General features: G+C 44.1%; 1 protein-coding gene and 1 long non-coding RNA gene across 6 annotated transcripts; one reads left to right on the forward strand and one right to left on the reverse strand.

The window, feature by feature from the left end:
- Nucleotides 1-31,632: 31,632 nt before the first annotated feature.
- Nucleotides 31,633-38,649, forward strand: LOC132877834 (tripartite motif-containing protein 16-like). The gene is made up of 6 exons (XM_060913621.1): nucleotides 31,633-32,321; nucleotides 34,506-34,601; nucleotides 34,772-35,005; nucleotides 35,138-35,309; nucleotides 35,508-35,561; nucleotides 35,660-38,649. The coding sequence occupies exons 1-6, from the start codon at nucleotides 31,722-31,724 to the stop codon at nucleotides 36,229-36,231; spliced, it is 1,728 nt and encodes a 575-aa protein (XP_060769604.1). The 5' UTR covers nucleotides 31,633-31,721; the 3' UTR covers nucleotides 36,232-38,649.
- LOC132879550 (uncharacterized) lies at nucleotides 32,626-48,676 on the reverse strand. 5 transcript variants are annotated; one of them, XR_009653843.1, is made up of 7 exons: nucleotides 48,415-48,676; nucleotides 46,419-46,549; nucleotides 46,086-46,193; nucleotides 45,699-45,816; nucleotides 45,193-45,341; nucleotides 34,185-34,249; nucleotides 32,626-34,084 (listed from the first exon to the last, which is right to left on the reverse strand). It is a non-coding gene; the product is annotated as an uncharacterized LOC132879550 (long non-coding RNA). The 5 variants fall into 5 exon arrangements; XR_009653842.1 differs by having other exon boundaries at nucleotides 40,705-45,341; XR_009653845.1 differs by lacking the exon at nucleotides 45,193-45,341 and having other exon boundaries at nucleotides 48,567-48,676.
- Between the last annotated feature and the right edge of the window lie 23,413 nt (nucleotides 48,677-72,089).

Below are 72,089 nucleotides of genomic sequence, written 5' to 3' on the forward strand. Positions count from 1 at the left end.
ACAACCGATTCTATGGCATGAGACATTCACCCATGACGTGGACAGAATACTACTCTGTTGTGTATTTTTGTTGTTACTGAAATCCGTAGATTTTAATGGACATAGACATGGGGTAAATCAGTGTTAACATTCAAATCTGTTTTCAGCATAGCTATATCTTTATCTCTTTGATTCTGTTGCAGACAAGGAGAGCCGAGGTGAAAGTTGCCGTAGCAATGGTTCAACACAATGTCCTGTTTGCTGTGGCTGACCATTTCAGCCCCTTGTACAGGGAATGTTTCAAAGACTCTCCCACAGCTCAAAATTTCAAGAGTGCCAGCACAAAAATGATGTGCATCATTAATGATGCAGCTGCACCACATTACAGGAATGAGCTGGTGATGAAGATGAGGGAGAATCCCTTTACACTGCTCACAGATGGCTCAAATGACACAGGTATACCTCTCACAGCTAAATTGCCTGTTTCTACTGTATGTCCTCATGTTCATATCACACACACTGAAATAATACACATGCAGTACATGCTTGCAGAGTTAGTTACGTACCTTATTGTTACAGGACTACAGAAAACGAACCCCTTAACTGTAAGGGTATTTGACAACACAAAAGTGGTGCACAGATTTCTTGATATGTGCACCACAAGTGGTAGAAGCTGTGGCACAGCTGATGTAATTTATTAAAAAAAAAAAATCAACGACGTCCTGAAAGAGCATCAGATACCATGGGGAAATTGTGTCGGCCTGTCAGTGGACAATGCCCCGGTTAATGTTGGTGCCAAAAATTCAATTGGAGCAAAAATGCTTCTGGAAAATCTGAGCATTTACATCCATGGATGCCCTTGCCACATAATACACAACACTGCCAAACACACAGGGCAGAGGTTTTTGAAGTAAGTTCCAACATGTTTGCTTTTGCATTAAATATCTGTTAAGCTAAATAAATAATTTGCTGTATAATGACAATACATCTATGCACTCCTGTCATGTTCTGCAGATCTCTGGATTTGACACTGAGGACCTTGTAGTGGATATTGGATACTGGTTTAAGGGCAGCACAAACCGTAAAGGTTACTTGAAAGGTTTGTCATTCAATTAGCTCCAGTCTTATACACCAAAAGTGAGGAAAAATAACTTTATTTTTCTTACATATTTTACCAGAATTTTGTGAACTCCCTGGCAGTGAGTACATGGAAATGCTGCCTCACATTTCTATGAGGTGGCTAAGTTTGGAGATGTGCATCACCCGCATTCTGCAGTGGTATGGCCCACTCACCAGCTACTTCAAATCTGCGAGTAAGTCACACATCATATTGACACTAGTACAGGATGATTATATGAGACACCCAATACTAACAGTCTATTTGCAGATGAGAAACAACCAAGATTCAGAAGGCTGGCGGAGGCATTTTCCAATCCCTTGATGGAAGTCTACCTCCTGTTCCTTCAGGCCACATTGCCAGTGTTCTCTACACTGAACCTCCTTCTCCAGAGAGAAAAGGCATACATATTCCAGTTGTTTGGAGAAGTAAATGGGAGGGTCAGGCTATTTTGATGTCTCCTTTCTCAAGTGCAACACCCCTATGAAATTTAGGTTGTGACTTTGTCAAAAAAGACTATCTAAAGTTATCAAAACTGACATATTTGTTGATTCAGTACAGTAGCTACTCCCTTGATAAATTACTTGCACAGAGTGAAAAAATAACTTAATTATCTAAACTTAAATCTACTCATAGACATTGAACTGAGTAGCAATTGCATTGATAATGCATTGGAATCTTTTATGACATTAAATTTTGCAGATGAAGGAATTCATCAAGAAACTCTGTTCGAGATAATGACACCAGCAGCGCTACAAGAGGGAGAAGTCCATGATATCCCCTACAAGGACCCACAGCACCAACTGCCAGGTAATGTTTTGAAGTCACATATGGAGATAAACTTGTAATCTATGCTTATTGACAACAAATACACCTTTTCTATGGATTTATTTAAAAATATCAATTAAACCCACTGGATATCTTATAAGATGCCTGTGTATTTGACTTGCTTTCTGTATGTCTTCTGTCTCTCTGATAGGAGAAAAACTCAATGTGGGATTCACCACCAGAGCCACGCTCAACAGACTTCTTGAGGCTGGAGACATCACATCCCAGGAGGCCAAAGAATTCCAGCAGGGAGCACTAGCATTCCTCATCAGGGCTGTATGCCATGGCTAAACTACCACTCACAGATCATCTCCTGAAACACGCAAGATTTGTTGATGTGCAGCTGAGAGCAGAGTGTGGGGTTGAAGATGCCTTGTACTTTGTGGACAGGCAAGGGTTTCGCATACTATTTTTTTAAGTTTAATGGTCATGATCACAAAACAAATCTGTCTCTCACTGTATTCTAATCAGTCTTGTACACACAGATTTCAGGGACTCCTTCCTTATCATGACCCCAAAGAGCAGGACCAATTAAGTGAGGAGTTCATGGACTACCAGCTTATGGACATTGCCATGCCTGAGGACCCAACATCATTTGACGTTGAGGAGTTTTGGGAGAAAATGTCCTCAACAAAGAACAAGGTAAGAAATATTTTGCACACAACATCACTTGCTCATTATTAATTACGATAAAAGGAAAACATTTGAGTAATAGAGGCCCTTGGTTCCTTTTTTCAAAGGTGACTAGCTTGAAGCAATTTGGAAGGCTGTCAAAGGTTGCGACCTAGGTTTTAGTTCTGCCGCATTCAAATGCCGATGCTGAGAGGGTGTTTTCAATGGTCGGGCTAAACAAAACAGCGACACGCAACAGCTTGGCTTTAGACGGGATATTGTCCTCCATTATGACCCTCAAAATGGCTGGGCTAGAGCCAAACTGTTTTTTAAATGGAAGCCTACACCAAAAATGATAAAAGAGTCCAAAAAGGCAACCAACACGTACAATAAAAAAACACCAATCATAATCTCTCTCTATCTATTCTCTCTTTCATTCACACACACACACACACACACACACACACACACACACACACACACACACACACACCAGTGTTATATACCTACACTATCGTTCAAAAGTTTGGGGTCACTTTGAAATGTCCTTATTTTTGAAAGAAAAGCACTGTTCTTTTCAATGAAGATCACTTTAAACTAATTAGAAATACACTCTATACATTGCTAATGTGGTAAATGACTATTCTAGCTAAATTCTATTAAATGTCTGGTTTTTGGTGCAATATCTACATAGGTGTATAGAGGCCCATTTCCAGCAACTATCACTCCAGTGTTCTAATGGTACAGTGTGTTTGCTCATTGCCTCAGAAGGCTAATGGATGATTAGAAAACCCTTGTACAATCATGTTAGCACAGCTGAAAACATTTGAGCTCTTTAGAGAAGCTATAAAACTGACCTTCCTTTGAGCAGATTGAGTTTCTGGAGCATCACATTTGTGGGGTCGATTAAATGCTCAAAATGGCCAGAAAAATGTCTTGACTATATTTTCTATTCATTTTACAACTTATGGTGGGAAATAAAAGTGTGACTTTTCATGGAAAACACAAAATTGTCTGGGTGACCCCAAACTTTTGAACGGTAGTGTACATCAAAAGTGAGGGGAAAATAGAGTTAACTGTTATTCTTGTTGTGAAGACGCACAGAAAATTTGAATAAATACTTTGTATTTGGTTAAATTGTGCCATGTGTCATCTTTTGTTCCACAAGTTTGATCAATTAATAATAACAACAAAACTAATTATAATATTATTAATGAAACACCCCCATTCCCACGGCCTGTCCAACCCGCGCCCTCTCTGACCCCCTTATGGGGGCCGGGCCGGGATGTCACTCTTGCCTGTCTTCAAAACTTGAGAGCCCTGCAGTATGCCTGTGTATCATCCCCAATAAACTGTTTCAACCAGCCTTTGAGTCAGGGGCGTGTTTAGCCTATTTTTGGGGGTGCTCAAGCACCCCCAAAAATGAGCTCAGCACCCTCAACACTGCTTTTGGACGTAATTTTCAGAAATAAGTGCCCTTGCGCGCTGCGCAATGAATGTGTGCGCGGGCGTGTGTGTGTTCTTGAATTCACCTGTTACGTGATAGTTCTATGAGCAGTAAAATACTTCTCCTTGCGTCCCCTCTGATTGGGTTGCCTGTCCGCGCGAGTGCTTGCTACGACATGGTGTTTTTTTTTAACTGGATTCCACGCCGATGAGGAACTCGAAGTAGCACCTGAGTATTACTGGCATAGCGAGATGTGAAGGTACGGACTGGAGTTACAATTGTTAAACACAACACCGTAATATGCATAATGCAATATTGATGTTCCCTGGTCTATGAACAGAATGATAAAAATGACATTTATCATCCATATCGAGATACTTTTGTGCAGAGCTGTAGAATTAAACAAATGACTATCAAAAGAACACTACCAAAATATAACAAATGTAAACTAATGTAAAATCATAATACACACTATTACACAATAACACATTAACAATTACCACTGTTCAAAATGAATAGCTCCAACATTACAAATGCAGTAGTAGGTCTTGTTTAGTTAAAAATATAACGTAAATAATTCAGTGGTTGTACTGTAAATGTGTAGATATCATAGTTTATTGGGTCAGCTTCTATTAAAACATTGCATAAGTCTAGTCTAGTCTTCTTGTCTAGTTAAGTCTAGTCTAAATGCGGAATAAACGTGGAAACACTGTCGTTCAAGCCAGGTGCCTCTGTCAGCTCTGGGGGCAAAGCACCCCCAAAGATCAGATGCTAGAATCGCCCCTGCTTTGAGTTCAGGGTTTGATTCCCACTGCTTTCTGTATTTCTGAGTGTACAGTTCAGACTGAGACATGATGAGCGAGCCAGATGTTTAGCTGATGTCAGAGGCGCGCACACAGTGGACGAGGTGAGGAAGTGACTGAGGCTGGGTGAGTAAAATGCGGTGATTTATTTTAGGCCGAATCCCATTTCACCCCTTGGACGTACCCCTTAGCCCTTCCCCTCCATTTTGCGCGTTCACGTGAAGGGGTAGGGGTGTCCCAATCCCAGTTAACGCGGAGGGGGAGGGGAAGGCGTAGGGCTTCTGTACCCCTTCAAACGGAGATTTTCCTGGAGCTGACTCCGAACGAAGGGGTTTGAGTGATTTCCCACAATGCCATGCGGATTTCAGAAAGATGGCGGTTCCCGCGGCGAAAGATTGTCATAAATGTATTTTCTCCATTATTTACGTGTTTTAAGTTGTTATCCAGAGGAAACACGCCGCTTGATTCGCTTTCGAGCTGAGAATGAGCGGCGATTTCTGAAATCCAAGCTGCTGCTAAAAAGCTTTGGGAGTGAGTATTGTTTTCGGTTGCTTGACTGCGTACGTTTTGTTCTGTTATTCTCGCTTTTATTGTTTACATGAGTGTTCTGACACCTCATTCTGTCGGATGTGGTGCACGAAGCGCCAAAGATATCCCATTCAGTGGTGTTAGTTAACAAATCACACCCTGCCAGCAGAGATCTCTGGCTCTGACTGTAGCGGCTGGTCGCAGCCAATGACGCGTCGCGTTTTGCTAATGTAAACGCTGACGGAGGTACGCGATGACGTATGTGATCGTTGAAGGGCTATCCCAATACGTAAGGGTTGAATTTCAAGCCCTATCCCTTGTAGCTCAGTTTCAAGGGGAAGGGCCAAGGGGAAGGCGGAGGGGAAGGCGGAGGGGTAGGGGTAGAAATTAGAATTGGGATTGGGCCTTAGTGTCACAGTGAAGAAACATTTACAGCCAGGGCGGAAATAGCGGCGGCTTTGCACATGCGCGATTCATTAGAAGTCTGGCGCGGAGAGAAGAGGAGAGCCCCGCCCCCGCCCCGCCCCCCCGCTCTGACTGGCTGTGAGTGGTGTGGGGCGGCTCGCGCAGCACCTGCAGAAATGCACGCGCTTTCATTCCCTGAGGAGATTTCACTGTGTGCGCGTGCAGGAGGCTGTGAGGCGCCACAGCGCCATTTTCTGTCTTTAAACGCTTTAAAAATGGAGATTTTTTGGTGATTTTGTGTAAATTTTGGCAGCTTTTAGTGAGTCTGTGCTGTTAAAATCACTGTAGCGTCGAATGTTTGTGTGTATTCGGTACATTAGTGATGTTTAAAGCTTGTTGGTGCCTAATGCTAACCGGTTAGCCTGTGTGAGTAGAATGGTGATGTATGATGGAGTGCAGTAGCTTTACATGGTGAACATTTTACAGTCTCTCTGTCACTAGTATTGGGAGTTATTGCTAAAGATAATATAGTTCATAAATCTGAATGAACTGAATCTTGTGTTAATTATTTTTATTTCAGTTGTTTTCCATGAGTGTGAATGTGTATGAGGAGAAAATTAGGAGCAGAAGTGGAGTAAAGTCTTTAACTGAGTTTATAAAACACTATAAAGCACAAACAAATCTCCAAACTTTTATTGCCTGCATTTTCATTTCTATCATTACAATGAGCTCTTTATAAATCTTAAAGATACAAATCAAGTTTTTTTCTCTTTTCACTGGATTTCAAGTCAATTATTCTTGTTTCTGTGCTTTAATTATATTTAAAACTTCCAATCAAATCCATTTTAGTAAAATGTAGAGCTGCAACTACTGATTATTTTGATATTCAATTCATCTGTCAACTATTTTTCATTAATTTATTAGTTGAATTGAAAATTAATAAACAATATTTAAAATATATATTTGCAGCATGTTAATCAGCTCTAGTACAGAACTCTTTCTGAACTCGGCTGAATTAAATAACAGTTCACTAACTACAATACAACCTTACTGACATTTATCAGATAATCTCTAACAGGATCGGAATATTATCAAGTGCTCACATCAGCCGAATGAGAGTCAGACTCACGCAAGGTGATGGTATTATGTATAACCCCGTTTCTAAAAAGTTTGGACACTGTAAAATATAAATAAAAACAATGTGATGATTTGCAAATCTTGGAAACTTTATATTTCATTGAAAATAGTACAAAGACAACATATCAAATGGTGAAACTGTGAAATTTTATTGTTTTTTTGAAAAATATACACTCATTTTGAATTCAATGCCAGCAACATATTTCAAGAAAGTTCAAGAAAGAACAGGAGCATGTTTACCACTGTGTTGCATCACCTCTACTTTTAACAACACTCTGTAAACGTTTGGGAACTGAGGAGACCAAGTGCTGTAGTTTTGGAAGTGAAGTGTTGTCCCGTTCTTCCCTGATATACAATTTCATTTGCTCAACAGTTCAGGGCCTCCTTTTGTCATGTTTTTCAATTCCTAATGTGCCAGATGTTTTCAGTAGGCGACAGGTCTGGACTGCAGCAGGCCAGTTTATGTTTATGTGTCGGCCCTGTGATGACCTGGCGACTTGTCCAGGGTGTACCCCGCCTTTCGCCCGTAGTCAGCTAGGATAGGCTCCAGCTTGCCTGCGACCCTGTAGAACAGGATAAAGCAGCTACAGATAATGAGATGAGATGAGTTTCTTGTCTGACAGTTAATTTTAACATTCCCTTTTTAATTATAGTTAGTTTTTTGTTTCTTTTTTATCAGACATCTAGTTTTTGGGTTTGTTTACCTGACATGTTTCGACGTACGACTGTCGTCTTCCTCAGAGTGTCACCGGATGTTATTGGTGACGCATCTTTTATCAGCTGATGTTTCCGAAGGCGTGGCCTTCCTGTCTGGATTGACAGGTCGGTCACGCCTTCTACTGTCAGTTCGTCCCCTGCAAGATGGCACTCCAGGTATGGGAGAGCATGTATGCTCCCTCATCTCAGTTGATGGTCCTCGGGCTTCGCTTACGGATCTCTATGGCCTCCCTGATCCACCGCTGATGTTTATTATCTTCTGTGTGGATGTCGAAGCCCTGCCAGGTAAACAAACCCAAAAACTAGATGTCTGATAAAAAAGAAACAAAAAACTAACTATATTTAATATAAGACATAATGAACGTCTCATCTCATCTCATCTCATCTCATTATCTCTAGCCGCTTTATCCTTCTACAGGGTCGCAGGCAAGCTGGATCCTATCCCAGCTGACTACGGGCGAAAGGTGGGGTACACCCTGGACAAGTCGCCAGGTCATCACAGGGCTGACACATAGACACAGACAACCATTCACACTCACATTCACACCTACGCTCAATTTAGAGTCACCAGTTAACCTAACCTGTATGTCTTTGGACTGTGGGGGAAACCGGAGCACCTGGAGGAAACCCACGCGGACACGGGGAGAACATGCAAACTCCACACAGAAAGGCCCTCTCCGGCCCCGGGGCTCGAACCCAGGACCTTCTTGCTGTGAGGCGACAGCGCTAACCACTACACCACTGTGCCGCCCCCATAATGAACGTAATCGAAAGATTCCCTTTTTCATTATTTTGAATCACTCATCTGTTTTAATTAAAATATTTAAATGAGTGTTTTTCTGCAGCTGGATTGTGTTCTAGTGAAACAGACGACTGAGCAACAACGTGGCAACGTGCAGGAATTTTACAGAAAACACTACACGCTTTTATTCTGGATCACACAATCTCACTGTAGAACCAGAAACCCAGGGGAGCCAGAACCCAAACCCAGCGTATAGAGGCTGAGTGAATGTGGTGTGGACTCTGGAGGAGCTTCATCGTGTCAGAGACACTGTTGAAAGACAGAATTCCTGCACTGTGATCCACATACACTCCTATTCTGGAGGGTGATGGAACTCTGAGATCAGTCTCATGTTGTTGTGCCAGAAAGAAAGAGAAGAAGAAGAACACTGTAGACTCCAGGACTGATTGTTGCATCCAAACACACACTCCATACTCCATCCTTTCCTTCTGATGTCTTTATATGAGACTGATATGGACAACATACTACCATACCCGCTCCACTCCACCTCCCAGTAACAGCGTCCACACACACTCTCCTTACACAACACCTGCCACTAGGAATCAAATCTCTCTGGATGATCAGAGTCACGCTGCTCTCTCACTGTCTCTCACCGCTCTGTTCTTCTCAGACAGAATGAGGTGACGATGTACCGTGTTGGGATCCAGAGTCAGATAACAGAAATCGAAAATAAAAGAGAGAAAAACAAACTGAACAATGTGAACATGTTGGGTTTAATTCACACAATATATTTATGTGGTGTGTGTGTGTGTTAGATGTACGTTTCAGAAACTCTGCTCTGTGGTTCTGGTTCTGAAATGATCTGAACTGCTGCAGCTGTGGAGAGAAAAATGGAAACATGAGTTTGTGTAAAAGATGGAAAGAGTTTAAAGTGATCCAGTCAGTTTATTCATTTTAAATCAGTGTTTTAGTTCAAAGTGTCGGGTGAATAAAGTGTCTGCAGAAAAGAAAGCAGGAGCATCGCTAAGAAATAACACATCACTGTGTTTCTCCAGCAGGAACAGCTCCTCTTACCATGTGGAGGGATTTTGTTGAATTCCTCCTCACAGAATTCCTCGAGTCTCTTTTTCAGATCTGAGAGAGAATTCCTCACTCCATCAAATGAGAGACGTTGATGGACAGTGATGCTGGATGTGTGAAACTCTGGTCTCAGAAATAGAGGAGAGCGACGTCCAGAAGCTAAAACCTACAGAAAGCAAATGAAATGTAAAACCCACTTGTGATGTCAGACAGGGACATTTATTGTTCCCTTAATGAGAGGTGTTTTAGAGAGTGTGAGAGGAACAGCTGGCTCTGTAGATCAGACAGTGAGTGTGTGGCACTGGGGGCATGGTCAAGCGTTGGATTGGGAGTCAAGGGCAGGGCCAGGGAAGGTGAGTGGCAAAGTGATCACACCAGTTGTCAATTAATGCTCTGTGTGTATGTTGCAGTGATGACGTAGCAGAGAAAAGGAGGGAGAGAGCGAAGAGGCGCTGTCTCTCCTGACCAGTGCCGAGTTTCCCAAAAGCATTGTAGCACAAAGATCACCATTAAATGGTAGAGTGAATAGCACAATGAACAGTCTCTCTCCTAGTTAAGATGCTCTTAGCATTAACAGTCTTTTGGGATATCCACTCGGACGGAGCATTTATGTGTGTGTATGCATGTGCAATACATCCCAGATTGCTAAGTTGAAAAGCAAAAATTATTAATAAAAGACTATGTTTGACATCATTTCCTGCCTGTCTGCAATTCAGTATTCCACACACCCCAGGGACATACTACAGTGGTGCTGAAACCCGGCAATACTGAAGGGAACTACCCATGGAGTCCCCCCTGCTCAAAGACCTCATCTATGCCCTTGCAGCCTCCCAACAAAGTCAGCACCAAGCACCAATTGCCCTTCACAAGGAGCAGGATCAGTGCTTCAAGGCCTTGCTGCTGGCCCAGCAGGAAGATCGCCAGGCATTCCTCTACCTGCTTGTGTTGGCGGGATCATCGACTCCTATAGCTGTGGACCTTCATGAAGATGGGGCCCCACAATGACCCAGAAGCCTCTCCTCTCTCTTTCTCTCTCTCTCTCAGTGATTCCTCTGAAGATTTCCTTTTTGAACAAACACGAGATGAGACTCTGTGTCATACTTTTGACCAAGTGAGAGTAGTCGATGGTCAGACTCTCCAGCCAAATGCAACACTCGCCTTCCTGTTACTTTGCAATTAATAATTGGACACTCAAACTCATGAACAAATAACCCAATTGTTAATCCCAAAGAACTGTTGGAAACTCGTATTCCAGCAGCTCACTTTAACCCTATGGCCAGACACTTAGGTCAAGATAAGATGCTGACCTGGATAATGGCTCAGTTCTATTGGCCAGGGAATCAAGGGGATGTCCATACATGGTGTGCGACATGCCACGAATGCCAGCTGGTGAATCCAGTTACCACTCCAAAAGTACCATTGTGCTCTCTTCCCCTGACTGAAACCCCCTTCGAAAGAATTGGCATGGATCTCGTCAGGGCATTAGATTGGTCAGCACGAGATTATTGCTTCATTTTAGTCCTAGTGGACTATACAACGCAATACCAGGAAGCAGTCCCACTGCATAAAATTTCTGCATGCAATGTGGCAAAGGCACTGTTTAAAATTATCTCCCAAGTCGAGATACTCAAAGAAATCCAGACTGACCAAGGTACAACATTCATGTCATGAACACTTTGCAAGCTTTATGAGTTATTGGGGGTTAAATCCATCTGCACCACCGTTTCTCACCCACAAACAGGTGGCTTGGTAGAATGATTTAACCAAACTCTTAAAGCAGATACTCAGAACCTTTATTTTTCAATACATTTCTGAGTAGAGAGTATCTCCATCCTTGACTCTTGTATGCTGCATTAATGGGAATAAAAAAATATATTTTTGAGAGTTAAACTTGACCGCAAAATTGGCTTTGGAGCTGCCCCGCTGAGCCAGCCAGCCCTGAGTGTGTGATGTCACAGCGGTAGCCAGTTTTAAGGCCGAGGCCTTTGACAGCTATAGACCAAAGTCATATAAATAAAAATTTTTGGTGAAAGTAAGAAATACCGTGACCGACTTGCTCAACTAAGACTGATATCTTCCGTTTTATGATGCGCCAAATGTTTTCTATGGGTGAAAGATCTGGACTGCAGGCTGGCCAGTTCAGTACCCGGACCCTTCTTCTACACAGCCATGATGCTGTAATTGATGCAGTATGTGGTTTGGCATTGTCATGTTGGAAAATGCAAGGTCTTCCCTGAAAGAGACGTCATCTGGATGGGAGCATATGTTGCTCTAGAACCTGGATATACCTTTCAGCACTGATGGTGTCTTTCCAGATGTGTAAGCTGCCCATGCCACATGCACTAATGCAACCCCATACCATCAGAGATGCAGGCTTCTGAACTGAGCGCTGATAACAACTTGGGTCATCCATGTCCGAATGACACGGCGTCCCTGATTTCCATAAAGAACTTCAAATTTTGATTCGTCTGACCACAGAACAGTTTCTCACTTTGCCACGGTCCATTTTAAATGAGCCTTGGCCCAGAGAAGACATCTGCGCTTCTGGATCATGTTTAGATACGGCTTTTTCTTTGAACTATCGAGTTTTAGCTGGCAACAGCGGATGGCACGGTGAATTGTGTTCACAGATAATGTTCTCTGGAAATATTCCTGAGCCCATTTTGTGATTTCCAATACAGAAGCATGCCTGTATGTGATGCAGTGCCGTCTAAGGGCCCGAAGATCACGGGCACCCAGTATAGTTTTCCGGCCTTGACCCTTACGCACAGAGATTCTTCCAGATTCTCTGAATCTTTTGATAATATTATGCACTGTAGATGATGATATGTTCAAACTCTTTGCAATTTTACACTGTCGAACTTTTTTCTGATATTGCTCCACTATTTGTCGGCGCAGAATTAGGGGGATTGGTGATCCTCTTCCCATCTTTACTTCGGAGAGCTGCTGCCACTCCAAGAAGCTCTTTTTATACCCAGTCATGTTAGTGACCTATTGCCAATTCTGTGGCCTCATGCATGAACCTGATAACCCACATATTTTTAAAAATGAGAAAATTGAATCTGAATATAATAATCCGTAAATTTGATATCAGTCAACCAGACATAGATTTGAGGTTTGTAAGGGTTTCATTAACATGTCTCCAGTTAGTCTGAAAATTGCACTGGTGAAAATTTTAAACAGCTAAGAAAAATGCAGATATATGTATATGAGGTTAATATCCCCAATGAAGAATCTGGTGCATGAACCTGACAACCCTCAGGTTGTCAGGTTCATTCACGGTAAAACATTAAAAAAGTAGCATTACTACTTGGTTACAAAGTAATACTTTATTAACTGCAAAGAACAACAACATGGTTTCAAATGAAACAACTGAACAATGAAGAAACTTGTGAAATCATCTAGTTTTAAGCCTTCCACGGCTAGTTTATATGGTATAGGCCCCAATGGCATTGCACACCGGTCCATATACTATGTCTTCTGAGGCACATCACAAGCATATGAAAGACAACCTGCAAAATAAATCTACTTGATAGTGTATAGACTTGGAATGTTTCAAAGGGTTCAACGAATATACTATATACGAGTATACTATTTCCTGAGTATTGCATATTAACATGTTTTGTTGTAGGACCGCACGAAATATAAGCAGCAATACACACACAATTCCCATTTCAAATGTGATAGGCGTAGTAAGCCAGCCTACAGCGGTCCAGATAAATTTAATGCGTCCCACACAATGTAAATGTTGAAAATTTTTAATTCTAGTACTGCTTGGTTGTTCTGTGATCACAGATATATATATACATACCTCTAAGGATTTCACTAATAACTTCCTGAAAGTACAGCCTTCTCGCAGCTGTCTTTGCACGTCTTCCCATGGGCGCTGCTATGTTGGATTTTGTTGGTTGTCAGGTTCATGCATGGAAAAATATTTTGATTATATGCTCAGCAGATAGTGCTGCTACCTGTATTACAGACGTGGAACTAATTATCGGTTCGTCAATTTCAGGGAAGGCAGATATTGATATGAACTGTTCAGAGACATGCCCAACTAAAATTTTTGGAACAAGTGGGTTGTCAGGTTCATGCATGGGGCCACAGAATTGACCTAATGAGTTGCAATTTGGTCCTCCAGCTGTTCCTTTTTTTGTACCTTTAACTTTTCCAGCCTCTTATTGTCCCTGTCCCAACTTTTTTGAGATGTATTGCTGTCATGAAATTTCAAATGAGCCAATATTTGGCATGAAATTTCAAAATGTCTCACTTTCAACATTTGATATGTTGTCTATGTTCTATTGCCAATACAAAATCAGTTTTTGAGATTTGTAAATTATTGCATTCTGTTTTTATTTGCAATTTCTACTTTGTCCCAACTTTTTTGGAATCAGGGTTGTAATCAGAAGAACTGAGACAATCATATTCTGAAGCAAATTAAATAATCTTATACTGGTAACTTAAATACACAATACAAGTTACATGTATTAATCTAAATGCAGGTAAACAATGAGTGGTGGTGTTTTTTCATCCAAATTAGAGTCACAGCTTACCCGTCTGTGTTCTCACTTCTTGAAGGCCGATCTTGTGACCGATTGTTTTGAAACGATCTGACTTTCAGTTGTTCGTTCAGTTCTCCATTCATTCGCTTCTTCCACGTAAGGGTGAGATATTGCTGCTGAGGCAAACATATCCAGCGGAGAAACCAGACGGCCGGTCCACTCATTCTCCATTTTCTCCATACTGAGTACTCCACCATTACTCATTGCTCATGCAATTACTAAAACCTGGGACGGAGTGGGATATCACTGGTTTTAGGTCACTGCCCGAGCAATATGTCTCATTTCGTCCTGGATTTTAGCAACAACCCTTGGCTCACACTCCAGGAGAACTGGTTTAAAGTCAGTCAAGAACTGACTTTACTTTTCTTAAAGTTTTATTCTCCTTTAGTTGTTGATACTGCACCATCTTTCAATATGGACTTATAGCCAACACTTCTCAACAGATCAGAGGTTTTGTACGAGTCCTCAGTAAAATGTGCAGAGGAGAGAACTTCTCACAAAACACATCCAAATCTCTGCAGTTTGAATATTCCTGGGCCATGAATGCAACATAAATCCATCTTCTGTCATGTTGCTGTACCCACCAAAAACACATCTACGTGGCATGGCGATAAATTAGCTCAAAATGGAGGATCTGAGTTGCAGTCAGCTCTGTGTTTTAGTATAGCGGAAATGGCAATGAGACAGATAGCCTTCCTGCTGTGATGTCACGGATCTCAAGGTCATTCACTCAGACCGCTACCTATATGAATCACTTTAATCGTAAAAATTACTATATCAGATTTATTGTTAATGCTTAAAACTATTACTATGCCATTATTGAGGTTTCAGGCATTTATAAATAAAAAGTGAGGCCATGGCTCTGCGTATCTCCTTTAAAAACTTTAAAAATTTGGAAGTTTGTAAGTGAAGACAAATGTAATTGGGATAAATGTCTCAAGTCCCTGTTATTCGCAGTACAAGAGGTCCCACAAGCCTCCGCTTGATTCTCCCCATTCAAATTATTATATGGGTGCAAGCCTCACGGCATTTTGGATGTGCTGTGGGAAAATTGGGAGGAGGGACCTTCAAACAGTAAAAATGAAATTCAGTATGTTCTCAGCCTGCATGCAAAGCTCCACACACTCGGTCACTTAACCCAGGAGAATTTATGGCAGACACAAGAATGTCAGGCCTGGCTGTACAACAGGGGTGCGTGTCTTAGAGAATTCACACCGGGAGATAAAGTGCTTGTATGATTGCCCACTTTGAGCTCAAAATTTATCGCTAAGTGTCAAGGGCCCTTTGAGGTCACACGGCAAATCGGGGATGTCGACTATGGGGTGAGGTGAATGGATATACACCTCACTACAAATATACCACCTCAACCTACTAAAACCTTGGAATGAGTGGGTCCCCATGGCATTGGCATCAGTAGTTCCAGAGAGGGCAGAGCTGTGGTCGGATGTAAAAAAAATAGTGACCACTCGAGCCACTCTGGTCCCCTGTGGAGACCACCTCTCATCAGCCCAACTCACGGAGGTTGCCAAGTTGCAAGTGGAGTTTTCCAACATGTTCTTGCCCCTTCCTGGCCACACTCACCTCATAGAACACCACACTGAGATGCCACCAGGGGTGGTAGTGCATTGCCACCCAAACCACTTGCCCGAACACAAGAAAGCGATGGTTTGGGATGAACTCAAGGCAATGCTTGAAATGGGAATAATCAAGGAGTCCCACAGTAATTGGAGCACACTGGTGGTCTTGGTCCCCAGGACCGATGGGTCAGTCCAGTTCTGTGTGGACTATAGGCAGGGCCATAGCCAGCATTTTAAAATCACTGAGATCCTTGATGCGCACGCAAAACGCGCGCTGAAAAAATGTCAACATATTTAAATTAGAGGGTTGAATTACATTTACATTCTGTAAAGCTGCTTTGCGACAATGTTTATTGTTAAAAGCGCTATACAAATAAACTTGACTTGACTTGACATGTCACACAAGAGATCTATTCCTGAAATTACTTTTAATGGCATTTGAACTGAATATCATCAGTTTTGAAAACAAAAAATCATGTATGTGGCAAGAGTAAGAATAATTTAAGCTTGTTTAATGGTGTGATCTGGCCCAAGCAATGAGGACAAAACTGCTCTGCGTTGAAAATGTAAATTTAACAGCTTCATAAAAGTGCGCTGATGGTTACCATGAAAAAAAACATGTCTACTGCACTGCTTTCACTCCCCCAAGTCACGCACTCATTCGTTTTTGTGTTCTTGGTCTCAGAGCCACACACACGAAACAGACACAGAAGACAGAATCAATGTTTAACATAATTAACAATGCACTTTTTACGGAGACGTTTTAATGTTATTCTTTTTTTTATCCAGTTGAATATTTAGTGTACAAATGTATTTTCAGCTCTTAAAAATGACCGAGGTCTGGACCTTGGTGGCCTCATAGCTGGCTGCAGCCATGACTATAGGAAAGTCACCATGGTGTCTAAATTTGACTCTAACCCAATGCATTGCATTGACGTGTTGCTCAGTTGATTAGGTGCTACTCACTTTATGTGACACTGAATTTGACAAAGGGATATTGGCAGATCCCCTTGACTCCTCTATCCAGAGAAAAAAACTACGTTTTCCACAAAGTTTGGCTGACACCAATTTGTCACGCTTCCTTTCGGGTTATTCAGCATTCCCACAACATTCCAGTGGCTCATGGACAAAATTCTCCACCCACATGCTGCCTATGCCATTGCCTACTTAGACAACATCATTATATACAGTGGTGCTTGAATGTTTGTGAACCCTTTAGAATTTTCTATATTCCTCCATAAATATGACCTAAAACATCAACAGATTTTCACACAAGTCCTAAAAGTAGATAAACAGAACCCAGTTAAACAAATGAGACAAAAATATTATACTTGTTCAATTGTTTATTGAGGAAAATGATCCAATATTACATATCTGTGAGTGGCAAAAGTATGTGAACCTCTAGGATTAGCAGTTAATTTGAAGGTGAAATTAGAGTCAGGTGTTTTCAATCAATGGGATGACAATCAGGTGTGAGTGGGCACCCTGGTTTATTTAAAAAACACAGATCTATCAAAGTCTGATCTTCACAACACATGTTTGTGAAAGTGTATCATGGCACGAACAAAAGATTTCTGAGGACCTCAGAAAAAGCGTTGTTGATACTCATCAGGCTGGAAAAGGTTACAAAACCATCTCTAAAGAGTTTGGACTCCACCAATCCATAGTCAGACAGATTGTGTACAAATGGAGGAAATTCAAGACCATTGTTACCCTCCCCAGGAGTGGCCAACCAACAAAGATCACTCCAAGAGCAAGGCGTGTAATAGTCAGCGAGGTCACAAAGGACCCCAGGGTAACTTCTAAGCAACTGAAGGCCTCTCTCACCTTGGCTAATGTTAATGTTCATGAGTCCACCATCAGGAGAACACTGAACAACAATGGTGTGCATGGCAGGGTTGCAAGGAGAAAGCCACTGCTCTCCAAAAAGAACATTGCTGCTCATCTGCAGTTTGCTAAAGATCACGTGAACAAGCCAGAAGGCTATTGGAAAAATGTTTTGTGGATGGATGAGACTAAAATAGAACGTTTTGGTTTAAATGAGAAGCGTTATGTTTGGAGAAAGGAAAACACTGCATTCCAGTATAAGAACCTTATCCCATCCGTGAAACGTGGTGGTGGTAGTATCATGGTTTGGGCCCATTTTGCTGCATCTGGGCCAGGGCGGCTTGCCATCATTGATGGAACAATGAATTCTGAATTATACCAGCGAATTCTAAAGAAAAATGTCAGGACATCTGTCCATGAACTGAATCTCAAGAGAAGGCGGATCATGCAGGGACAACGACCCTAAGCACACAAGTCGTTCTACCAAAGAATGGTTAAAGAAGAATAAAGTTAATGTTTTGGAATGGCCAACTCAAAGTCCTGACCTAGATTAGATTAGATTAGATTAGATTAGATTAGATTAGATTAGATTAGACAGACCCTCCAGGATGTTGCGATTTGCAACTTCAACGCAAATTCAACCAATCCCCGCGAATTCAGGGCGGTGTTGCAATTATATCCAGTCACTACAACTTTCCTGCAAATTTGACCAATCACTGGCATCGTCTTGAGGTGACATTGACAAACTACCTTCCGCCTTACTTCCGTGGACTATGCGTTCAAGAGAAGCAGCATGTGCGAGTCAGTGTTTATATACAGTAGGCTTAAATTCTGTTAGTGAAAGTGTGTTATGTTTACAGTGAAGGACTGTGTGCACTTTACATTATTTTTTTACTTAATACAAGAAATGAATGGAGGCCAACATTTTTGCCAAAATGGTATTTTATTTTCCATTGTTTAGGCAGCTTCAGCATCATACTGTGAGATTCTGTTCAAATTGTTTTTTTTTTTTATTCTATGAAGCCTGAGCCATTTATTTTATTAGTTTATAATTATTGTTTAATTTAGTCTTCAGGAGAGACTGCCTGCACACAGGACTAGTATTAATAGTTTTTTCTCTTACATGAAAGCTGAGGCATTTATATTATATTTTAAGGTAACTTCATGTTGTGCTCTGAGGTTCTATGCACTTTAACTTTTGAACCAACAGGTGCATTTGGATAAGTAAAGCCTATTTTTCTGTATTTTTGTAGTCCTGGTAATCTTTTATATTGGTAAAGTTGTTTATAGGACCATTTCTCAGTGTCTTTGTTTTGTTAATCAATAGTTTTTCAGTAATAACTTAATATTTAACATATCACTCAATTTTAATCACAAAAAGAGAAAATCGCAACAATTTCTCGCAACTTTCACTTCCTCCTGCAATGTAATCGCAACTTTCACTTCCTCCCGCAATGTAACAAAAACCTAAAAAACACCGCAACTTTCATCGCAATTTTTTGGAAACACCCCCGCAACAACAGACATTTTAGCCTGCAACAATCACAAAAAAGGCCCGTGAAATCCTGGGGGGACTGATTAGATTAGATTAGATTAGATTAGATTAGATTAGATTAGATTAGATTAGATTAGATTAGATTAGATAAAACTTTATTGATCCCTTTGGGAGGGTTCCCTCAGGGAAATTCAGATTCCAGCAGCATCATTACAGATAAACAGAGAAAAGAAATAGAGAAAACTTCTAGATAAATTAAAATAAATTAAGTATTTATGTGGGGGGGGAGCAGGAAAGATATTGCACTTTATATTGCACATTATATTGCACATTGTCCAGTATTGCTTATTGTCAGGCTAGGCTACTGCTCCTTCCCGTCCTCTGTCCTCCTGTTACCCCTCCTCCCCCCAGAGAGGAGCTGTACAGTCTGATGGTGTGAGGGACAAAGGAGTTTTTGAGTCTGTTCGTCCTGCACTTGGGGAGGAGCATTCTGTCACTGAACAGGCTCCTCTGGTTGCTGATGACGGTGTGCAGAGGGTGACTGGCATCGTCCATGATGTTCAATAGTTTGTCCATAGTCCTCTTCTCTGCCACCGTCACCAGAGAGTCCAGCTTCATGCCGACCACAGAGCCGGCCCGCCTGATCAGTTTGTCCAGCCTGGATGTGTCCTTCTTGGATGTGCTGCCCCCCCAGCACACCACGGTGTAAAACAAGACACTGGCAACCAGAGACTGATAGAACATCCACAGGAGTTTCCTGCAGATGTTAAAGGACCACAGCCACCTAAGGAAGTATAGCTTGCTCTGTCCCTTCCTGTATAAGTGATTGGTGTTGCAAGTCCAGTCCAGCTTGCTGTCCAGCCACAGCCCGAGGTACTTGTAGGAATCCACAGCCTCAACCTCGACTCCCTCGATCAGAACTGGTTGTGACCTTGGTCTGGACCTCCCAAAGTCAATGACCAGCTCCTTGGTCTACGAGGTGTTGAGCTGCAGATGGTTCCTGTTGCACCACACAGCAAAGTTCCTCACCAGACTCCTCTACTCCTCCTCTCTGTCGTCACTGATACACCCAACGATGGCTGTGTCATCGGCAAACTTCTGAATGTGACAGCTCCGAGTTGTAGCAGAAGTCCGCGGTGTACAGGGTGAAGAGAAGAGGGGCCAGCACCGTGCCCTGGGGTGCTCCAGTGCTGCTAATCACAGTGTCAGACGTGGTGTCTTTCAGCCTGATGTACTGCGGCCTGTCAGTGAGGTAGCTGGAGATCCAGGTGACCAGGCAGTGGTTCACTCGCATCCTGTTCAGTTTGTCCTGAGGCAGTAGGGTCTGGATGGTGTTGAAGGCACTCGAGAAGTCCAAGAAGAGGATCCTCACTGTGCCATTTCCCTTATCCAGATGCGAGTGGGCTTGGTGTAGCAGGTAGAGGATGGCATCTTCCACACCAACACCTGCTCAGTATGCAAACTGCAGACAGTCCTGGGCATGTTGTACCTGGGGTCTGAGGAGGCTGAGGAAGAGCTGCTCCAACGTCTTTATCAGATGTGAAGTGAGTGCCACTAGTCGGAAGTCGTTCAGCACACTGGGCCAATTCTTTTTGGGAACTGGAACGATACATGATGTCTTCCACAGGGTTGGCACTCTCTGCAGCTGCAGGCTGAGGTTGAAGTTGTGTTGGAGTGGTTCACCCAGGACAGCAGCGCAGGTCTTCAGTAGTCATGGACACACCTTTTCCGGGCCTGCTGCTTTCCTGGGGTGAAGCTTCCTCAGTTGACCTCTGACCTGGTCTGCAGTAATGCATAGAGGAGTCTGTGTTGAGGTGGGGGAGGAAGGGGCTGCTGTAATGACTGGGGGGAGGTGTGTTGAGGGAAGAAGGAGAGATGGCTGCAGTGAGGGAGAGGGTGCAGGGGACGTGGGCTGGTTGAACCGATTGAAGAAGTCATTCAACTCATTCACCCTCTCCACTGTCCCCTCAATGACTCTGGTCTTTGTATTGTGGCCTGTGATGGTTTTCACACCTTCCCAGACCTCCCTCATGCTGTTCTCCTTCAGCTTCAGCTCCACCTTTCTCCTGTAGCTGTCCTTAACTTCCCTCATGCAGCGTTTCACCTCCTGCTGTGCTGGTTTCATTTTCTCCCTATCCCTGCTCCTGAAGGCGGCCTTCTTCCTGTTGAGGACAGCTTTGACTTCCTGTGTTACCCATGGCTTGTTATTAGGGTAACACCGTACAGTCTTAGTGGGGGAGACCACGTCTGCACAAAAGTTGAGGTAATCTGTCAGACAGTGTGTCAGCCCCTCTATGTCTTCACAGTGTGGGCTAAGCAGCACATCCCAGTCCGTGATGTCATAGCAGTCTCTAAGGGCATATTCCATTTCAGGGGACCACCTCCTGATGGAGCTAGTTGTTGCAGGCTGCCTTTGAACCAGGGGGGTGTACTTCGGCTGCAGAAGAACCAGGTTGTGGTCAGACTTCCCTAGTCGGGGGATGGCTGTGACTCTGTATGCATCCCTCACATTAGCATACAGCAAGTCACTTGTCCTGTTGTTCCTTGTTGGACAATCCACAGCCTGCTAAAAAGCAGCCAAAGTAGAGTCCAACGTAGCATGGTTAAAGTCCCCAGAAATGATGATAAATGCCTCAGGGTGCTGTGTCTGCAGCCTTGCTGTGACAGAGTGAATCCTCTCACATGCAGCGGCTGCGGCTGCCCTTGGAGGGATGTAAACACAGATGGTGATCACGTGACTGAACTCCCTTGGCAGATAATATGGCTGCAGGCTAACAGCTAGCAGCTCCAAGTCCGGGCAACATAAAGCTGTCTTTATGGAGATATATCCTGGGTTACACCAGCGGTTGTTAACATAAATGATGAGTCCCCCACCTTTGCCTTTCCCGCATGCTTTAGTGTCTCTGTCGGCTCTCACAGCAGTGAGTCCCCGCAGGTCCACATTAGCATCCGGTACAAGGTCTGTCTCCGTAAAGATAAATAAGCTGCTCTCCTGGTAAATCCGCTGGTTGTACAGAGCGGAAAGCTCACGACTTTATTCGGCAGCAAGTTCACATTCCCCATGATAACAGAGGGAATGGATGGTTTGTAGCACTGCCGGTTGTCCGCTAGCCTAGCCTTTAGCTTAGCTCCAGCTTTGCAGCCCCTGGGTTTCCTCCTCAGCTCCGCTGGGATGGGGTGTCGTATCCCGGCTCGTCCCATTGTTTTCAGGGCCAGCAGCTCCTCTCTCGAATAAGTGAGAAAACTGGCTCCTGGTTGCGTGTTAAAGTTAAATATATCCACGTTATATAGTTAAACACACTATCTTCGTAAGAAGAGCAAAAAAAGGTCGAAAAAAAGAGGTTTAAAGAGCTAAAAATGACAGAGTTACTGGAGAGGCAGCCGTCTCACCCAGCGCCCAGTTTTGTTGACCTTAATCCAATAGAAATGTTGTGGAAGGACCTGAAGCGAGCAGTTCATGTGAGGAAACCCACCAACATCCCAGAGTTGAAGCTGTTCTGCACAGAGGAATGGGCTAAAATTCCTCCAAGCTGGTGTGCAGGACTGATCAACAGTTACCGGAAACATTTAGTTGCAGTTATTGCTGCACAAGGGGGTCACACCAGATACTGAAAGCAAAGGTTCACATACTTTTGCCACTCACAGATCTGTAATATTGGATCATTTCTCAATAAATAAATGAGCAAGTATAATATTTTTGTCTCATTTGCTTAACTGGGTTCTCTTTATCTACAGTACTTTTTGTCAGAAATGGCGAGCTGAGGTGAAGTGAGGACCCAAAAGCAGACTCAACAGGCAGTGTACAGAAAATAACTTCTTTAGTGAAGTACAGGGCAGAGGTACAATAGGGCTCAGGCAAAAATCAGAGGTCAAAGAACAGGCCAAGAGGTCAAAACACAGAAGAGCAGGCAGGCATGGTCAGAGACAAAAACAGGACAGAAAATCTTCACAAAAACTGAAGAAAACAGGGACAAGGGAAACCCAGGCAGAGGAAGCAAAAAACACAGTCCAGAAGAACAGGCAGGTAAAACAGGGGCAAAAATTGAACAGAAATCTAGACAAACAAACACAAAACAATACCAGCTGGAGAATCAAGAAATCAGAATACGAAAGGGCTGTAGCAAGGCCCTGGCTCCCCACAGCACCAGCAACCCGGCCCGGGCTTTCTCTCTGCACCGGTGCTCTGGGGTTCACTCACCTGAGGGGGGGAGAGACAGACATGGAAGCGGGAAACGGGAGGGCACCGTGGGTGCGGCGGGCCAGCTGGGGTGGGGCAGGCGCCTGCCTCTGCGGTGGGGGAATGGGGCGAGGACGAGACACAGAAGGGGAGGGGGAGAGAGAGAGAGAGAGAGGAGGAGATCTGCGATCCTACCATGGGAACAGCCACCAAATTATCCTCCGCCAACTCGATGGCCTGATCTAGCGATGCCGGGCGATGGCACTGGACCCACTCTGCGGTCCCTTCGGGAAGTCGGGCGATGAACTGCTCCAGTGCCACCTGATCGACGATTCCCTCGGCGTCACGGTTGTCAGCCCTCAGTCACCGCTGGCAGGCGTCCCGGAGTTGCTGGCCAAACCTCCTGTAGGTGTACAGCGCGAAAGCGCTGGCGTTGTTGTTCTGGGGTGCGCCCCACATGCTGGAGGACGGCCCGGCGCAGGTCCGCGTAGACCAGCCAGCTGTCGGCGGGGAGCTGTAGTTTGGCCAGCTGCGCCTCGCCCGTTAGCAGGGGGAGGAGTTGCACCACGCGCTGTTCCACCAGCCAGCCCCAGGCCTCTGCTGCTTGCTCGGGGTCATCATGGTCATCATCTTTGTTAGGGTGAGGTGGGGAGGGCCTGCGGCGGTGGAGGTGGTGGACCCCGCTGACGAGAGGAGGTGCCGGAACGCCTGACAATCTTCCTGTTGCACCAGCACCAGGGCCTCAAACCTTTGCGCTTGCTCCTTTTGGAGGGCGACCAGTGCCTGGTGCTGGCTCTGTTGGGCCGTGGCGAGGGTGTGGATCAGGTCCACGAAGGGGGAGGACTCCATGGGGCTGTTGTCCTCTGTGCTCCTTCCTGGGTTTCGGCCCCACTGTAGGACTTTGAGTGGGTGGGTGGAGCACAGAAGTACGGCAGGCCAGAACTGAGTTGTCAAAACTCTTTATTGTGACTCTTTTCAGTTGAACACAATCTCCCAGCCACACAGACATGCACACACACATTAGTCATCTGGTTGGGGAGAGAGCTCCCTTCCACTGCTCTCTCTCTCCTTCTATAGGGCACGGTCTCTGGGGAAGACACACAAACACAGGTTAATTGACATCAGGTGTAGTGATTCTGCCACTTACCTTCCCTGACTCTGCCCTCTGGTCACAGACCGACGCTTGACCATGCCCCTGCTGCCACAGCAATGCTTCGAAGCCTTGATGCTGGCCCAGCAGGAAGATCACCATGAGTTATGGCATCTGCTTGCGTCAGCAGGGACATCGACCATCACCGCACCGGCACCCTCATGATGATGGGCCCGCAGGATGATCTGGAAGCGTTCCTTGCCCTCTTCGAACAAGCAGCCAAGGCGTGGGGGTGGCCGCTGGAGCAGCATGCCATGTGCCTCCTCCTGCACCTGACTGGTGAAGCACAGCTCACAGCACAGCAGCTCCCTGCTGACAGCCGACTGGTGTATGCTGACCTGAAGAAATCCATCCTGTGGCGGGTCGGACGCTCCCCGGAACAACATCGCCAGCACTTCCAAACGCTGGCATTGGAGGAGGCTGGCCGGACATTTACATTTGGCCAGCAACTCCGGGACGCCTGCTGGTGGTGGCTGAGGGTGGATGATCTTGACGCCAATGAGATCATTGATCTGGTGGCACTGGAACAGTTCATCTCTTGACTTCTGGAAGGAATAGTGGAATGGGTCCAGTGTCATCGCCCGGCGTCGCTGGGATGAGCCATCGAGCTGGCGGAGGACCATCTGGAGGCAGCTCCAATGGCAGGCCGATGAGGCATCTCTCCTTGCTTCTCCGCTCACTCTCTCTTCTCCCTCCCGGCTCTCTTTCCCCTCCCCACCCCGTTCCCCTACCATGGAGGCGGCGGCTGGCTCCTCCCCAACTGGCCCGTTGCACCCATGGTGTCTTCCCATCTCCCTCTTCCGTGTCTGTGTTGTCTCCTCCTCAGGTGAGTGACTCCCATAATGCCAGTGCAGAGGGAAAGCCTGGCCGGTGTGCTGGTGCGGTGGGGAGTCGGAGCATCTCCAGAGTTGGAGCTCTGCCAGGGAGGTGGGAGCTGTGATCTGGATCCCCGATGTGCCAGAGACCGCCTCCGATCGGGCGGTCACATACCAGTAAGTGTTCAAGAGGATACATATCACGCATTGGTGGATTCCAGTTGGAATCAGACCTCAATTCACCAACGCTTGTTGCAAGGTGAGGCAATGGGGAGAGCACAAGCGGTGAAGGTTTTATGTTTGCACAGGGATATTCACAATTACCCTTTAGTGTCCGTACATATTTTATTCCGGGACCAAATGCATAGAATTAAGGTGGGGGTTAACCCTCGTCTCACCCACTCTGTAATTTTGGGAACTGATTGGCCAGGGTTTAAAGAATTAATGGAACTCAAATTGAGAGATGGGTCCTGCATAAATATGTCACGGAAAGTTCCCAGTGTGGCATTGACTGGGGAAGCTGTCACAGAGCCGTCTACGTCAGCACTGTGTCAAAGTGATACAAGGAGTGAGGAGCACCTTGCCTCTCCTCCATCTCTTGGGGATTCCCTTGGGAATTTCCTGTGAGAGCAGTCGTGAGATGAGACTTTATCTCCCGGGTTGGGATTCTGAAAGAAATCCTGACAGACCAAGGCACTCTGTTTATGCCATGTACACTGCGCGAACTGTATGGGTTACTGGGGATTAAGTCTATCCGCACCAGTGTCTATCACCCACAAACGGATGGCTTAGTGGAGTGATATAACCAAACACTCAAGAACATAATTTGCAAATTTGTAAGTGAGGACGCATGTAATTGACCTGTGCACAAAACTCCACACACTCACGCACTTAACCCAGGAAAATTTGCGGCAGGCACAAGAACGTCAAAACCGTCTGTATGACAGGGGCATGTGCCTTAGAGAGTTCATGCCAGGAGACAAAGTACTCATATTATTGCCCACGTCAAGTTCTAAATTAATCATGAAGTGGAAAGGACCCTTCGAGGTCACACGGCGAGTCGGGGATGTCGACTATGAGGTGAGGCGAGCGGGCCTCACAGCTAACCCAAAAAAGTGTGCAATTGAGCGGGTGGAAGTACGGTATCTGGGGTTCCATTGGGTCATGGGCAGGTGCGTCCCCAAATTAACAAGACTGCAGCAATTGCGGCCTGCCCGAGGCCCAAGACCAAAAAGGGGGTGAGACAGTTCCTGGGGCTGGCTAGCTATTATCGTAGGTTTATACCTAATTATTCAGACATCACCAGCCCTTTAACTGATCTCACTAAAAAGGGGGCTCCTGATCCGGTCCAGTGGACGGAGCAGTGCCAACAGGCATTCTCTAAGGTAAAAGCTGCACTGTGTGGGGGGCCACTTTTGCACTCCCCTGACTTCTCTCTCCCCTTTATTTTACAGACTGACACATCAGACAGAGGGCTGGGGCCCATTTTGTCCCAGAAGGTGGAGGGTGAGGAGCACCCCGTGCTGTACATCAGCCATAAACTCTCGATGCGTGAAAGAAAGTACAGCACCATCGAAAAAGAGTGCCTTGCCATCAAGTGGGCGGTCCTTGTCCTCTGATACTACCTGCTGGGGCACTCTTTCACTCTCTGTTCAGACCATGCCCCCCTCTAGTGGCTCCACCGCATGAAGGATACCAATGTGCTGATCACCCGCCCTCCAGCTGTTTAAGTTTGAGGTGGTCCACAGGCTGGGGGCACAGATAGTGGTGGCGGACTCCCTGTCCCATCAGGGGGAGTCTGCTTCAGGTCAGACGGCTCCCCGGCCTGAGTCGGACAGTGGGGGTATGTGGCAACGGGGGCATGGCGAAGTTGTAGTTTGTGAATGGAGGGCGGGGTCGGGGAAGGTAAGTGGCTAAATCATTACACCTGGTGTCCATTAATGTATGTGGGTGTGTTTGTTTGTTTGTCACAGGGATTGAGCATAGAAGGAGGGGGAGAGCAGAGAAAAGGGGATCCCCGGCCCCAACACGTGTGTGTGACTGACTGACTGACTGACTGACTGACTGAATGAATGAATGATTCAATCAATCAATCAAGCAAGCAAGCAAGCTGAAAAGCCAAAATAAGGACAATAAAATGTATGTATGTGAACATCAACTCTCGCCTGCCGTGCTTCTGTGCTCCACCCACATCAGGAACTGTTACAGCCATCAATAAATAAACTTGATTACTTGATCTGTGTTACATTAGCATGAGGACTAGCTCAGAGGTTTATTTATTCCTGATTCATTTTTGTAGCCAGTTTGCTCCGTTGACCAAAATACTTTCACTAAAATACTGATTTAAAATGAATTAACAAACTGTATCACCTTTACCTTTTTCCAACTTTTAGACAACCTGATGATGCTTTTGTCTTTGTTTCCGTTTCTCTCCACAGCTGCGGCAGTTCAGCAGACGATTTCACCACCACAGCCAGAAAGCAGAGAAGATTTTCTGAAATGTCCATCTGAACACACACACACAAACAAAAGACAAAAGTTTTCTTCGAGACTGACTTAAGGAAATGAAATTGTTTGAGTTAAATGCATCGCAATTTATCTTGTATAAACGCTCACTAGACCAGGGGTTCCCAAACTTTTCCATGCCAAGGCCCCCCAAACAGCATTAGCTTCTGGCCAGGGACCCCCTTTGCAAATCCACAGACAATGCTACAAAATATGTAAAGAAACATCAACTTTTAGAATGTTTTCTTTTACTTTTATTCAATATTCAATAATTGTTACATTTGTTTAGCATAAGAATATTATTAACTAACATGTTTTCAACACAAATATTTTCGCACTGAACAATAAACTTTTCAACAAACTGTTGATAAGAACAGCACAAAAGAAATCAAACCACTCTCAATTTTGTGTGTGTGTGTGTGCGTGTCTGGGAGTGACAGACGGTTTACACTAGTGGGAGGGATGGGCTTGGTGGCTCCTACATAGTTTGTCAACCCTGGACTTAATCTCTGTCAGTGCCATACGCATGTCATTGTCCACATGTAGACGTGCTCTATGTTTGGTTTTGAGTACCTTTAAAGTTGAAAAGCCAGACTCACACAAGTAGGTTGTTACAAAAGGGAGAAGGCATTTCAATGCCCTGTCAGCCAAGCTGGGATAGTCCTTTCTTACATGTAGCCAGTAGTTAGACAGGGGAAGAGCCTCAAAGTCCATTTTTAAATCCCCTGAGTTTGTCATCTCAATCAGCTCCTCCTCTGACTTTAAGTCCAGACTAGAACCAACACCGGGGGCAAAGGAGTTCCTAACCCAGTTTAAATGTGTGTTTTCGAGGTCAGGGAAATAGTCTTTGAAATATCCCTGGAGGTGCTCCAGGTGGGACTGGATCAATGGAGAGACGGAGCCCAAATCATCACATGACAGCAGCTCCTGGTGAAGTACGTAGTGGGAACATTTCTGTAACTCCCTCCTGGAGCTTGTTTGACCACAGCATGATCTTTTTGGAAAAAGCACGCACTTTGTCTTGCACCTGGAGTATGTACATGTCATGTCCTTGCATGCTTTGATTCAGTACATTTAGATGCTGGAAAATGTCTGACATGTATGCAAGTTTGCGGATCCAGGTTGCATCGGTGAACCGATCTGCCAGCTGATGCTTTTCAGATGAGAGGAACTCTGCAACCTCCCGCCGCAGTTCATAGACACGGTTCAAAACTGCACCCCGTGACAGCCAGCGCACGTTCGAGTGAAGCAACAGCCCCTCAAAATGAGCGCTCATCTCATTACAAAGCAGGGTAAACAGTCTGTGTTTCATGGGACGGGCTTTAATAAAATTCACTACTTGTATAACCTCCTGTAGTACCTGATTCACCTCGTTATCCATCCTTTTTGTGACCAGTGCCTCGCAGAGCTGTTGGTTTGTTCCTTCGATCTCTTCTTCAAAAACCTGTCTATTTTGCGCTAGCAATACGCTAGCTTGAGGAGCAAAGCAGCTTGATAAATGGCGCAAACTGCAACGTCACAGGCAATCGGAGAGATGAGCATGGCAAACAATGTTTCGATATGATGTATTATTATTTATAATAATTATATTTTATAATAATGATTAAAAAACTAATTACAATAAATTTAATAATAATTATTTGAAAATATATTTTTTTCGCAATTTTTTGTTATCGTCCCTCCAACTTTCTGAGGCCCCCCCTAGCGCCACCTGACGGCCCCCCAGGGGGCCGTGGCCCCCACTTTGAAAACCACAGCACTAGACCATTACAACTATAATAATGATCCTTTTATAATTTGGTAACAATTCTGTGCAGCACCATATAAAGCTCAAATCATCTAATTTCCAAGTTACAGTTTTAATACAACATGAAGTTACATGTTGTGGCTCAGGAACACTTCTGAAAACCATCGTCTCTGGACACAGTTAATCACTGCATCCACAAATCCCAGCTACAACCAGATACAAACACCATCCAGAAACACTGCTGCTTTCTCTGGGCCAGAGCTCCTTTACTTTTTTAGACTAAAGCAAAGTGGAAAACTGTCCTCTTATGTGACAAAGAGAAATTGGAAATTCTTTTTGGAAATCATGGACATCACTTTCTTGAACTTTCTTGAAATATGTTGCTGGCATTGAATTCAAAATGAGTGTATATTTTAAAAAAAAACAATAAAATTTCACAGTTTCAACATTTGATATGATGTCTTTGTACTATATTCAATGAAATATAAAGTTTCCAAGATTTGCAAATCATCACATTCTAATCTCATCTCATTACCCCTAGCCGCTTTATCCTGTTCTACAGGGTCGCAGGCGAGCTGGATTCTATCCCAGCTGACTACGGGCGAAAGGCGGGGTACACCCTGGACAAGTCACCAGGTCATCACAGGGCTGACACACAGGCTACGTTTACATTAGACTGTATCTGTCTCGTTTTCTTCGCGGATGCACTGTCCGTTTACATTAAACCGCCTGGAAACGCCGGGAAACGGGAATCCGCCAGCGTCCACGTATTCAATCCAGATCGTGTCAGCTCCGGTGCTGTGTAAACATTGAGAATACGCGGATACGCTGTGCTGAGCTCTAGCTGGCGTCTCATTGGACAACGTCACTGTGACATCCACCTTCCTGATTCGCTGGCGTTGGTCATGTGACGCGACTGCTGAAAAACGGCGCGGACTTCCGCCTTGTATCACCTTTCATTAAAGAGTATAAAAGTATGAAAATACTCCAAATAATGATGCAAATACTGCCCATTGTGTAGTTATGATTGTCTTTAGGCTTGCCATCCTTCCACTTGCAAGTAGTAAGTGATATGCGCTGGGATCACACACACAGCGGCTCAGTCCCGAATCGTGGCTTGTGCACTTCACTCGCGCGCTCTGTGAGCTGCGCAGGGCCGGAGTGCACACCCTCCAGAGGGCACTCGCTGTTCAGGGCAGAGTGATTTGGAGCGCAGGATGCCTGCGGAGCCGAGCGTATCCGTGTATTGGCGTTGCTGTGTGCACGCAAATCGTGTATTGGTGTTGCTGTGTGCACACTAATCGTTTTAAAAACGTTAATCTGATGATCCGCTGATACTGTCTAATGTAAACATGCGCATAGACACAGACAACCATTCACACTCACATTCACACCTACGGTCAATTTAGAGTCACCAGTTAACCTAACCTGCATGTCTTTGGACTGTGGGGGAAACCGGAGCACCCGGAGGAAACCCACGCGGACACGGGGAGAACATGCAAACTCCACACAGAAAGGCCCTCACCGGCCACGGGGCTCGAACCCGGACCTTCTTACTGTGAACTCTCGGACAAGTTTACAGAGCTCTCAGTAGATCTGCACCCTCATATATTTCAGAAACCCTCACACACACTGTTCTAAATCAGGGTTTTAGGTCACTAAGTGGTTTGTTTATCTTCATTTGTGTGGAAAAACTGTAAAAAAGAGATTTGTAGTATCAGTAGTAATATTACATCATTATGGGTTGTAGATACAAACTGCAAAATAACACACGTCTTGTTTGTAGCCGTTTTAGAAATAAATGAATGGTCATTTTGGCTTGACAGATATCAGCTCTTATTCTTTATTAGATATTAATTTCATTAAACATCAGAGAGTCATAGGTCCTGGGTTCGAGCCCCGTGGCCGGCGAGGGCCTTTCTGTGTGGAGTTTGCATGTTCTCCCCGTGTCCGCGTGGGTTTCCTCCGGGTGCTCCGGTTTCCCCCACAGTCCAAAGACATGCAGGTTAGGTTAACTGGTGACTCTCAATTGACCGTAGGTGTGAATGGTTGTTTGTCTTTGTGTGTCAGCCCTGTGATGACCTGGTGACTTGTCCAGGGTGAACCCCGCCTCTCGCCCATAGTCAGCTGGGATAGGCTCCAGCTTACCCACGACCCTGCACAGGATAAGCGGTTATGGATGGGCTTCAGTGTTTCCTGAAGCTTCATCTGGCCATCATTATCCGTGTGTATTTCATGAAATTAATCCTAATCAGTGCGGTTATATTTCTGTACTGAAGAGAGATGAAATGGTTAATAGAGGAGTGTTCGTGATCTCTCTGTGTTTGTGCTCCTCCTCTCTCTCTCTCTCTCTCTCTTTCTCTTTCTCTCTCCCCTCTATCACATACACACAGACACACACACACACAGAAGAAGGAAGTCACTCCTTTCAGACAACACAAAACTGATCTCTTTCTCATTGCGATTTCAGGAAAATGGCCGAGGCCAGTATTTCAGTAGATCAGCTTTCTCAGGACCAGTTCAGGTGCCCACTGTGTCTGGATCTCCTGAAGGATGCGGTGGCTATCTCCTGTGGTCACAGTTTCTGTAAGGTGTGTATTAATGGCCACTGGGATCAGGAGGATCAGAAGGGTGTCTACAGCTGTCCTCAGTGCAGAGACACTTTCACTCCAAGGCCTGTTCTATCCAGAAACAACATGCTGGATGAAGTGGTGGAGAAAGTGAAGAAGACAGAAGTCCAAGCTGCTTCTCCTGCTCACTGTTATGCTGGACCTGAAGATGTGGAGTGTGATTTCTGCACCGGGAGAAAGCACAAAGCTGTCAAGTCCTGTCTGATGTGTTTGGCTTCATTTTGTGAAACTCATCTGAAACCTCATCTTGAAGACCCTACTTTGAAAAAACACACATTAATTGAAGCCTCAGCAAAACTCCAAGAGAAGATCTGCTCTGAACATCACAAGCTGATTGAGATCTACTGTCGTACTGATCAAACCTGCATCTGTTATTTGTGTATGATGGAAAATCACAAAGGTCACGACACCGTCACAGCCGCAGCAGAAAGAGCTGAGAGACAGGTGAGAACTAGAAATCTTTCCAGAATTAAATCATCTTAATTATAGTTTCCCATCTAGAAACAGGTGCTTTAGTCAGTGATATGATTTGAAGTTTTATTTCAATGTGTGTCTCAATCAGAAGGATTCTGTAAAAGCTGATTAAAATTGTATGTGTTCTGGTGAACAGAGTGTTAAATTTATCTTCAGTGATGGTCGTAATCTGGTCAAACCAGTTAGTGAACATGTCAGCCAACGCCTGTGACAGGGCGAGGCAGGTGAAAACACAAACACTTTTTTTTTTTACTTTTTATGATCCTTTATTTTTTACAAAAGTAGCATTACATAATAAAATGTATGTGAATTAATAAATAAATATTTAATAAAGCATTTTAAATAAATTCGGTTAAATATAACAGTGCACAGTGTGAGTTAAGTTATTGCAGTGATTCTGCAATGCAGGTTTTGTGTAAAACAAAGTTCTTCTTCCACTACCGAGCACAGAGCCTCCTCACAACACCACACTGTCTGAAACATTTCCATATCACCCATACTCTTAAAAAAATTAAAATCAATCAAAACTCTGTAATTAGTTAGTCTGGACAGAATTCTCTCAGGGTCACAGTCTGTGTTTTGTGCCATTTTGTTTTTTCTACTTCAGTAGATTGCCATTTTGGCCTGGCCAGGGTTAACAGTAACCAGCTGACACATGGATTTGTTTCTCCGGACATATTTAAAACCAAAAATAAAAAGCTGAAAGGTAAAATTCATATCAAATGATCTTAAAATGTCCCCCAACCAATAAAACAGTGACTGCAACCCGAAGCAATGTAAAAAGACATAAACAGTTTCTCTCGGAGAACAAAAGGGACACTCTTGGGTGACCTCAGGGTTTAAAATGGAGATAAAAGAATTCACAGACACTGTACAATGTAAAATCTTCCACCTCCAAATCAATCAGAAGGATTCTGTAAAAACTGATTAAAATTGTATGTGTTCTGGTTAACAGTGTTAAATCTCTCTTCGGTGAGAGTCGTAATCTGGTCAGACCAGTTACTCAACATTTCAACATTTCACACACGCAGAGAATATTTTGGCAAAACAAACAAACAAAGCTGTTATAATGAGCTCCACCCTTCTCGGAAGGCTTTTCACTAGATTTTGGGGCGTGGCGGTGGGGTTAGTGTTCATTCAGCTACAGTGGCGCTTGAAAGTTTGTGAACCCTTTAGAATTTTCTGTATTTCTGCATAAATATGATCTAAAACATCATCAGATTTTCACACAAGTCCAAAAAGTAGATAAGGAGAACCCAGTTAAACAAATGAGACAAAAATATTATACTTGGTCATTTATTTATTGAGGAAAATGATCCAATATTATATATCTGTGAGTGGCAAAAGTATGTGAACCTTTGCTTTCAGTATCTGGTGTGACCCCCTTGTGCAGCAATAACTGCAACTAAACGTTTGCGGTAACTGTTGATCAGTCCTGCACACCGACTTGGAGGAATTTTAGCCCGTTCCTCCATACAGAACAGCTTCAACTCTGGGATGTTGGTGGGTTTCCTCACATGAACTGCTCGCTTCAGGTCCTTCCATAACATTGTGATTGGATTCAGCGCTGCTCTTGCTCCTTGCGGAGGGTGATCAGGGCTTGGTACTGGCTTTCTTGGGTGGCAGCAAGGGCATAGGTGACATTCTTGAGTGGGGAGGACTCCACTGGTGGTTAACGTCAGTCTTCCTGGCTTTCGGCACCACTGTTATATGTCCCTGAGGTGGGTGGAATACTGAAGTGAAGACAGGCAGGAAATGGTGTTGAACACAGTCTCTTTTATTTGTCACTTTGGCTTTTCAGCTTTAACATTATGTCTTGTCACACATACATACATGTTCTCCAGTCGGGAGACGACCACCTCTTCACTCTCCCCCTCTTTTTCATGACTCTGTCATTCCTGCAAAACAGACACCCACACATCAGTTACCAACAGGTGAGATCACTTTGCCACTCACCTTCCCTGGCCCCGCCCTCTATTCACTAACTGGTGCTTGACCACACCCACACTGCCAAAAAACAACAAAAAACACACACACACACAATACATAACATTCACAGCTGTAAGAAACATGAATGTACTTTGAACTGACATTAATATGGAACCAGTTCGCTCGTACTGTATAAAAAGCTGAATGTATTTTATTTGTCCTCAGAGTGAGTTAAAGGAGGAGCAGATGAAATCCCAGCAGAGAATCCAGGAGAAGCAGAAGAAGGTGCAGGAGCTGAAACAGGCTGTGAACACTATAAAGGTGAGCAGTGAGCAGAGACAGAGCTGCTCCTAGAAACACACACAACATGGACAACGAGTAATTTACAGTCCCAGTAAGAGAGGGAATGATAGATGAGCTTTACATCCTGTGTGTGTGTGTGTGTGTGTGTGTGTGTGTGTGTGTGTGTGTGTGTGTGTGTGTCCTAACAGCTCAGTGCACAGACAGCAGTGGAGGACAGTGAGAGGATCTTTACTGAGCTGATCAGCTCCATGGAGAAAAAGCGCTGGGAGGTGACGGAGCTGATCAGAGATCAGGAGAAGGCTGAACTGAGTCGAGCTGAACGACTCCTGGAGCAACTGGAGCAGGAGATTGCTGATCTTCAGAGGAGAGTCACTGAGCTGGAGCAGCTTTCACACACACACGATCACATCCATTTCCTCCAGGTAACACTCACTGTCTGATCTACAGAGCCAGCTGTTCCTCACACACTCTCTAAAACACCTCTCATTAAGGGAACAATAAATGTCCCTGTCTGACATCACAAGTGGGTTTTACATTTCATTTGCTTTCTGTAGGTTTTAGCTTCTGGACGTCAGTCTCCTCAACTTATCGGACCAGATTTTCGCACATCCAGTGTCACTGTCCATCAACATCTCTCATTTGATGGAGTGAGGAATTCTCTCTCAGATCTGAAAAAGAGACTCGAGGAATTCTGTGAGGAGGAATTCAACAAAATCCCTCCACATGGTAAGAGGAGCTGTTCCTGCTGGAGAAACACAGTGATGTGTTATTTCTTAGCGATGCTCCTGCTTTCTTTTCTGCAGACACTTTATTCACCCGACACTTTGAACTAAAACACTGATTTAAAATGAATAAACTGACTGGATCACTTTAAACTCTTTCCATCTTTTACACAAACTCATGTTTCCATTTTTCTCTCCACAGCTGCAGCATTTCAGATCATTTCAGGACCACAGAGCAGAGAAGAGTTTCTGAAATGTACATCTAACACAAACACACACTTCACATAAATATATTGTGTGAATTAAACCCAACATGTTCACATTGTTCAGTTTGGTTTTTCTCTTTTATTTTAGATTTCCGTTATCTGACTCTGGATCCCAACACGGCACATCGTCACCTCATTCTGTCTGAGAAGAACAGAGCGGTGAATGACAGTGGGAGAGAGCAGCGTTTCTCTGATCATCCAGAGAGATTTGATTCCTGGGAGCAGGTGTTGTGTAAGGAGAGTGTGTGTGGACGCTGTTACTGGGAGGTGGAGTGGAGCGGTGATGGTGGTGTGTCCATAGCAGTCTCATATAAAGGCATCAGCAGGAAAGGACGGGTTAATGAGTGTGGGTTTGGAGGCAACAATCAGTCCTGGAGTTTGCGGTGTGCTTCTTCTTCTTCTTCTTCTTCTCTCTCTTTCTATCACGACAACATTAAGACTGATCTCAGAGTTCCATCAGCCTCCAGAATAGGAGTGTATGTGGATCACAGTGCAGGAACTCTGTCCTTCTACAGCGTCTCTTACACAATGAAGCTCCTCCACAGAGTCCACACCACATTCACTCAGCCTCTATACGCTGGATTTGGGGTCTACAAAGTTTCTGGGTTCGCGTTCTACTGGTCTCCTGGTTCTACAGTGAGATTGTGTGATCGAGAATAAAAGTGTGTAGTGTTTTCTGTAAAATTCCTGCATGTTGCCACGTTGTTGCTCAGTCGTCTGCTTCACTAGAACACAATCCAGCTGCACAAAAACACTCATTTTAATATTTAAGTTAAAACGTATAATGTTTTATTATTATTATTCGTCACATGCACACTTCAAGTACAGTGAAATTCATCCTCTGCATTTAACCCATCTGAAGCAGTGAACACACTCACACCCAGAGCAGTGGGCAGCCCAGAGCACCCGGGGAGCAGTCAGGGGTTCGGTACCTTGCTCAAGGGCACCTCAGCCCAAGGCCGCCCCACGTCAACCTAACTGCATATCTTTGGACTGTGGGGGAAACTGGAGCACCCAGAGGAAACCCATGCAGACATGGGGAGAACATGCAAAGTCCAGACAGAAAGGCCCTCACCGGCCACTGGGTTCGAACCCAGAACCTTCTTGCTGTGAGGCGACCGTGCTAACCACTACACCACCATAAATGTATAATAATTAAAGGTAGACTGCCTTTCAGATTTTTCTAATTTAGGCCATAAAAAGAATTTTCCCTGACACCCAATTATTTTTTTAGTGGACTGAAAGCTACTGAATTCGACACTCAGACTTCAAATTTTATTACTTTTTTCCCCTAAAAGAACAATTAATGAATTTAGAGCCACGTGGCCCTAAATTCTCCGCCATTTTTTTCTTGCCTCACCGTGACCTTATCCAACATGTTATGTCGTGCATGAGGTGGTGGGGTTTCCCCATTGTGGGATACAAATTTGTACCCTGAGAGAACAATGGAGGACCGACCATAGTAACGGAAAGTGGGAAGAAAAAACTCTGTATTGTGAAGGAAAGGAAACGCAGGACCAAAATAATAAATGTCAGCAAACACAAAAATCAAAAAGATGAATGTAACGGCTTCGCTGATCTAGTGGACACTGAAACAGGCAGGCGGGATCAATGTCACTTTCGTTTTTATTTTTTAAACTGTCACTTAACACAAAACATGCTTTTCAGCAGTTTCAAAATAAACTGTGTCACTGCACCGATGTGATTTCAGCCAGGGACAGAGATTCACACTGCACACACACACCACCTTCACCGGGCTCGTGCTCCACTCACCAACTGGCACTTGGCCACGCCCCCCACCACAGTGAAAAAGAACCGTATACTGTCTTGCTCAACAAAATAAACTGCGCAGTATGATCGTGAATCGAGAGGTTGTTCACCAGAAGTTGTGCAATATACAGTAGGTGTATAGTCTAATTACACACATTTTCGCTCAGCGGTCTTCACCATCGCAATGATAAACAAAGAATCTTCTATGTAAACTATCTAATGCACAGGAATAATATTTACATTGTGAAATCACGACATACTTTTCATTATGACTAACGAATATTGACTAGAACACGCTCAGTGTTTATTGTTTATTGCACATACAAGAACAAAATTGGCTTAACAAAATATACCAAATACTAAGACATGCAGGGGAGGCCTGAAACTTGATGGTTTTTCAAGAGCCTCCTCTTATTAAGATAAAAATGACAATATTAAGGTCAACTTATATAAAGCATAAAAAAGTTAATAATTAAAGTAATTGATCAATAGATAGCCGGGGAAACAAACATATAATTTGCTACAAGCAAATACATGAATTCATGGTAAAATAACAATGATGACATCGATTTGCTGAGTAAAATGATAGGAATAAGCTTCAGATCAACTTACTGAACAAAACTAAAATTAAGCATGAAAACATCGTCAATTATGAACAATTAATCGATCACAAGGATTTGGAAAGAGATCAGTGTAATTTTGTAGCTGGATTATTCAAGATTTCCTTTAGCAGTTGCTTCTTGAAAAGGGGCAGCGACGTACTGTTTTGTAATTTTTTTTTTAGACTATTCCATCCAAAGGGTTCTCTATACATTAAACTAAACTGTCGCTGATTAGATTTGGTTCGAATCGGTCTTAAGTTATTGGACTGTCTTGTGTTGTGTTTGAGGATATCTGAGTTATATATAATGCTATCTCTGTAATGTGCTGGTAAATATCAACTTCCACAGATGATTTTGTGAACAAAAAGACTAATCTGTAATTTGTTAATGTTGTATATTGTTAATATTTTTAAGTCATGAAACTAATTTGTTCAAGGGAATGTATATGACACATTTGAAGTGATCCTAATAAAGCGTTTCTGTAGTAAGAGCAGTGGCTTTAACGTTGTTGGATAAGTGCTTGCCCATATAATATTACAGTATGTTCGGTACGGGCAAATCTAGGTGTAGTATAGAATCATAATTTTTGTGAAAGTAAATTTCCAACCTTTCATATTATTCCGATATTTTTGTCTATCTTTTTGCTAATGAGCTCAACATGATTTTTCCATGCAAGTTTTTCATCTATTAAAACACCTAAGAAGCGTGTCTGTGTATGTTGTCAATATATATTTTGGCATTTTTATTACAGTGTTTTTTACTTTTTCCCGCAAAGATGATAAAATTTGTTTTTTTAAATATATTTAAGGACAGTTTGTTTGCTCAAAACCACTTATTTGCCCCACTCATTTCAGAATTCATGGAGCTAACTCGGACATCAAATTTTCAGTGGGACATAAACAGGTTTGTATTGCCTGCAAATACTAAAGTAAACAGTTTTTTTTGGATACAAATGCTAAGTTATTTACAGTGGTGCTTGAAAGTTTGTGAACCCTTTAGAATTTTCTACATTCCTGCATAAATCTGACCTAAAACATCTTTAGATCTTCACACAAGTCCTAAAAGTAGATAAAGAGAACCCAGTCAAACAAATGAGACAAAAATATTATACTTGGTCATTTATTTATTGAGAGAAATGATCCAATATTACATATCTGTGAGTGGCAAAAGTATGTGAACCTCTAGGGTTAGCAGTTAATTTGAAGGTGAAATTAGAGTCAGGTGTTTTCAATCAATGGGACAACAATCAGGTGTGAGTGGGCACCCTGTTTTATTTAAAGAACAGGGATCTATCAAAGTCTGATCTTCACAACACATGTTTGTGGGAGTGTATCATGGCATGAACAAAGGAGATTCCTGAGGACCTCAGAAAAAGTGTTGTTGATGCTCATCAGGCTGGAAAAGGTTACAAAACCATCTCTAAAGAGTTTGGACTCCACCAATCCACAGTCAGACAGATTATGTACAAATGGTGGAAATTCAAGACCATTGTTACCCTCCCTAGGAGTGGTCGACCAACAAAGATCACTCCAAGAGCAAGGCGTGTGATAGTCAGCGAGGTCACAAAGGACCCCAGGTTAACTTCTAAGCAACTGAAGGCCTCTCTCACATTGGTTAATGTTCATGAGTCCACCATCAGGAGAACACTGAACAACAATGGTGTGCATGGCAGGGTTGCAAGGAAAAAGCCACGGCTCTCCAAAAAGAACATTGCTGCTCATCTGCAGTTTGCTAAAGATCATGTGGACAAGTCAGAAGGCTATTGGAAAAATGTTTTGTGGACAGATAAGACCAAAATAGAATTTTTTGGTTTAAATGAGAAGTGTTATGTTTGGAGAAAGGAAAACACTGCATTCCAGCATAAGAACCTTATCCTATCTGTGAAACATGGTGGTGGTAGTATCATGGTTTGGGCCTGTTTTGCTATATCTGGGCCAGGACGGCTTGCCATCATTGATGGAACAATGCATCCTGAATTATAGCGGTGAATTCTAAAGGGAAATGTCAGGACCAGGACATCTGTCCATGAACTGAACCTCAAGAGAAGGTGGGTCATGCAGCAAGACAATGACCCTAAGCACTTTTTTTAATTTTTTTTTTTACCTTAAGCACTTTATTTTAACTTTATTCTTAAAGAAGAATAAATTTAATGTTTTGGAATGTCCAAGTCAAAGTCCTGACCTTAATCCACTGGAAATGTTGTGGAAGGACTTGAAGCGAGCAGTTCCTGTGAGGAAACCCACCAACATCCCAGAGTTGAAGCTGTTCTGTACGGAGGAATGGGCTAAAATTCCTCCAAGCCGGTGTGCAGGACTGATCAACAGTTACCGCAAATGTTTAGTTGCAGTTATTGCTGCACAAGGGGGTCACAACAGATACTGAAAGCAAAGGTTCACATACTTTTGCCACTCACAGATATATAATATTGGATCATTTTCCTCAATAAATAAATGACCAAGTATAATATTTTTGTCTCGTTTGTTTAACTGAGTTCTCTTTATCTACTTTTAGGACTTGTGTGAAAATCTGATGATGTTTAAGGTCATATTTAGATTAGATTAGGTATAACTTTATTGATCCCCTTGGGAGGGTTCCCTCAGGGAAATTAAAATTTCAGGAGCATCATTATAGGATAAACAGAGAATAGAATAGAAAAAACAGAACTTTTTCTTTCGATTACGTTCATTATGTCTTATATTAAATATAGTTAGTTTTTGTTTTTTTCTTTTTTATCAGACATCTAATTTTTGGGTTTGTTTACCTGACATGTTTCGACGTACAACTTCCGTCTTCCTCAGAGTGTCACCGGATGTTATTGGTGACGCATCTTTTATCAGCTGCTGTTTCTGAAGGCGTGGCCTTCCTGTCTGGTTTGACAGGTCGGTCACGCCTTATACTGTCTGTTCGTCCCCTGCAAGATGTCACTCCAGCTATGGGAGAGCATGTATGCTCCCTCATCCCGGTTGATGGTCCTCGAGCTTCGCTTACGGATCTCCATGGCCTCCCTGATCCAGCGCTGATGTTTGTTATCTTCTGTGCGGATGACTCTGGCATTCCCCCAGTCCATAATGTGATTTTCCCTTTTGCAATGATCTGTTATAGCTGACATAATTTTCCTGTTGTGCCTTTTCTTTTATTGTTCGGGTTTGTCTTGTAGCTGTCTCCTTTTCGCACTCTTTCTTATGTTCATTTTTTCTTGTGTTGAAACTCCTTCCTGTCTCCCCAATATAAGTTTTATTGCATAATTGACATGGAATCTCATATATGGTGTTGCATCTGTTGTCCGGATGTATTCTGTCTTTGGGATGAACCAGGATCTGACGGAGTGTTGTGTGTGGTTTGACAGGTGTGTTAATGTTGTGTTTCCTCATTACTCTTTGAATGCGTTCAGTTATTCCCCTAATGTACGGTAATGTAACTACTCCCCTGTGTTCTTGTTTGTTAGTTTGTTTTTTCTCTTTCTTCTGTGTTTTGTTGTTCTTAACCTGTTCCGCCCCTTTGGATATTGCCCATTGTGGATATTGACATGCCTTCAGTGCGTGTTGTATATGTTGTTCCTCCTGTTCTTTGTCCTGTGGATCTGTAATTATTGCTGTGCGTTCATGTAATGTTCTAACTACGGATATTTTGTGCATTATGGGGTGTTCGGAAGTCCAGTTTAAATATTGGTCGGTATGTGTGGGTTTTCTGTGTACTTTTATTTTGATGTCCCCATCTTCTGTGTGTTGTATTTTTAAATCCAAATTTAAAAATTACTGCGGCCTGTCGGTGAGGTAGCTGGAGATCCAGGTGACCAGGCAGGGGTCCACTCGCATCCTGTTCAGTTTGTCCTGAAGCATAAGGGTCTGGATGGTGTTGAAGGCACTCGAGAAGTCCAAGAAAAGGATCCTCGCTGTGCCATTTCCCTTATCCAGATGCGAGTGGGCTGGGTGTAGCAGATAGAGGATGGCGTCTTCCACACCAACACCTGCCCGGTATGCAAACTGCAGACAGTCCTGGAAATGTTGCACCTGGGGTCTGAGGAGGCTGAGGAAGAGCCGCTCCAACGTCTTCATCAGATGTGAAGTGAGTGCCACTGGTCGGAAGTCATTCAGCTCGCTGGGTCGGTTCTTCTTGGGAACTGGAACAATACATGATGTCTTTCAGAGGGTGGGTACTCTCCCTAGCAGCAGGCTGAGGTTGAAGATGCATTGGACTGGTTCACCCAGCTCAGCAGTGCAGGTCTTCAGTAGTCGGGGACACACCTTGTCCAGGCCTGCTGCTTTATGGGGTGAAGCTTCTTCAGTTGGCCTCTGACCTTGTCTGCAGTAATGCATGGAAGAGTCTGTGTTGAGGTGGGGGGAGGGGGAGGAGGGGGCTGCTATGATGACTGGGGGGAGGTGTGTTGAGGGAAGAAGGAGAGCTGGCTGCAGTGAGGGGGAGGGTGGGGGGTTGAAACGGTTGAAAAATTCATTCAGCTCGTTCGCCCTCTCCACTGTCCCCTCAATGACTCTGGCCTTTGTGTTGTGGCCTGTGATGGTTTTCACACCTTCCCAGACCTCCCTCATGCTCTTCTCCTTCAGCTTCTGCTCCACCTTTCTCCTGTAGCTGTCCTTAGCTTCCCTCACACAGCGTTTCACCTCCTGCTGTGCTGCTTTCATTGCCTCCCTGTCCCTGCTCCTGAAGGCGGCCTTCTTCCTGTTGAGGACAGCTTTGACTTCCTGTGTTACCCTTGGCTTGTTATTAGGGTAACACCGTACAGTCTTAGCGGGGGAGACCACGTCTGCATAGAAGTAGAGCTAATCCATCAGACAGTGTGTCAGCCCCTCTATGCCCTCACAGTGTGGGCTAAGCAGCACATCCCAGTCCATGGTGTCATAACAGTCTCTGAGGGCATCTTCCATTTCAGGGGACCACCTCCTGATGGAGCTAGTTGTTGCAGGCTGCCTTTGGACCAGGGGGGTGTACTTTGACTGTAGAAGAACCAGGTTGTGGTCAGACTTCCCTCGTGGAGGGATGGGTGTGACTCTGTATGCATCCCTCACATTAGCATACAGCAAGTCAATGGTTCTGTTGTTCCTAGTTGGACAATCCACAGCCTGGTAAAAAGCAGCCAAAGTAGAGTCCAAGGAAGCGTGATTAAAGTCCCCAGAAATGATGATAAATGCCTCAGGGTGCTGTGTCTGCAGCCTTGCTGTGACAGAGTGAATCCTCTCACATGCAGCAGCTGCGTCTGCCCTTGGAAGGATGGTGTTTTCATGTTTCTATTTTTCTCTCCACAGCTGCAGCAGTTCAGATCATTTCAGGACCAGAACCACAGAGCAGAGAAGAGTTTCTGAAATGTGCATCTAACCCACACACTTCACATAAATATATTGTGTGAATTAAACTTAACATGTTCACATTGTTCAGTTTGTTTTTCTCTACAGTGTCTTAAATATGTGTTTGTGAAAATCACTGTAAACCTACAACTGACTTTTTCCTCCAAAAAACATCTCTTTTAATGTCATATATTGTCTGTGTGAATAATGATGATAAATCTGTCTCTGTGAACCGGACCTGTCTGTGATTCTTTCCATTTTCAATAAAATAAAGCAACAAATCCAATACAGTTCTCTGGTCTGATTGGTCAGAAGGTGTTGATTAATTTTCCGTAACAGCTCTGACAGTGGTGCATGTTCATCCCATCCAGTTTTAAAACATGTCAAGAAAGCAGTCCAGGATTCATTCTGGTATTTTTTAACACCTGTTACTTTGGAGAGATCAGAAGCAGATTAAAATTTTAATACGAGGGGAAGTCAAAAAGTTTTAAGACAAGCTGAAAAAAAATCTTTGTTCATGAAAATAAAGTTATTTCTCGACATATCCTCCATTTAAGTCTAAACCCTTCTGCAAGTGGTGTTTCCATCAGAGAATTCCTTCTTTGTAGAATTCTGGGGGATGTTTTTCACAGGCGGCACGGTGGTGTAGTGGTTAGCACTATCGCCTCACAGCAAGAAGGTCTGGGTTCGAGCCCCATGGCCGGCGAGGGCCTTTCTGTGTGGAGTTTGCATGTTCTCCCCGTGTCCGCGTGGGTTTCCTCCGGGTGCTCCGGTTTCCCCCACAGTCCAAAGACATGCAGGTTAGGTTAACTGGTGACTCTAAATTGACCGTAGGCGTGAATGTGAGTGTGAATGGTTGTCTATGTGTAGGCCCTGTGATGACCTGGCGACTTGTCCAGGGTGTACCCCACCTTTCGCCCGTAGTCAGCTGGGATAGGCTCCAGCTTGCCTGCGACCCTGTAGAACAGGATAAAGTGGCTAGAGATAATGAGATGAGATGTTTTTCACACCTTTTGAAATTATAACATCTGTCTGAGAACTTTCGACTTGCCCTCATATTTATGTTTCAGAAACCTGGTTAGCTGTTCAAACATACGCTCAACGTGTCACAGTTTGCTTTGAGCAGTTTAGCAGTTAAACAGCTTCAGCAGTTGCTTCGTGCAGACTGCAAAAGTTTTGACATTCTTTTCATGACGGAGAGCTGGCTGAGAGACAGGCTCATGGGCGGGACTGATGGCGACTGCAGCGAGGCACTCATTGCTTCCGTATATGAGTTATTCTGCAGAGGGCTGGAGCGCTGAATAAAACTCACAGATATGAACAGAACATTGGCGGCACGGTGGTAGTGGTTAGCATGGTCGCCTCAGAGCAGGAAGGTTCTGGGTTCGAGCCCAGTGGCCGGCGGGGCCCTTTCTGTGTGGAGTTTGCATGTTCTCCCCATGTCTGTGTGGGTTTCCTCTGGGTGTTCCGGTTTCCCCCACAGTCCAAAGACATGCGGTTAGGTTAATATGGGACGGCCTTGGGCTGAGGTGCCCTTGAGCGAGGCACCGAACTCCCAACTGCTCCCCAGGTGCTGTTAGCATGGCTGTTCACTGCTCTGGGTATGTGTGTGCGCTCATTGCTCCCATGTGTGTGCATGTGTGTGTTCACTGCTTGAGATGGGTTAAATGCAGAGAGGAAATTTCACAAGTGTGTGATGAATTAAGCTTCTTTCTTTCTTTCTTTCTTTCTTTCTTTCTTTCTTTCTTTCTTTCTTTCTTTCATAACACGGTTGAGTTTACTAAGAAAGTGAAGTCAACACACATGCATTAACAGATGATATGGGCAAGATCTCAGTCAGGTTTCTGATCGCACCACTTTCTCAACATTAGCATGTCTAATATAGTTCTAATCCCATGTCGGATCTCCTACTCTAACATCTATCATCACACCAGCATTTAACAAAATACCTTCGTCAAAAGAACCATCTCCAAGGAAAGGTCTAGACTGAGGTTGACCCTCCATTCATCCTGATCAATTGTCAATGAAAGGCTGCACGTAGTATCCCAATCCGTGACTGTTCATGCATTCGTGAGGAGTTTTATTCTGGGACAGACGACTTCCACCCATGGAACACACATTTACACAAAATTACACAAGCAGAGGATCAATAACTGAGTGGAGTACTGAAAAATTAACTGATCCTGTGACTTTGTAAGATTTATAGCATCCAGTTTTATGCGCCGTGAGTCAGACTCGTGAACCTCCTACAATGAGAAGCACTCAAAATAGGGTTTACCTTACACACACATTACAACAGTCACTTCCAGTTAGTTCTGAGAAACATCAGCAAAACGACTTATACTTTTAAAACATACCTCAAAACACAATTGGGACAAACAGATGTGTATAAGGAGGAAAAGAAATTCCAGAAAATCAACATTCTTCAAAATATCGATATTTAGAATATACTTACGAACGTATCTTTATATCAGCCTGGTTTGATGAACTGCTGTGCACCAGCCTGTGTATTGTCTAGATGATTATATGATTAATAGTTTGACCAGCAGGTTTCTCGAGTGAACAAGTGAAGCCTGAAGAAATGAACCATTTCAACGCAATTAGCTGGAAAGCTTCAGTGTTTCATGAAGCTTCATCTGTCCATCATTGTTTAAAGTTATTCATTTACAGTAAAAATGAATGATTATCTCTAATGGAATTAAAACCCAGACATTCTAACTGATACGGTCTCAGATTTGCAAATTTCTAACATTTCACACAACTCAATTTGTATGAAAATTTAATGATGTTCAGGTGTAGGGGTGGACTGATGGTGATTTAAGGGTGGGGCTAATATTTGTACCTTTCCTTAGGACTTCATTTAAAAGAAATTGAACAAAATCCAACGAGGTTAATTCTGTAAGGAGGAATTCAACGAAATCCATCCACATGGTACGTGGAGCTGTTCTTGCTGGAGAAACACAATATTTAGTGTTTACTTGCTCAGCAACAGCCATATGCCTTTATGCCCCGTTAAAAAATAAACTTGATTACTTGATCTGCATTACATTAGCATGAGGACTAGCTCAGAGGTTTATTTATTCCTGATTCATTTTTGTAGCCAGTTTGCTCCCCTGACCAAAATACTTTCACTAAAATACTGCTTAAAAATGTATTAATGAACGATCACCTTTACCTTTTTCCAACTTTGAGACAACCTTATGATGCTTTTGTCTTTATTTCTGTTTCTCTCCACGGCAGCAGCAGTTCAGCAGATGATTTCACCACCACAGCCAGAAAGCAGAGAAGGTTTTCTGAAATGTCCATCTGAAAACACACACACACACACACACACAAAACCCCCACACAAATTTTCTTCGAGACTGACGTCAGGAAATGAAATTGAGTTAAATGCATCACAATTTATCCTGTATAAACACTCACTCCAGCATTACAACGATAATAATGATTCTTTTATAATTTGGTAACAATTCTGTGCAGCACCTCATAAAGCTCAAATTATCTAATTTGCAAGTTTCAGTTTTCATACAACACATTAAGTTCCATTTTGTGGCTCAGGAACACTTCTGAAAACCATCGTCTGTGAAAACAGTTCATCACTGCATCCACAAATCCCAGTTAAAACCAGATACAAACACCATCCAGAAACACTGCCGCCTTCTCTGGCCCTGAGCTCTTTTACTTTATTGGACTGAGGCAAAGGGGAAAACTCTCCTCTAGTCTGACAAAGAGAAATTGGAAATTCTTTTTGGAAATCATGGACACCACATTCTACAGGCTAAAGAGGAGAGGGACCATCCGGCTTGTTATCAGTGCACAGTTTAAAAGCCAGCATCTGTGAGGGTATGAGGGGGCATTAGTGCACATGGCATGGGGAGCTTGTACATCTGGGAAGGCATCATTAATGCTGAATGAGATAAACATGTTTCAGAGCAACATGCTGCCATTAAGATGACATCTCTTTCAGGGAAGATCTTCCTTCTTTCAGCAAGATACACTGCAATCTGCACATATTACAACTGCATGGCTTCAGAGTAAAGGAGTTGGTGCTAAACTGGCCTGCTGCAGTCCAGACCTGTCTCCTACTGAAAACATCTGGTGCATTATGAAACGAAAAACATGACAAAAGGAGACCCCGAACTGTTGAGCAAATTAAATTGTACTGTATATCAGGGAAGAACGGGACAACATTTCACTTCCAAAACTACAGCACTTGGTCTCCTCAGTTCCCAAACGTTTATAGAGTGTTGTTAAAAGTAAAGGTGATACAACACAGTGGTACTGTAAACACACTCCTTTCTTGAAAAATGTTGCTAGCATTGAATTCAAAATGAGTGTATATTTTTCAAAAAACAATAAAATTTCACAGTTTCAACATTTGATATGTTGTCTTTGTACTATTTTCAATGAAATATAGCATTTCCATGATTTGCAAATCATCACATTCTGTTTTTATTTATATATTACAGTGTCCAAACTTTTTAAAAACGGGGTTATACATAATACCATCACCTTGTGCGAGTCTGACTCTCATTCGGCTGATGTGAGCACTTGATAATATTCCGATCCTGTTAGAGATTATCTGATAAATGTCAGGAAGGTTGTATTGTAGTTAGTGAACTGTTATTTAATTCAGCCGAGTTCAGAAAGAGTTCTGTACTAGAGCTGATTAAAATGCTGCAAATATATATTTTAAATATTGTTTATTCATTTTTAATACAACTAATCAATTCATGAAAAATAGTTGACAGACGAATTGAATATCAGAATAATCAGTAGTTGCAGCTCTACATTTTACTAAAATGGATTTGATTGGAAGTTTTAAATATAATTAAAGCACAGAAACAAGAATAATTGACTTGATATCCAGTGAAAAGGAAAACATGTTTTGTATCTTTAAGATTCATAAAGAGCTCATTGTAATGATAGAAATGAAAATGCAGGCAATAAAAGTTTGGAGATTTGTTTGTGCTTTATAGTGTTTTATAAACTCGGTTAAAGACTTTACTCCACTTCTGCTACTAATTTTCTCCTCATACACATTCACACTCATGGAAAACAACTGAAATAAAAATAATTAACACAAGATTCAGTTCATTCAGATTTATGAACTATATTATCTTTAGCAATAACTCCCAATACTAGTGACAGAGAGACTGTAAAATGTTCACCATGTAAAGCTACTGCACTCCATCATACATCACCATTCTACTCCCACAGGCTAACCGGTTAGCATTAGGCACCAACAAGCTTTAAACATCACTAATGTACCGAATACACACAAACACTCGACGCTACAGTGATTTTAACAGCACAGACTCACTAAAAGCTGCCAAAATTTACACAAAATCACCAAAAAATCTCCATTTTTAAAGCGTTTAAAGACAGAAAATGGCGCTGTGGCGCCTCACAGCCTCCTGCACGCGCACACACTGAAATCTCCTCAGGGAATGAAAGCGCGTGCATTTCTGCAGGTGCTGCGCGAGCCGCCCCACACCACTCACAGCCAGTCAGAGCGGGGGGGCGGGGCGGGGGCGGGGCTCTCCTCTCCTCTCTCCGCGCCAGACTTCTAATGAATCGCGCATGTGCAAAGCCGCCGCTATTTCCGCCCTGGCTGTAAATGTTTCTTCACTGTGACACTAAAATAAATCACTGCATTTTACTCACCCAGCCTCAGTCACTTCCTCACCTCGTCCACTGTGTGCGCGCCTCTGACATCAGCTAAACATCTGGCTCGCTCATCATGTCTCAGTCTGAACTGTACACTCAGAAATACAGAAAGCAGTGGGAATCAAACCCTGAACTCAAAGGCTCGCTGAAACAGTGTATTGGGGATGATACACGGGCATACTGCAGGGCTCTCAAGTTTTGAAGACAGGCAAGAGTGACATCCCGGCCCGGCCCGGCCCCCATAAGGGGGTCAGAGAGGGCGCGGGTTGGACGGGCCGTGGGAATGGGGGTGTTTCATTAATAATATTATAATTAGTTTTGTTGTTATTATTAATTGATCAAACTTGTGGAACAAAAGACTTGACACATGACACAATTTAACCAAATACAAAGTATTTATTCAAATTTTCTGTGCGTCTTCACAACAAGAATAACAGTTAACTCTATTTTCCCCTCACTTTTGATGTACACTACCGTTCAAAAGTTTGGGGTCACCCAGACAATTTTGTGTTTTCCATGAAAAGTCACACTTTTATTTACCACCATAAGTTGTAAAATGAATAGAAAATATAGTCAAGACATTTTTCTGGCCATTTTGAGCATTTAATCAACCCCACAAATGTGATGCTCCAGAAACTCAATCTGCTCAAAGGAAGGTCAGTTTTATAGCTTCTCTAAAGAGCTCAACTGTTTTCAGCTGTGCTAACATGATTGTACAAGGGTTTTCTAATCATCCATTAGCCTTCTGAGGCAATGAGCAAACACATTGTACCATTAGAACACTGGAGTGAGAGTTGCTGGAAATGGGCCTCTATACACCTATGGAGATATTGCACCAAAAACCAGACATTTGCAGCTAGAATAGTCATTTACCACATTAGCAATGTATAGAGTGGATTTCTGATTAGTTTAAAGTGATCTTCATTGAAAAGAACAGTGCTTTTCTTTCAAAAATAAGGACATTTCAAAGTGACCCCAAACTTTTGAACGGTAGTGTAGGTATATAACACTGGTGTGTGTGTGTGTGTGTGTGTGTGAAAGAGAGAATAGATAGAGAGAGATTATATGTAGTGAAAGTTCATTATGTCTACCTATTGAAACTATTCTTTAAATTCGTTTCTTAAGACAAGGATTTTTTAAAGATGTTACCTTGACAGTTTCGGCGATAAACTTCCGCCTTCTTCAAAACAGTCACCAGATGTCGAGTGGTGACGTGCCTTATCAGCTGATGTTACGCTACGAAAGCGTGCGCAGAGAACGATGAACCGGGATGAGGGAGCGTATGCGCTGTCGCACACCTGGAGCGCCGTCCTGGAGGAGCAACCTGACAGCAGGAGGCGTGAACTACCTGTCAAATTGGGCGGGACGTTCACGCCTCCGTAGCGTAACATCAGCTGATAAGGCACGTCACCACTCGACATCTGGTGACTGTTTTGAAGAAGGCGGAAGTTTATTGCCGAAACTGTCAAGGTAACATCTTAAAAAATCCTTGTCTTAAGAAACGAATTTAAAGAATAGAGAGAGATTATGATTGGTGTTTTTTATTGTACGTGTTGGTTGCCTTTTTGGACTCTTTTATCATTTTTGGTGTAGGCTTCCATTTAAAAAACAGTTTGGCTCTAGCCCAGCCATTTTGAGGGTCATAATGGAGGACAATATCCCGTCTAAAGCCAAGCTGTTGCGTGTCGCTGTTTTGTTTAGCCCGACCATTGAAAACACCCTCTCAGCATCGGCATTTGAATGCGGCAGAACTAAAACCAAGGTCGCAACCTTTGACAGCCTTCCAAATTGCTTCAAGCTAGTCACCTTTGAAAAAAGGAACCAAGGGCCTCTATTACTCAAATGTTTTCCTTTTATCGTAATTAATAATGAGCAAGTGATGTTGTCATCACTTGCTCATTATTAATTACGATAAAAGGAAAACATTTGAGTAATAGAGGCCCTTGGTTCCTTTTTTGTGATGTTGTTGTACCTCCTGTGGGTTCACCACCCACAGAGGTAGCAGTAGGGGTTTGGTGCAATGTGGATTGGGTGGCAGTCGAAGGCAGGGGCCTCGACGACCTGATCCCCGGACACAGCGGCTGGCTGTTGGGACATGGAATGTCACTTCGCTGGGGGGGAAGGAGCCTGAGCTTGTGCGGGAGGTTGAGAGGTACTGGCTAGAGATAGTCGGGCTCACCTCCACGCATAGCTTGGGCTCTGGAACCCAGCTCCTCGAGAAGGGCTGGACTTTCCACTTCTCTGGAGTCGCCCGTGGTGAGCGGCAGCGGGCTGGTGTGGGCTTGCTTATAGCTCCCCAGCTCAGCCGCCATGTGTTGGAGTTTACCCCAGTGAACGAGAGGGTCGCCTCTCTGCGCCTTCGGATTGGGGAGAGGGCTCTTGCTGTTGTTTGTGCCTACGGGCCAAATAGCAGTATAGAGTATCCGGCCTTCTTGGAGTCCCTGGGAGAGGTACTGAGGGGTGCTCAGACTGGGGACTCCATTGTGCTACTGGGGGACTTCAATGCTCACGTGGGCGACGACAGTGACACCTGGAGGGGCGTGGTTGGGAGGAACGGCCTCCCCGATCTGAACCCGAGTGGTGTTTTGTTATTGGACTTCTGTGCTAGTCACGGTTTGTCCATAACGAACACCATGTTCAAGCATAGGGGTGTCCATAAGTGCACGTGGCACCAGGACAACTTAGGTCGGAGGTCGATGATCGACTTTGTAGTCGTTTCATCTGATCTCCGGCCCTATGTCTTGGACACTCGGGTGAAGAGAGGGGCTGAGCTGTCAACTGATCACCACCTGGTGGTGAGTTGGATCCGCTGGCGGAGGAGGAAGCTGGACAGACCTGGCAGGCCCAAACGTATGGTGAGGGTCTGCTGGGAACGTCTGGCCGAGCACTCTGTTGGGGAGGTCTTTAACTCCCACCTCCGGGAGAGCTTTTCCCAGCTTCCGAGGGAGACGGGGGACATTGAGTCTGAGTGGACCATGTTCTCTACCTCCATTGTGGACGCAGCTGTTCGGAGCTGTGGCCGCAAGGTCTCCGGTGCCTGTCGTGGCGGCAATCCCCGAACCCGGTGGTGGACACCGGAAGTAAGGGATGCCGTCAAGCTGAAGAAGGAGTCCTATCGGGCCATGTTGACCTCCAGGACTCCTGAGGCAGCCGACGGGTATCGGCAGGCCAGGCGTGCTGCAGCTCGGGCAGTTGCGGAGGCAAAAACTCGGAACTGGGAGGAGTTCGGGGAGGCCATGGAGAAGGACTATCGGTCGGCCTCGAAGAAATTCTGGCAAACTGTCCGGCGCCTCAGGAGGGGGAAGCAGTACTCTGCCAACACTGTTTACAGTGCGGGTGGGGAGCTGTTGACCTCGACTGGGGACATTGTCGGGCGGTGGAAGGAATACTTTGAGGATCTCCTCAATCCCACCGTCATGTCTTCCACTGAGGAGACTGAGGCTGATGACTCAGAGGTGGACTCGTCCATTACCAAAGCCGAAGTCACTGAGGTGGTTTGCAAGCTCCTCGGTGGCAAGGCACCGGGGGTGGATGAGATCCGCCCTGAGTATCTCAAGTCTCTGGATGTTGTGGGGCTGTCTTGGTTGACACGCCTCTGCAGCATCGCGTGGCGGTCGGGGACAGTGCCTCTGGAGTGGCAGACTGGGGTGGTGGTCCCTCTTTTTAAGAAAGGGGACCGGAGAGTGTGCTCCAATTATAGGGGAATCACACTTCTCAGCCTCCCAGGGAAAGTTTACTCCAGGGTACTGGAGAGGAGAATTCGACCGATAGTCGAACCTCGGATCCAGGAGGAACAATGCGGTTTTCGTCCTGGTCGCGGAACACTGGACCAGCTCTATACCCTTCATAGGGTGCTCGAGGGTTCATGGGAGTTTGCCCAACCAGTCCACATGTGCTTTGTGGATCTGGAGAAGGCATTCGACCGTGTCCCCCGTGGTATTCTGTGGGGGGTGCTTTGGGAGTATGGGGTTCGGGGCTCTTTGCTAAGGGCTGTCCGGTCCCTGTACGAACGGAGCAGGAGTCTGGTTCGTATTGCCGGCAGTAAGTCAGACCTGTTCCCAGTGCATGTTGGACTCCGGCAGGGCTGCCCTTTGTCACCGGTTCTGTTCATAATTTTTATGGACAGAATTTCTAGGCGCAGCCAGGGGCCGGAAGGAATCCTGTTTGGGAACCACAGGATTTCATCTCTGCTTTTTGCGGATGATGTTGTCCTGTTGGCTTCTTCAAACCAGGACCTTCAGCATGCACTGGGGCGGTTTGCAGTCGAGTGTGAAGCGGCTGGGATGAGAATCAGCACCTCCAAGTCCGAGGCCATGGTTCTCGACCGGAAAAGGGTGGCTTGCCCTCTCCAGGTTGGTGGAGAAGTCCTGCCTCAAGTGGAGGAGTTTAAGTATCTCGGGATCTTGTTCACGAGTGAGGGAAGGATGGAGCGTGAGATCGACAGGCGGATCGGTGCAGCCTCCGCAGTGATGCGGTCGCTTTACCGGTCCGTCGTGGTGAAGAAGGAGCTGAGCCAAAAGGCGAAGCTCTCAATTTACCGGTCGATCTACGTTCCGACTCTCACCTATGGTCATGAGCTTTGGGTAATGACAGAAAGAACAAGATCGCGGATACAAGCGGCTGAAATGAGTTTCCTTCGCAGGGTGGCTGGGCGCTCCCTTAGAGATAGGGTGAGAAGCACAGTCACTCGGGAGGAGCTCGGAGTAGAGCCGCTGCTCCTCCACATCGAGAGGAACCAGCTGAGGTGGCTCGGGCATCTTTTTCGGATGCCTCCTGGACGCCTCCCTGGGGAGGTGTTCCAGGCATGTCCCCCCGGGAGGAGGCCCCGGGGAAGACCCAGGACACGCTGGAGGGACTATGTCTCTCGGCTGGCCTGGGAACGCCTCGGTGTTCTTCCCGAGGAGCTGGCCGAGGTATCTGGGGAAAGGGAAGTTTGGGCTTCCATGCTTAGACTGCTGCCTCCGCGACCCGGTCCTGGATAAGCGGAAGAAGACGAGACGAGACGAGACGAGACTTAAAGAGGGGTCACTAATCAAGACGTCAGCCTGGGCATGCCAGGTCTCATAATCAACTTCACCATTGGGCCTTGGGGTGCGGCCAGAAAAGGTGCGAAGCCTGGGGTGATGGAGAGAGTGTAGTGGGGCAGACTCAGTGTGGATGACATGCTCAACGATCATTCTCTGAATGTGTGGAGGGTTTACTACGCTATCATCCATGTGAACAGGGCTAGCTGGAACACTGGGAGAGGGTGTACTGGGAATGTGTGGACTTGACATGGCTTGGTGTGTCATTCTGGGATCACAGGTGGTAGTGGGTGAGCTACGATCAGTATCTTTGGCAACTTGCAGTTCACCTTGAAGTGCTTTGAGGAAGCCTGCAGTGTTACAACCTGCCACAGCCCTGAGTTCATACAAGTAGCGTTGGGCTAGTTGCTTTACTGCCTCCTCTTCATACATTCCTCTTATGGTCCTGACATGCCATGTCTCATTGGGGTCATGTGGGCTTGCTATCCTGCCTAACACTATGGGGTCAATTTTAGTGATGGACTTATTTGATGAATATTCTGTTAAAACTCTATCCTGCGGCTCATTCTCTTTATCTGGTATCCTAACAATTTTACTAATATTTCCATTAATTGAAAATACCTGCTCTATTTCTTCATTGGTGTAGATGTCTTCAATGCCTGTGGCAAAGAGGGATTTTTGTCCGTCTACACTAAAACAATCACAAAGATCCATTGCTTTGGGGTTGTGCTTAAGTTAAAAAGGTTAACTACTGTGTATTGTGGGTAGGCAGGGTTAAACTACGAAAAGCAATCCTCCTGGCTGGCTTGCCACTAATTATGTAACTCTGCCTACCTGGGTAGGCTTCTCGTTGCTATCTAATAAATCTAATGCATCTAATAGTCAACTGAGTTCTTATCCCTGGGTTCGAACAGGAGGACTGCAGTAGTGAACACTATTATATTATAGTATTACTGCCACACCACTCAATAACACAGACAACAACAATTAAGGTTTATATAAAATTATTCTGTATTGTTACATTTACCGCAGAAGAGGATCAATAGAAGTCAATATCTAAATCTAAAATGGATCTAGTTTCAGTGTGCAGAGGGAATTATTACGTGATGGGAAATGAATGTAAGGTGTGAAACAAAAGTACTACATGAATATCTGTAATGTGGAAGGAATACTGTGTAATATCTATATATAATATCAATGAATGCTATGTAGTGTTAAATAAATGGGGTGTGATGTTAAATGAGTGTGGTGAAATGTAAATTTAGTGTTGTGCAAAGCTAAATGGCAATCACCGTGAAATTAAGGCATTCGGTGTACCGGACCCAATATCAGGATATACAGTCAAGGAAGAAATATCAATCAGGTATAATAGGCACAAGACAATATAAAGTAATGATATAAAATATTTGCAGTCTATACAATCGTTAAACAGGCACAGAATAGTGTGAAATATATGGAAAATTCAAAATCTAAATCTACCCTTTGTTGGATCCAACAACCCCAAAAGCAAAAGGAATAAAAGGAAGATTGTCCTCTGAGATCTCAGGAAAAAAAAGAAAAGTGTCAAAACAAAGTATCAAAAGGGATGAAGAAAGTGTCTCAAAAAACCTATGCAGTTCTCTACTCCGAGTTCGTAAGTATCAGTCCACTCCTACCGCTCTCTTCAACATCAATCCTTCGAAGGCGAATTACAGTATGTGGCAGCGACGGAGTTAGTCCAGGACCAGGGCAGAATCCACAAGTCGTACGGCACTTGAAGGGGGGGAACCAGCCAGGATATCTTTCAATTACAAATGGAACAAAAATCTTCTGCGGGAACCAAAATCTTGGGGGATCACTATTGTCGTGTGGGTATGTTGTGTGGATGTGTTGGTGTGGTGTGTGTGTAATCAAAATCTATTTATTCATTTGATCGCTAAATCTATGCTTTATCCGTGGAATCAATGGGGTGTCTGGTCTGAGGAAAAAAAAGACAAACGCTAGCCTATGTGTTCGATGCTTACGTTCCTTATGGAGTGTCTATGAATACCCAACCACGGTCATAGCTAATACCTATGGGAATTCCCCAGGGAGCATCTGTAAATATCTCCCTACCCCCCAAAACAACTTAACAGCAAGGGGGTTATACACTATGGACAAGTGAAAGGAAGAGTTGATGTATGAAAAATCACTGACTGAATGTGGTGCAATAACTCATGGGGGTTACACAGTGATGAACTGTTTTCACAGACGATGGTTTTCAGAAGTGTTCCTGAGCCACAACGTGTAACTTCATGTGTTGTATGAAAACTGAAACTTGCAAAGTCGATAATTTGAGCTTTATGAGGTGCTGCACAGAATTGTTACCAAATTATAAAAGAATCATTATTATCGTTGTAATACTGTAGTGAGAGTTTATACAAGATAAATTGTGATACGTTTAACTCAATTTAATTTCCTGACATCAGTCTCGAAGAAAACTTGTGGGTTTTTTTTGTGTGTGTGTTTGTTTTTTCAGATGTACATTTCAGAAAATCTTCTCTGCTTTCTGGCTGTGGTGGTGAAATCATCTGCTGAACTGCTGCAGCTGTGGAGAGAAACAGAAATAAAGACAAAAGCATCATAAGTTTGTCAGCCAGCTCTCCCTCATGAAAAGAACGTCAACACTTTTGCAGTCCACTCGAAGCAACTGCTGAAGCTGTTTAACTGCTAAACTGCTCAGAGCAAGCTGTGACACATTGAGCATATGTTTGAACAGCTAACCAGGTTTCTGAAGCATAAATATGAGGGCAAGTCGAAAGTTCTCAGACAGATGTTATAATTTCAAAGTAACAGGTGTTAAAAAAATACCAGAATGAATCCTGGACTGCTTTCTTTACGTGTTTTAAAACAGGATGGGATGAACATGCGCCACTGTCAGAGCTGATGTTACGGAAAATTAATCAACACCTTCTGACCAATCAGAACAGAGAACTGTATTGGATTTGTTGCTTTATTTTCTTGAAAATGAAAAGGATCACAGACAGATCCAGTTCACAGAGACAGATTCATCATCATTATTCACACAGACAATATATGACAACATTAAAAGAGATGTTTTTTGGAGGAAAAAGTCAGTTGTAGGTTTACCGTGATTTTCACAAACACATATTTAAGACACTGTAGTTATTTCCCACAGATTAAATAATCTAAAAATATCCATCCAAAGTGGAGAAAAACCCTGTTGCGTATCAACACAGTGGCTTGCGGACATCCTGACCTCAGTATTAAAAGCTTCTGTCTGAAAATGAGTTCAGCACAGAAACTCCATCACTAGGGGAAACTTTATTCTCCTGTGCTCTTATCTTTTATACTGCAAAGCTTTGATTGTAATATTTGAATAAAAATCCCAAACTCACAGATAAACCTGGATTTATAAGGTTCTATCTGCGAGCCAATCATCATCCAGGCTGAATATGGGATGAACACAACATCGGCAGCCTGAACCGATCATGTACTGGATGTTCTAATGGAGTTTAAATATTGTTCAATGTTTTACAATCAAATCTCAGGGTTTAGAAACAACTTCAGATTTGAAAAAGTGAATGTGGATTTTATATCTTAGAACACAAGCAGAAAAATCAAATTCATTCCAAAAGTGATGTTTTATTTTTATATAGTGTGACCTGAACATGTTTAAAATGTTGTTCTGTTCTGGCTTTATTACTGTTTATTAGTTATTTAATGAGACGCTGCTTAATATGAAACAAACACAACTGTATCATGCGAAGGTCATGAGATCATTTACTTTTTAAATTTGATGAGTTTTTTGTCGGGCGGCACGGTGGTGTAGTGGTTAGCGCTGTCGTCTCACAGCAAGAAGGTCCGGGTTCGAGCCCCGTGGCTGATGAGGGCCTTTCTGTGAGGGGTTTGCATGTTCTCCCCGTGTCCGCGTGGGTTTCCTCTGGGTGCTCCGGTTTCCCCCACAGTCCAAAGACATGCAGGTTAGGTTAACTGGTGACTCTAAATTGACCGTAGGTGTGAATGTGAGTGTGAATGGTTGTCTGTGTATATGTATTAGCCCTGTGATGACCTGGCGACTTGTCCAGGGTGTACCCCGCCTTTCGCCCGTAGTCAGCTGGGATAGGCTCCAGCTTGCCTGCGACCCTGTAGAACAGGATAAAGCAGCTACAGATAATGAGATGAGATGAGTTTCTTGTCTGACAGTTAATTTTTAACATTCCCTTTTTAATTATTTTGAATCACTCATCTGTTTTAATTAAAATATTTAAATGAGTGTTTTTCTGCAGCTGGATTGTGTTCTAGTGAAACAGATGACTGAGCAACAACGTGGCAACATGACGGAATTTTACAGAAAACAATACACACTTTTATTCGGGATCACACTATCTCACTGTAGAACCAGAAACCCAGGGGAGCCAAAACCCAGCGTATAGAGGCTGAGTGAATGTGGTGTGGACTCTGGAGGAGCTTCATCGTGTCAGAGACACTGTTGAAAGACAGAATTCCTGCACTGTGATCCACATACACTCCTATTCTGGAGGGTGATGGAACTCTGAGATCAGTCTCATGTTGTTGTGCCAGAAAGAAAGAGAAGAAGAAGAACACTGCAGACTCCAGGACTGATTGTTGCATCCAAACACACACTCCATACTCCATCCTTTCCTTCTGATGTCTTTATATGAGACTGATATGGACAACATACTACCATACCCGCTCCACTCCACCTCCCAGTAACAGCATCCACACACACTCTCCTTACACAACACCTGCCACCAGGAATCAAATCTCTCTGGATGATCAGAGTAACGCTGCTCTCTCACTGTCTCTCACCGCTCTGTTCTTCTCAGACAGAATGAGGTGACGATGTACTGTGTTGGGATCCATAGTCAGATAACAGAAATCTAAAATAAAAGAGAGAAAAACAAACTGAACAATGTGAACATGCTGGGTTTAATTCACACAATATATTTATGTGGTGTGTGTGTGTGTTAGATGTACGTTTCAGAAACTCTGCTCTGTGGTTCTGGTCCTGAAATGATCTGAAATGCTGCAGCTGTGGGGAGAAAAATGGAAACATGAGTTTGTGTAAAAGATGGAAAGAGTTTAAAGTGATCCAGTCAGTTTATTCATTTTAAATCAGTGTTTTAGTTCAAAGTGTCGGGTGAATAAAGTGTCTGCAGAAAAGAAAGCAGGAGCATCGCTAAGAAATAACACATCACTGTGTTTCTCCAGCAGGAACAGCTCCTCTTACCATGTGGAGGGATTTTGTTGAATTCCTCCTCACAGAATTCCTCGAGTCTCTTTTTCAGATCTGAGAGAGAATTCCTCACTCCATCAAATGAGAGACGTTGATGGACAGTGATGCTGGATGTGTGAAACTCTGGTCTCAGAAATAGAGGAGAGCGACGTCCAGAAGCTAAAACCTACAGAAAGCAAATGAAATGTAAAACCCACTTGTGATGTCAGACAGGGACATTTATTGTTCCCTTAATGAGAGGTGTTTTAGAGAGTGTGAGAAGAACAGCTGGCTCTGTAGATCAGACAGTGAGTGTGTGGCACTGGGGGCATGGTCAAGCGTTGGATTGGGAGTCAAGGGCAGGGCCAGGGAAGGTGAGTGGCAAAGTGATCACACCAGTTGTCAATTAATGCTCTGTGTGTATGTTGCAGTGATGACGTAGCAGAGAAAAGGAGGGAGAGAGCGAAGAGGCGCTGTCTCTCCTGACCAGTGCCGAGTTTCCCAAAAGCATTGTAGCACAAAGATCACCATTAAATGGTAGAGTGAATAGCACAATGAACACTCTCTCTCCTAGTTAAGATGCTCTTAGCATTAACAGTCTTTTGGGATATCCACTCGGACGGAGCATTTATGTGTGTGTATGCATGTGCAATAAATCCCAGATTGTTAAGTTGAAAAGCAAAAATTATTAATAAAAGACTGTGTTTGACATCATTTCCTGCCTGTCTGCAATTCAGTATTCCACACACCCCAGGGACATACTACAGTGGTGCTGAACCCCGGCAATACTGAAGGGAACTACCCATGGAGTCCCCCCTGCTCAAAGACCTCATCTATGCCCTTGCAGCCTCCCAACAAAGTCAGCACCAAGCACCAATTGCCCTTCACAAGGAGCAGGATCAGTGCTTCAAGGCCTTGCTGCTGGCCCAGCAGGAAGATCGCCAGGCATTCCTCTACCTGCTTGTGTTGGTGGGATCATCGACTCCTATAGCTGTGGACTTTCACGAAGATGGGGCCCCACAATGACCCAGAAGCCTCTCCTCTCTCTCTCTCTCTCTCTCTCTCTCTCAGTGATTCCTCTGAAGATTTCCTTTTTGAACAAACACGAGATGAGACTCTGTGTCATACTTTTGACCAAGTGAGAGTAGTCGATGGTCAGACTCTCCAGCCAAATGCAACACTCGCCTTCCTGTTACTTTGCAATTAATAATTGGACACTCAAACTCATGAACAAATAACCCAATTGTTAATCCCAAAGAACTGTTGGAAACTCGTATTCCATGCAGCTCACTTTAACCCTATGGCCAGACACTTAGGTCAAGATAAGATGCTGACCTGGATAATGGCTCAGTTCTATTGGCCAGGGAATCAAGGGGATGTCCATAGGTGGTGTGCGTTGTGCCACGAATGCCAGCTGGTGAATCCAGTTACCACTCCAAAAGTACCATTGTGCTCTCTTCCCCTGACTGAAACCCCCTTCGAAAGAATTTGCATGGATCTCGTCAGGACATTAGATTGGTCAGCACGAGATTATTACTTCATTTTAGTCCTAGTGGACTATACAACGCAATACCAGGAAGCAGTCCCACTGCATAAAATTTCTGCATGCAATGTGGCAAAGGCACTGTTTAAAATTATCTCCCAAGTCGAGATACTCAAAGAAATCCAGACTGACCAAGGTACAACATTCATGTCATGCAAACTTTGCAAGCTTTATGAGTTATTGGGGGTTAAATCCATCTGCACCAGCGTTTCTCACCCACAAACAGGTGGCTTGGTAGAATGATTTAACCAAACTCTTAAAGCAGATACTCAGAACCTTTATTTTTCAATACATTTCTGAGTAGAGAGTATCTCCATCCTTGACTCTTGTATGCTGCATTAATGGGAATAAAAAATATATATTTTTGAGAGTTAAAATTGACCGCAAAATTGGCTTTGGAGCTGCCCCGCTGAGCCAGCCAGCCCTGAGTGTGTGATGTCACAGCAGTAGCCAGTTTTAAGGCCGAGGCCTTTGACAGCTATAGACCAAAGTCATATAAATAAAAATTTTTGGTGAAAGTAAGAAATACCGTGACCGACTTGCTCAACTAAGACTGATATCTTCCGTTTTATGATGCGCCAAATGTTTTCTATGGGTGAAAGATCTGGACTGCAGGCTGGCCAGTTCAGTACCCGGACCCTTCTTCTACACAGCCATGATGCTGTAATTGATGCAGTATGTGGTTTGGCATTGTCATGTTGGAAAATGCAAGGTCTTCCCTGAAAGAGACGTCATCTGGATGGGAGCATATGTTGCTCTAGAACCTGGATATACCTTTCAGCACTGATGGTGTCTTTCCAGATGTGTAAGCTGCCCATGCCACATGCACTAATGCAACCCCATACCATCAGAGATGCAGGCTTCTGAACTGAGCGCTGATAACAACTTGGGTCATCCATGTCTGAATCACACGGCGTCCCTGATTTCCATAAAGAACTTCAAATTTTGATTCGTCTGACCACAGAACAGTTTCTCACTTTGCCACGGTCCATTTTAAATGAGCCTTGGCCCAGAGAAGACGTCTGCGCTTCTGGATCATGTTTAGATACGGCTTCTTCTTTGAACTATCGAGTTTTAGCTGGCAACGGCGGATGGCACGGTGAATTGTGTTCACAGATAATGTTCTCTGGAAATATTCCTGAGCCCATTTTGTGATTTCCAATATAGAAGCATGCCTGTATGTGATGCAGTGTCGTCTAAGGGCCCGAAGATCACGGGCACCCAGTATAGTTTTCCGGCCTTGACCCTTACGCACAGAGATTCTTCCAGATTCTCTGAATCTTTTGATAATATTATGCACTGTAGATGATGATATGTTCAAACTCTTTGCAATTTTACACTGTCAAACTTTTTTTCTGATATTGCTCCACTATTTGTCGGCGCAGAATTAGGGGGATTGGTGATCCTCTTCCCATCTTTACTTCGGAGAGCCGCTGCCACTCCAAGAAGCTCTTTTTATACCCAGTCATGTTAGTGACCTATTGCCAATTCTGTGGCCCCATGCATGAACCTGATAACCCACATATTTTTAAAAATGAGAAAATTGAATCTGAATATAATAATCCATAAATTTGATATCAGTCAATCAGACATAGATTTGAGGTTTGTAAGGGTTTCATTAACATGTCTCCAGTTAGTCTGAAAATTGCACTGGTGAAAATTTTAAACAGCTAAGAAAAATGCAGATATATGTATATGAGGTTAATATCCCCAATGAAGAATCTGGTGCATGAACCTGACAACCCTCAGGTTGTCAGGTTCATTCACGGTAAAACATTAAAAAAGTAGCATTACTACTTGGTTACAAAATAATACTTTATTAACTGCAAACAACAACAACATGGTTTCAAATAAAACAACTGAACAATGAAGAAACTTGTGAAATCATCTAGTTTTAAGCCTTCCACGGCTAGTTTATATGGTATAGGCCCCAATGGCATTGCACACCGGTCCATATACTATGTCTTCTGAGGCATATCACAAGCGTATGAAAGACAACCTGCAAAATAAATCTACTTTACAGTGTATAGACTTGGAATGCTTCAAAGGGTTCAACGAATATACTATATACGAGTATACTATTTCCTGAGTATTGCAATATTAACATGTTTTGTTGTAGGACCGCATGAAATATAAGCAGCAATACACACACAATTCCCATTTCAAATGTGATAGGTGTAGTAAGCCAGCCTACAGCGGTCCAGATAAATTTAATGCGTCCCACACAATGTAAATGTTGAAAATTTTTAATTCTAGTACTGCTTGGTTGTTCTGTGATCACAGATATATATATATATATATATATATATATATATATATATATGTATATATATATATATATATATATATATATATATATATATATATATATATCGTCTCGTCTCGTCTTCTTCCGCTTATCCAGGACCGGGTCGCGGAGGCAGCAGTCTAAGCATGGAAGCCCAAACTTCCCTTTCCCCAGACACCTCGGCCAGCTCCTCGGGAAGAACACCGAGGCGTTCCCAGGCCAGCCGAGAGACATAGTCCCTCCAGCGTGTCCTGGGTCTTCCCCGGGGCCTCCTCCCGGGGGGACATGCCTGGAACACCTCCCCAGGGAGGCGTCCAGGAGGCATCCGAAAAAGATGCCCGAGCCACCTCAGCTGGTTCCTCTCGATGTGGAGGAGCAGCGGCTCTACTCCGAGCTCCTCCCGAGTGACTGTGCTTCTCACCCTATCTCTAAGGGAGCGCCCAGCCACCCTGCGAAGGAAACTCATTTCAGCCGCTTGTATCCGCGATCTTGTTCTTTCTGTCATTACCCAAAGCTCATGACCATAGGTGAGAGTCGGAACGTAGATCGACCGGTAAATTGAGAGCTTCGCCTTTTGGCTCAGCTCCTTCTTCACCACGACGGACCGGTAAAGCGACCGCATCACTGCGGAGGCTGCACCGATCCGCCTGTCGATCTCACGCTCCATCCTTCCCTCACTCGTGAACAAGATCCTGAGATACTTAAACTCCTCCACTTGAGGCAGGACTTCTCCACCAACCTGGAGAGGGCAAGCCACTCTTTTCCGGTCGAGAACCATGGCCTCGGACTTGGAGGTGCTGATTCTCATCCCAGCCGCTTCACACTAGACTGCAAACCGCCCCAGTGCATGCTGAAGGTCCTGGTTTGAAGAAGCCAACAGGACAACATCATCCGCAAAAAGCAGAGATGAAATCCTGTGGTTCCCAAACAGGATTCCTTCCGGCCCCTGGCTGCGCCTAGAAATTCTGTCCATAAAAATTATGAACAGAACTGGTGACAAAGGGCAGCCCTGACGGAGTCCAACATGCACTGGGAACAGGTCTGACTTACTGCTGGCAATGCGAACCAGACTCCTGCTCCGTTCGTACAGGGACCGGACAGCCCTTAGCAAAGAGCCCCGAACCCCATACTCCCGAAGCACCCCCCACAGAATACCATGGGGGACACGGTCGAATGCCTTCTCCAGATCCACAAAGCACATGTGGACTGGTTGGGCAAACTCCCATGAACCCTCGAGCACCCTATGAAGGGTATAGAGCTGGTCCAGTGTTCCGCGACCAGGACGAAAACCGCATTGTTCCTCCTGGATCCAAGGTTCGACTATTGGTCGAATTCTCCTCTCCAGTACCCTGGAGTAAACTTTCCCTGGGAGGCTGAGAAGTGTGATTCCCCTATAATTGGAGCACACTCTCCGGTCCCCTTTCTTAAAAAGAGGGACCACCACTCCAGTCTGCCACTCCAGAGGCACTGTCCCCGACCGCCATGCGATGTTGCAGAGGCGTGTCAACCAAGACAGCCCCACAACATCCAGAGACTTGAGATACTCAGGGCAGATCTCATCCACCCCCGGTGCCTTGCCACCGAGGAGCTTGCAAACCACCTCAGTGACTTCGGCTTGGGTAATGGACGAGTCCACCTCTGAGTCATCAGCCTCAGTCTCCTCAGTGGAAGACATGATGGTGGGATTGAGGAGATCCTCAAAGTATTCCTTCCACCGCCCGACAATGTCCCCAGTCGAGGTCAACAGCTCCCCACCCGCACTGTAAACAGTGTTGGCAGAGTACTGCTTCCCCCTCCTGAGGCACCGGACGGTTTGCCAGAATTTCTTCGAGGCCGACCGATAGTCCTTCTCCATGGCATCCCCGAACTCCTCCCAGTTCCGAGTTTTTGCCTCCGCAACTGCCCGAGCTGCAGCACGCCTGGCCTGCCGATACCCGTCGGCTGCCTCAGGAGTCCCGAAGGTCAACATGGCCCGATAGGACTCCTTCTTCAGCTTGACGGCATCCCTTAATTCCGGTGTCCACCACCGGGTTCGGGGATTGCCGCCACGACAGGCACCGGAGACCTTGCGGCCACAGCTCTGAACAGCTGCGTCCACAATGGAGGTAGAGAACATGGTCCACTCAGACTCAATGTCCCCCGCCTCCCTCGGAAGCTGGGAAAAGCTCTCCCGGAGGTGGGAGTTAAAGACCTCCTCAACAGAGTGCTCGGCCAGACGTTCCCAGCAGACCCTCACCATACGTTTGGGCCTGCCAGGTCTGTCCAGCTTCCTCCTCTGCCAGCGGATCCAACTCACCACCAGGTGGTGATCAGTTGACAACTCAGCCCCTCTCTTCACCCGAGTGTCCAAGACATAGGGTCGGAGATCAGATGACACGACTACAAAGTCGATCATCGACCTCCGACCTAAGGTGTCCTGGTGCCACGTGCACTTATGGACACCCCTATGCTCGAACATGGTGTTCGTTATGGACAAACTGTGACTAGCACAGAAGTCCAATTACAAAACACCACTCGGGTTCAGATCGGGGAGGCTGTTCCTCCCAACCACGCCCCTCCAGGTGTCACTGTCATCGCCCACGTGAGCATTGAAGTCCCCCAGTAGCACAATGGAGTCCCCAGTCTGAGCACCCCTCAGTACCTCTCCCAGGGACTCCAAGAAGGCCGGATACTCTATATTGCTATTTGGCCCGTAGGCACAAACAACAGCAAGGGCCCTCTCCCCAATCCGAAGGCGCAGAGAGGCGACCCTCTCGTTCACTGGGGTAAACTCCAACACATGGCGGCTGAGCTGGGGAGCTATAAGGAAGCCCACACCAGCCCGCCGCCGCTCACCACGGGCGACTCCAGAGAAGTGGAAAGTCCAGCCCCTCTCGAGGAGCTGGGTTCCAGAGCCCAAGCTGTGCGTGGAGGTGAGCCCGACTATCTCTAGCCGGTACCTCTCAATCTCCCGCACAAGCTCAGGCTCCTTCCCCCCCAGCGAAGTGACATTCCATGTCCCAACAGCCAGCCGCTGTGTCCGGGGATCAGGTCGTCGAGGCCCCTGCCTTCGACTGCCACCCAATCCACACTGCACCAAACCCCTACTGCTACCTCTGTGGGTGGTGAACCCACAGGAGGTCGGGCCCACGTCACCTCTTCGGGCTGAGCCCGGCCGGGCCCCATGGGCAAAGGCCCGGCCACCAAGCGCTCGCATACGAGCCCCAACCCCAGGCCTGGCTCCAGGGTGGGGCCCTGGCTGCGTCCTACCGGGCAACGTCACGGTCCTGGATTTTTTCTCCATAGGGTTTTTTTGGTGAAATATATATATATATATATATATATATATATATATATATATATATATATATATATATATATATACATACCTCTAAGGATTTCACTAATAACTTCCTGAAAGTACAGCCTTCTCGCAGCTGTCTTTGCATGTCTTCCCATGGGCGCTGCTATGTTGGATTTTGTTGGTTGTCAGGTTCATGCATGGAAAAATATTTTGATTATATGCTCAGCAGATAGTGCTGCTACCTGTATTACAGAAGTGGAAATAATTATCGGTTCGTCAATTTCAGGGAAGGCAGATATTGATATGAACTGTTCAGAGACATGCCCAACTAAAATTTTTGGAACAAGTGGGTTGTCAGGTTCATGCATGGGGCCACAGAATTGACCTAATGAGTTGCAATTTGGTCCTCCAGCTGTTCCTTTTTTTGTACCTTTAACTTTTCCAGCCTCTTATTGTCCCTGTCCCAACTTTTTTGAGATGTGTTGCTATCATTAAATTTCAAATGAGCCAATATTTGGCATGAAATTTCAAAATGTCTCACTTTTGACATTTGATATGTTGTCTATGTTCTATTGTGAATACAATCTCAGTTTTTGAGATTTGTAAATTATTGCATTCTGTTTTTATTTGCAATTTGTACTTTGTCCCAACTTTTTTGGAATCAGGGTTGTAATCAGAAGAACTGAGACAATCACATTCTGAAGCAAATTAAATAATCTTATACTGGTAACTTAAATACACAATACAAGTTACATGTATTAATCTAAATGCAGGTAAACAATGAGTGGTGGTGTTTTTTCATCCAAATTAGAGTCACAGCTTACCCGTCTGTGTTCTCACTTCTTGAAGGCCGATCTTGTGACCGATTGTTTTGAAACGATCTGACTTTCAGTTGTTCGTTCAGTTCTCCATTCATTCGCTTCTTCCACGTAAGGGTGAGATATTGCTGCTGAGGCAAGCATATCCAGCGGAGAAACCAGACAGCCGGTCCACTCATTCTCCATTTTCTCCATACTGAGTACTCCACCATTACTGCAAGGCTCATGCAATTACTAAAACCTGGGATGGAGTGGGATGGGATGTCACCGGTTTTAGGTCATTGCCCGAGCAATATGTCTCATTCCGTCCCAGATTTTAGCAACAACCCTTGGCTCACACTCCAGGAGAACTGGTTTAAAGTCAGTCAAGAACTGACTTTACTTTTCTTATAGTTTTATTCTCCTTTAGTTGTTGATACTGCACCATCTTTCAATATGGACTTATAGCCAACATGTCTCAACAGATCAGAGGTTTTGTACGAGTCCTCAGTAAAATGTGCAGAGGAGAGAACTTCTCACAAAACACATCCAAATCTCTGCAGTTTGAATATTCCTGGGCCATGAATGCAACATAAATCCATCTTCTGTCATGTTGCTGTACCCACCAAAAACACATCTACGTGACATGGCGATAAATTAGCTCAAAATGGAGGATCGGAGTTGCAGTCAGCTCTGTGTTTTAGTATAGCGGAAATGGCAATGAGACAGATAGCCTTCCTGCTGTGATGTCACGGATCTCAAGGTCATTCACTCAGACCGCTACCTATATGAATCACTTTAATCGTAAAAATTACTATATCAGATTTATTGTTAATGCTTAAAACTATTACTATGCCATTCTTGAGGTTTCAGGCATTTATAAATAAAAAGTGAGGCCATGGCTCTGCGTATCTCCTTTAAAAACTTGGAAGTTTGTAAGTGAAGACAAATGTAATTGGGATAAATGTCTCAAGTCCATGTTATTCGCAGTACAAGAGGTCCCACAAGCCTCCGCTTGATTCTCCCCGTTCAAATTATTATATGGGTGCAAGCCTCACGGCATTTTGGATGTGCTGTGGGAAAATTGGGAGGAGGGACCTTCAAACAGTAAAAATGAAATTCAGTATGTTCTCAGCCTGCATGCAAAGCTCCACACACTCGGTCACTTAACCCAGGAGAATTTATGGCAGACACAAGAATGTCAGGCCTGGCTGTACAACAGGGGTGCGTGTCTTAGAGAATTCACACCAGGAGATAAAGTGCTTGTATGATTGCCCACTTTGAGCTCAAAATTTATCGCTAAGTGTCAAGGGCCCTTTGAGGTCACACGGCAAATCGGGGATGTCGACTATGGGGTGAGGTGAATGGATATACACCTCACTACAAATATACCACCTCAACCTACTAAAACCTTGGAATGAGTGGGTCCCCATGGCATTGGTATCAGTAGTTCCAGAGAGGGCAGAGCTGTGGTCGGATGTAAAAAAAATAGTGACCACTCGAGCCACTCTGGTCCCCTGTGGAGACCACCTCTCATCAGCCCAACTCACGGAGGTTGCCAAGTTGCAAGTGGAGTTTTCCAACATGTTCTTGCCCCTTCCTGGCCACACTCACCTCATAGAACACCACATTGAGATGCCACCAGGGGTGGTATTGCATTGTCACCCAAACCACTTGCCCGAACACAAGAAAGCGATGGTTTGGGATGAACTCAAGGCAATGCTCGAAATGGGAATAATCAAGGAGTCCCACAGTAATTGGAGCACACTGGTGGTCTTGGTCCCCAGGACCGACGGGTCAGTCCAGTTCTGTGTGGACTATAGGCAGGGCCATAGCCAGCATTTTAAAATCACTGAGATCCGTGATGCGCACGCAAAACGCGCACTGAAAAAATGTCAACATATTTAAATTAGAGGGTTGAATTACATTTACATTCTGTAAAGCTGCTTTGCGACAATGCTTATTGCTAAAAGCGCTGTACAAATAAACTAGACTTGACTTGACATGTCACACAAGAGATCTATTCCTGAAATTACTTTTAATGGCGTTTGAACTGAATATCATCAGTTTTGAAAACAAAAAATCATGTATGTGGCAAGAGTAAGAATAATTTAAGCTTGTTTAATGGTGTGATCTGGCCCAAGCAATGAGGACAAAACTGCTCTGCGTTGAAAATGTAAATTTAACAGCTTCATAAAAGTGCGCTGATGGTTACCATGAAAAAAAAACATGTCTACTGCACTGCTTTCACTCCCCCAAGTCACGCACTCATTCGTTTTTGTGTTCTTGGTCTCAGAGCCGCACACACTAAACAGACACTGAAGACAGAATCAATGTTTAACATAATTAACAATGCACTTTTTACGGAGACGTTTTAATGTTATTCTTTTTTTTATCCAGTTGAATATTTAGTGTACAAATGTATTTTCAGCTCTTAAAAATGACCGAGGTCCGGACCTTGGTGGCCTCATACCTGCTGCAGCCATGACTATAGGAAAGTCACCATGGTGTCTAAATTTGACTCTAACCCAATGCATTGCATTGACGTGTTGCTCAGTTGATTAGGTGCTACTCACTTTTATTTGACACTGACTTTGACAAAGGATACTGGCAGATCCCCTTGACTCCTCTATCCAGAGAAAAAACTACGTTTTCCACAAAGTTTGGCTTACACCAATTTGTCACGCTTCCTTTCGGGTTATTCAGCGTTCCCACAACATTCCAGTGGCTCATGGACAAAATTCTCCATCCACATGCTGCCTATGCCATTGCCTACTTAGACAACATCATTATATACAGTGGTGCTTGAAAGTTTGTGAACCCTTTAGAATTTTCTATATTCCTCCATAAATATGACCTAAAACATCAACAGATTTTCACACAAGTCCTAAAAGTAGATAAACAGAACCCAGTTAAACAAATGAGACAAAAATATTATACTTGTTCAATTGTTTATTGAGGAAAATGATCCAATATTACATATCTGTGAGTGGCAAAAGTATGTGAACCTCTACAATTAGCAGTTAATTTGAAGGTGAAATTAGAGTCAGGTGTTTTCAATTGATGGGATGACAATCAGGTGTGAGTGGGCACCCTGGTTTATTTAAAAAACACAGATCTATCAAAGTCTGATCTTCACAACACATGTTTGTGAAAGTGTATCATGGCACAAACAAAAGATTTCTGAGGACCTCAGAAAAAAGCCTTGTTGATGCTCATCAGGCTGGAAAAGGTTACAAAACCATCTCTAAAGAGTTTGGACTCCACCAATCCATAGTCAGACAGATTGTGTACAAATGGAGGAAATTCAAGACCATTGTTACCCTCCCCAGGAGTGGTCGACCAACAAAGATCACTCCAAGAGCAAGGCGTGTAATAGTCAGCGAGGTCACAAAGGACCCCAGGGTAACTTCTAAGCAACTGAAGGCCTCTCTCACCTTGGCTAATGTTAATGTTCATGAGTCCACCATCAGGAGAACACTGAACAACAATGGTGTGCATGGCAGGGTTGCAAGGAGAAAGCCACTGCTCTCCAAAAAGAACATTGCTGCTCATCTGCAGTTTGCTAAAGATCACGTGAACAAGCCAGAAGGCTATTGGAAAAATGTTTTGTGGATGGATGAGACTAAAATAGAACTTTTTGGTTTAAATGAGAAGCGTTATGTTTGGAGAAAGGAAAACACTGCATTCCAGTATAAGAACCTTATCCCATCCGTGAAACATGATGGTGGTAGTATCATGGTTTGGGCCCATTTTGCTGCATCTGGGCCAGGGCGGCTTGCCATCATTGATGGAACAATGAATTCTGAATTATACCAGCGAATTCTAGAGAAAAATGTCAGGACATCTGTCCATGAACTGAATCTCAAGAGAAGGCGGATCATGCAGGGACAACGACCCTAAGCACACAAGTCGTTCTACCAAAGAATGGTTAAAGAAGAATAAAGTTAATGTTTTGGAATGGCCAAGTCAAAGTCCTGACCTAGATTAGATTAGATTAGATTAGATTAGATTAGATTAGATTAGACTAGACAGACCCTCCAGGATTTTGCGATGTTGCGATTTGCAACTTCAATGCAAATTCAACCAATCCCCGTGAATTCAGGGCGGTGTTGCAATTATATCCAGTCAATGCAACTTTCCTGCAAATTTGACCAATCACTGGCATCGTCTTGAGGTGACGTCGACAAACTACCTTCCGCCTTACTTCCGTGTACTATGCGTTCAAGAGAAGCAGCATGTGCGAGTCAGTGTTTATATACAGTAGGCTTAAATTCTGTTAGTGAAAGTGTGTTATGTTTACAGTGAAGGACTGTGTGCACTTTACATTATTTTTTTACTTAATACAATAAATGAATGGAGGCCAACATTTTTGCCAAAATAGTATTTTATTTTCCATTGTTTAGGCAGCTTCAGCATCATACTGTGAGATTCTGTTCAAATTGTTGTTTTTTTTAATTCTATGAAGCCTGAGCCATTTATTTTATTAGTTTATAATTATTGTTTAATTTAGTCTTCAGGAGAGACTGCCTGCACACAGGACTAGTATTAATAGTTTTTTTTCTTACATGAAAGCTGAGGCATTTATATTATATTTTAAGGTAACTTCATGTTGTGCTCTGAGGTTCTATGCACTTTAACTTTTGAACCAACGGGTGCATTTGGATAAGTAAAGCCTATTTTTCTGTATTTTTGTAGTCCTGGTAATCTTTTATATTGGTAAAGTTGTTTATAGGACCATTTCTCAGTGTCTTTGTTTTTTTAATCAATAGTTTTTCAGTAATAACTTAATATTTAACATATCACTCAATTTTAATCACAAAAAGAGAAAATTGCAACAATTTCTCGCAACTTTCACTTCCTCCTGCAATGTAATCGCAACTTTCACTTCCTCCTGCAATGTAATCGCAACAAAAACCTAAAAAACACCGCAACTTTCATTGCAATTTTTTGGAAAACCCCCCGCAACAACAGACATTTTAGCCTGCAACAATCACAAAAAAGGCCCGCAAAATCCTGATTAG

The sequence above is a fragment of the Neoarius graeffei genome, chromosome 2, assembly GCF_027579695.1.
Source record: "Neoarius graeffei isolate fNeoGra1 chromosome 2, fNeoGra1.pri, whole genome shotgun sequence".
Lineage (NCBI taxonomy): Eukaryota > Metazoa > Chordata > Actinopteri > Siluriformes > Ariidae > Neoarius > Neoarius graeffei.

What these genes read in the sequence shown, in the direction of transcription:
- LOC132877834 (XM_060913621.1), top strand. Translation starts at nt 31,722, where the DNA reads ATGGCCGAGGCCAGTATTTCAGTAGATCAGCTTTCTCAGGACCAGTTC. An exon ending in CAGAAAGAGCTGAGAGACAG is followed by an intron (nt 32,322 to 34,505) that starts GTGAGAACTAGA and finishes ATTTGTCCTCAG; the next exon opens with AGTGAGTTAAAGGAGGAGCA. An exon ending in ATCACATCCATTTCCTCCAG is followed by an intron (nt 35,006 to 35,137) that starts GTAACACTCACT and finishes TGCTTTCTGTAG; the next exon opens with GTTTTAGCTTCTGGACGTCA.